At 37.7% G+C, this 69,581-nt stretch overlaps 7 protein-coding genes and 2 long non-coding RNA genes across 12 annotated transcripts; 1 reads left to right on the top strand and 8 right to left on the bottom strand.

Moving 5' to 3' along the window:
- The first annotated feature begins 10 nt into the window (after nt 1-10).
- LOC117626478 (phosphatase IMPL1, chloroplastic) lies at nt 11-5,749 on the top strand. 3 transcript variants are annotated; one of them, XM_034358191.1, is made up of 10 exons: nt 11-552; nt 1,073-1,140; nt 1,382-1,515; nt 2,390-2,478; nt 3,135-3,192; nt 3,282-3,334; nt 3,853-3,951; nt 4,100-4,213; nt 4,847-4,948; nt 5,385-5,749. In XM_034358191.1, the coding sequence occupies exons 1-10, from the start codon at nt 247-249 to the stop codon at nt 5,481-5,483; spliced, it is 1,122 nt and encodes a 373-aa protein (XP_034214082.1). In that variant the 5' UTR covers nt 11-246; the 3' UTR covers nt 5,484-5,749. The 3 variants fall into 3 exon arrangements, with proteins under 3 accessions (XP_034214082.1, XP_034214083.1, XP_034214084.1); XM_034358192.1 differs by lacking the exon at nt 3,853-3,951 and having other exon boundaries at nt 86-552; nt 5,385-5,723; XM_034358193.1 differs by lacking the exons at nt 3,853-3,951; nt 4,100-4,213 and having other exon boundaries at nt 86-552; nt 5,385-5,723.
- A 272-nt stretch (nt 5,750-6,021) lies between these two features.
- LOC117625960 lies at nt 6,022-6,787 on the bottom strand. The gene is made up of 2 exons (XR_004585468.1): nt 6,682-6,787; nt 6,022-6,539 (listed from the first exon to the last, which is right to left on the bottom strand). It is a non-coding gene; the product is annotated as an uncharacterized LOC117625960 (long non-coding RNA).
- Nucleotides 6,788-8,740: 1,953 nt separating this feature from the next.
- Nucleotides 8,741-9,530, bottom strand: LOC117625736. Its single transcript, XR_004585444.1, has 2 exons — nt 9,401-9,530; nt 8,741-9,258 (listed from the first exon to the last, which is right to left on the bottom strand). It is a non-coding gene; the product is annotated as an uncharacterized LOC117625736 (long non-coding RNA).
- A 1,905-nt stretch (nt 9,531-11,435) lies between these two features.
- On the bottom strand, nt 11,436-12,655 carry LOC117625677 (protein PHLOEM PROTEIN 2-LIKE A9). Its single transcript, XM_034357208.1, has 3 exons — nt 12,509-12,655; nt 12,256-12,338; nt 11,436-12,035 (listed from the first exon to the last, which is right to left on the bottom strand). Exons 1-3 carry the CDS (start codon nt 12,563-12,565, stop codon nt 11,642-11,644), a joined length of 534 nt encoding a protein of 177 aa, XP_034213099.1. The 5' UTR covers nt 12,566-12,655; the 3' UTR covers nt 11,436-11,641.
- Nucleotides 12,656-14,021: 1,366 nt separating this feature from the next.
- Nucleotides 14,022-16,536, bottom strand: LOC117625130 (uncharacterized protein C12B10.15c). Its single transcript, XM_034356726.1, has 4 exons — nt 16,304-16,536; nt 16,116-16,208; nt 14,836-15,014; nt 14,022-14,220 (listed from the first exon to the last, which is right to left on the bottom strand). Exons 1-4 carry the CDS (start codon nt 16,473-16,475, stop codon nt 14,155-14,157), a joined length of 510 nt encoding a protein of 169 aa, XP_034212617.1. The 5' UTR covers nt 16,476-16,536; the 3' UTR covers nt 14,022-14,154.
- A 530-nt stretch (nt 16,537-17,066) lies between these two features.
- LOC117625188 lies at nt 17,067-18,521 on the bottom strand. The gene has a single exon (XM_034356796.1). The coding sequence runs from the start codon at nt 18,519-18,521 to the stop codon at nt 17,067-17,069; it is 1,455 nt and encodes a 484-aa protein (XP_034212687.1).
- Nucleotides 18,522-43,870: 25,349 nt separating this feature from the next.
- LOC117624377 (probable RNA 3'-terminal phosphate cyclase-like protein) lies at nt 43,871-46,519 on the bottom strand. The gene is made up of 6 exons (XM_034355577.1): nt 46,234-46,519; nt 45,974-46,123; nt 45,243-45,421; nt 44,978-45,153; nt 44,620-44,836; nt 43,871-44,399 (listed from the first exon to the last, which is right to left on the bottom strand). Exons 1-6 carry the CDS (start codon nt 46,436-46,438, stop codon nt 44,190-44,192), a joined length of 1,137 nt encoding a protein of 378 aa, XP_034211468.1. The 5' UTR covers nt 46,439-46,519; the 3' UTR covers nt 43,871-44,189.
- Nucleotides 46,520-47,116: 597 nt separating this feature from the next.
- LOC117624375 (exocyst complex component EXO84C) lies at nt 47,117-53,440 on the bottom strand. The gene is made up of 7 exons (XM_034355576.1): nt 53,166-53,440; nt 52,448-52,542; nt 50,230-51,262; nt 49,096-49,620; nt 48,410-48,598; nt 47,707-47,843; nt 47,117-47,608 (listed from the first exon to the last, which is right to left on the bottom strand). The coding sequence occupies exons 1-7, from the start codon at nt 53,259-53,261 to the stop codon at nt 47,362-47,364; spliced, it is 2,322 nt and encodes a 773-aa protein (XP_034211467.1). The 5' UTR covers nt 53,262-53,440; the 3' UTR covers nt 47,117-47,361.
- A 6,098-nt stretch (nt 53,441-59,538) lies between these two features.
- Nucleotides 59,539-68,297, bottom strand: LOC117626462 (cyclic nucleotide-gated ion channel 1-like). Of its 2 annotated transcripts, XM_034358172.1 has the most exons (4): nt 68,213-68,297; nt 65,339-65,738; nt 60,337-60,540; nt 59,539-59,644 (listed from the first exon to the last, which is right to left on the bottom strand). In XM_034358172.1, the coding sequence occupies exons 2-4, from the start codon at nt 65,603-65,605 to the stop codon at nt 59,603-59,605; spliced, it is 513 nt and encodes a 170-aa protein (XP_034214063.1). In that variant the 5' UTR covers nt 65,606-65,738; nt 68,213-68,297; the 3' UTR covers nt 59,539-59,602. The 2 variants fall into 2 exon arrangements, with proteins under 2 accessions (XP_034214063.1, XP_034214064.1); XM_034358173.1 differs by lacking the exon at nt 68,213-68,297 and having other exon boundaries at nt 65,339-65,833.
- Between the last annotated feature and the right edge of the window lie 1,284 nt (nt 68,298-69,581).

The raw sequence follows: 69,581 nt of genomic DNA, 5'->3' as shown, positions 1-69,581 counted from the left end.
TAGGTCTTTAATTTGGAAAACACTATTTTTTGCTTGACTTTTAATTATGTTACCATAACGTTAAAATTGACAAAAATAAAAAACCAAAGCAAGTTTTGTGGCGCTGTGCTCACCCCCCCAGTCCCAGTGAAGCTACTCTTTTATCTTCTTCCTAAAACGAGCCTCACATGTCCATCGAAAACACGCTTTTAAGATACGGAGAAAAACTTGGAACACCTTAATCTTCATTGAGTCGATTCAATTCAAATGGGCAGGTCTCTGGTATTCTCCCCAAACCTTCCTGTGAGATTTTCTCAAATACCAAGATCAATTTTACCGCCCAATCAACCAAACCAGTCACTTTCACTGAACTCGAGGGAACAATTAAAACATGGGTTTCAAAGATTTGGACTTTCATTTGCCAAACCCACGAGAACTCTCTGCACAAAAGCTGTGTTATCTGAAATTCCAAATCAGAAGCTGTATGTGAAAGTAGGCGCCAAATCAACTGGGCCAATACCAATTAGTCAGCTCATTGAAGTGGTTGAGAAGGCTGCAAAGACTGGTGCTGAGGTTTGCTCTCTAGCTCTGTCTGCGTGCGCTGTGTTTGTCTGAATGTCCATGAATTATATAAATTCTTTAATCTAAAGAATAACCCCCAGATGGCATTTGCATTTAGTTCTTCCCCAAAGTACGCCAAGCATCTAAAATATCCAAGTTTTTAGTTTGTTGGGTATGCTACTAAATGTTTTTAATCCCTTTTTGTATCTTAATTGTGGTAGGGATACTCGTTTCAATGCTTTTGTTTACTTTGAGAGTGTTAGTTGTGATGAAATGTTAATTTTTCTTGTCAAATGTCATAGAAATTAGCAACTACACATGGTAAAAAAGACTTCCACTATAAAGGATATAGAAAAAGGAGAGCATTTCGTGTGTGGTGTAAGATAATACTGTATTGTTGCTATGAAAGAATGTAGAATCATCGCATTGTATCCCTCTGTCCCACCCTTTCGTCCATTATTCAGTTATGATGAACTTTTTCAAATCATCTATTCTTATAAGTTATAGCTTATGTTTATGCTTCTCTTTTCAGGTTGTGATGGATGCTGTTAATAAGCCTCGGAATATTACCTATAAAGGGCTGACAGACTTGGTCACTGAGTAAGAATTTAAATCAACATGCTTTCACTAGTGGTGTATGTTTTAATGCTTCAACTGACGTGTAGTGTTAACACTTCCTAGAATAGAGTAGAGGTTTAACACTTTATGTAGAGGTTGAACCTTTTATCGACAAGCATGATTCCTCATGATGAAGAAAGATTCACTTATCATGGATTCTGTTCATTCTTAAATATATAATACCCTAGCAAGAATTTTCGTATGATTTAGAAACTATTTGCAGCACAGATAAAAAGAGTGAAGCAACAATTTTAGAAGTTGTGAGAAAGAACTTCAAAGATCACCTTATTCTTGGAGAGGAGGGTGGAATTATTGGAGATAGTTCATCTGATTATCTGTGGTGCATTGATCCATTAGGTTCGTATCTTTTAAGATATAGATTCTGCATGTTTCTATTTACTATGCAAAAAAATCTTCTGGGGCTTGAGAACTGTATGTTTTGATATTTACATATATGTATCCAACTGCTTAAGTATTCATTTTGGCATACAACTTACAAATTTATCAGCATAATGGTTTATCTTGATAGAAATGGTTGATACAGCTTCTACTCCTTGTGATAGTTAATTTCATAAAGCCTAGACAAATGGATTCCATAGATAATATATCTATTTATTCTGATATTGGTGACCTGTGAATGTTTTGGAGGATTAGTTAGCAAAAAAATAAGAAAATAAAAGGAAAAAAAGAGATGTGGAAGTGTTCTTTATCCTGTAAAAACAGGGAGATGTGTCTGGTAGCTCATGGGAGTAGTCTAATCCTTGGCCTGTCATAGTAAAAAATATTGCAGAAGATAGAATGCCATGATTTTCCATGTTTGCTGAATCTAAGGTTCAGTTTAGGTATGCTTGTTGAGTTTAGGGTTGTTTAAAAGGCCATTATGTTGACATCATTTTGTACTATTGATGTTTTGGAACTTACAGTAGATCACATGAAAAATTGTTTAAGACTTCATAAATCTTGCCTCATAACTTTTCACTTTTTTACTTTTTCCATAATTATATCTAGCAGTAAATCTTAAGTTTATTTAGATAGCCAGAAACCTACGTTTATATATGAAAATTTAGAGATGGACTTTCCAATGACTAGCACAAATTTAGAGAGACCTATTTAGGGTGGAAACTTGTAGCTAGTGGGCAATCTTCCAGAGATATTTGTTTCCAGATACCTTCTATAGGACTAACATGATAATTCTTAGTTTTGTGTTATCTAACCTCTGATATCTTCGTAGATGGAACAACAAATTTTGCACATGGTTATCCTAGCTTTGCAGTTTCTGTGGGAGTTCTATTTCGAGGAAAACCTGCTGCTGCCGCTGTGGTACTAATCACATAAAGTAGATTGTATTTGACATGTTATTTGCATGATTGCTTGTTTTGTTAAGATGCCTATGAAAATCATCACAATCACTGGTCCTGAGATTGTTAGTGCATGATGCATGGTTATGATGCACCTCTAGTTCTTTCAAGCTTATTAATGAACAAGATGTGTGAATAATGCAAATAAAAATATCTTGGTGATCATCAAAGAGAAATGAAAATATGTAAATGCATTAAAGTGCTATTCTTTTTTGAAGATGTATTGAGGGGTGCAGTATCAGCTAGTTTTTAGAAGTTGAGTGTGGACTTTGTCTATAGTACTTATATTGTTAAGTTCTGTTGGTTTACCATCATTTTCGAAACCTTAAGTCGTTAAGATGTGGACCAAAGATTATTTTATATTCTAATACTCCCTTCACATACGGGCCTCATATTAGAGCCCAACTTGTGGAGTTCGGCTTATAATGCAAGGTTGTAATCACAACCATTTGAACTCGGTATCTCCTACTCTATTACCAAGATAAGTTATTTTGATTTAGCATTATTCTTAAAAAAATCGAACTGTTAGGATGTCGGCCAATTATTATTTTGTATTGCAACATATATTATTGACTTAATGGGGAAACATCACGCTGGTTTTTTCATTTATATTTTCAGGTAGAGTTTGTTGGGGGCCCTATGTGTTGGAATACCCGCATATTTTCTGCTAGTGCTGGTATGAAAATTTGGCCTATATCTTTATTTATTTGATTTTCTAAGTTAATCATATTCTGAAGCTTTGATTGATAATTCATGCTATGTTAGGTGGCGGAGCATTTTGTAATGGTCAAAACATTCACGTGAGTCAAACAGATGAGGTTAGTCTAAAAGATTTGAAATTTGCTGCTACACCGAATCATATTTCTTTTGGTCGATGGCTGTGTCTGATCCTATGTGATGCTAGAATATTTGCAGTGGTATCTTGATTATCGTTTGTTGTGATAACTCCAAAGAGAGAAAATACAAAACTTAACTTGTTAGCCAAAATCACTCAGAGAGGCTGGATCCTATTTATATTTATCACTGAAATATATTACAGCACTGTAATACTCCTCAAGATTTATAGTAGATATTATCATGTCTAGTTTGTTACGCTAATCAGAAAGGTGACTCTTACTAGGTGCCCTTGGGAAAATGTCTCCTACATGTTCACAAGACTTAACATGTCTTCAGAAACTTGATTCTACATAACCAAATTTCGATTGTATTTTAGGCTCGAATTAGGCATGGTGATGCATGCCTGAGTGAGGAAGATGACCTATCTCATGTGTTAGGCATACTCTGAAAGTGAAACCCTTTTATATTTTATTGAGGCTCCCACTCTTCCATATTTCAGGTTGAGCGATCTCTTCTTGTTACCGGATTTGGTTATGAACATGATGACGCATGGACCACCAACATAGAGTTATTTAAGGAGTTTACTGACATCAGCAGAGTATTAACTTTTCTTTTGAATAAGCTATTTTGTTATGAACTTCAGGAATAATTCTTTTTCCTAGTTTTCTCTCAATCTGTCTCTTCATGTCTAAGTTCAACTTTTTTTTCCCCCTTTCCTTGTTTCTATCCCCATATTGTAATGTTAGGGTGTTAGAAGGCTCGGTGCCGCTGCAGTAGACATGTGCCATGTAGCTCTTGGGGTTGTAGAAGCATACTGGGAATATCGACTAAAGCCATGGGATATGGCAGCTGGTGTCTTGGTAATGTTTTGTTTGTCTCACAAATGCATTTGCTAACGATTGTGGCATTATTTTAATCCGTAATTGGTGAAATGAATATCTATTTAGAAGTCGTATCCCATGTTTCTCTTCTACATTCCTATTGATCATATCATAAGCGTTCATGCACAAAAATTGCCTTCTGAACTTGTAGCAGTGGGCTGGCCCAAAAGCTAAGTAGGCCCACTTGGTCTTAAAAGCCTTGGATTCTCCTGCATCACTGGCAGGAGGGCTTCATACTTCTACGAATCAATTGGTTCCAGACATTGTTTCGCTAGGAGTAATTGTTGTTTTTGCATTCTAATTATGAAGTGACATTCCTCCTTTTCCCATTTATATTTAGAAAGAGTTGCGAAACCTCAGAGCATACCTTCAGTTCTAGAATGTATCAGATTAGTAGGCTTTCTGTACTTCGACATATTCGTTTACATTTTCATGGCAAGTGTTTGAAGATTATGGTAAGTATTTGGAACTGTAGCTTAGGACAATCTTATGTGTCAAGATATTTAAACTGATGCATGAAGACTAAGTTTTCCTTTCCCTCAGCAGAAATCTTGGTGCTCCAGATGTGCCATTTCAATTCTTCATAGAAATTCTTATTGCAATTTTGAGCAGATAGTTGAAGAAGCTGGAGGACAGGTTACTCGCATGGATGGCGGAAACTTTTGTGTATTTGATAGATCTGTTTTGGTATCCAATGGTGTGCTGCATGGCAAGGTTAGTCTTATCTTCTGCTTTATCAACAATCTGTTTATGGAAACCTTATGTGTAGAATTAATTTGATTTACAACCTTTCAGTCATTTGTAGAATGCATGATCATAAATTTTAAAAGCTGTTTCATTAGGCGGACCACCAATCCTGTTTACTAGTTATATAGTAATTTGTGAAGAGTCAAGGACCAATTCCTTTTGCCCAACTTTCTGATGCTACTTATGAAGTGGCGTGTTTTCTTTTCCCTTTTCCCTTTTTTCTTTTTCAATGTCGGGTTGGGATGGAGTCGGAGTGAACGGATGGGTGGGTGGGTAGGGCAGATGGTTACTGTAACAAAGCTCTTCAATAGTGCTTTTGTTTGCAGTAAAACGACTTAGAAGATTAAATGTACTATTGGTTTTAAGGAAGTGATTGTACATAATTATATTTCTGTGAATGCAGCTTTTGGAGAGGATTGCACCTGCAACTGAGAAATTGAAGAGCAAAGGAATCGTTTTCTCATTGTGGTACAAGCCTGACGATTACACAACGGACATTTGATGCACCTGAAAATTACTACATTTGATACACCTGACAGTTATTTTTGTTCTTTGTATTTTTGCCAATCGTGCTGTGAACAATGACTTCCACTGAAAGGTGGTCTCTTAATGTTACATTGGCGACATTCACTGTGAATTACATATAATTTACACATGCACAGTATGTTTTCCTATGTTGTTGCTATAGGCAAATGGAAAGAGTTTGGATTGTTCTAAATCTGAGCTAAACATGGTTAATGATAATTTGCTCTCTCCTCAAGAATTGAACCTCTGTGTGGAATTACTTTACTGAGCTGCATGGCTCTTGCTAATCTAAACGGACACTAATACCAGAAATATTTGTTGTTTTTTGGAAGGAAATTTTGGAAAGGCCGATCGAAGTTTTTTAAAACTTAAAAAATTGCAAAGCTCCCAGACTTTATTGTAGACCAATACTGAAGCAAAGTACTCTGAAGTTTTCTGAAATGGCACAACTAATCAACAACTATGTTTAAAAAGAATTTGTGAAGCTCCAGATGGCATTAAGAATGAAGCAGAAATGAGAAAGCAAAAATGTGAGTTGTATCATTGTTTCATTATTCTGTTCTGATCATTTCTTACATATGCATCTCTCATTTCTGTCTTCATATGAAAAACCCAGAAAATCATATCTCTGCTCCTAAGCAAAGTTGTTAAGAGTATTCTGCAACTTAGTTTTTAGGCCGAATGGTAACACCCTTGATAACAAGTCCTCCCTTCCATTTCCCACTATCATATTTATACATCGAAAACTCCATGTCCCCAGGTTTTTCAGGTGATGCTCTAAACTAGCCAACCGAAATCTCTATCCATTGCTCTCTTGGGATTTCCATCAAATTAACTTCATGCCATTGTTTGCTACCATGGAAGAGTGAGACTGACATTCACTGGAACATCCCATCCATCAGCTGAAGATTTCAGCTTGACCACAAACACAACTTCAGACAGAGTTCTTGGTGACAGCTTTGTAGTTTTAAATTTTCCATGCACTTCTAGCCAACATTCATTAATCAGTTCAGCAGCATCAATGACGACACCACTGCAATGAAACCTGAGTTAGGATTGAGAGTACTGATAGCATTTTATGATATTTATTTTTTGTATATATTGCATCTGTTTCAACTTCAATAGGACTGGAGAAACTGAGAAACCAATAAGTTATATATTGAAGTTTTTGGTACCTGGTTTCTTGCAGGGAGGGCCAGAGCCAGTTACGATCGTCTTCAGCCCAAGAGATCGAGAGATCCCTTGCATACACCATAAAGCACTTGTCAACCCAATACTTGTGCAATAACTGTGATAATGCTAACAATAGTCAACAAAATAATGACAACCAAGATGGTTGGTTTCTAAGTTCACTTACAAGTTGCCTTTCTTTAAATCAAATGAAAAGCCCCCTATATTTTGATTTGGAGCTGAATTTCGGCACGAACTGGAATATTTCACATTTCACAAAACTAAATCATCTGAGCATAGTGTGAATTTCAGATGCAGGGCTTGCCTTTCTCTTATGGTTCAAGGTTATTCCAGCATGGAGCTGTTCAAGGGGGTTTTCCACTGAGGATTTGTTGATGAGTGAGTCAGCATCTCTCAGAATAGCTTCATAGTATTCTGGAAGCTGCTGTTTCTCCTCTGGCTTGTTATTACTTGGTTGTTCACTTGGCCTCGGTGGGGTAGGAGCCGGCCCTGGTTTCTCCTCTGGCTTGTTATTACTTGGTTCTTCACATGGCTTGTTATTACTTGGTTGTTCACTTGGCCTCGGTGGGTTAGGAGCCGGCCCTGGTTTCTCCTCTGGCTTGTTATTACTTGGTTGTTCACTTGGCTGCGGTGGGTTAGGAGCCGGCTTTGCTTCTGTTACTTTCTCCTCTGGCTTGTTATTATTTGGTTGTTCACTTGGCCTCTGTCGTTTTGAGGACCGCCCCTCCATCTCTTCAATACACTTCTTCCATCCAAGGCTTGGTTGGTCATTTCCATGGCATGCATATAAATCTATGATTTTCATATCAATGTGTACACCGCTAAAGGTTTGGATGAGGATGAGGGTTTTTAGCTTGTAAACCAATAAAGTTGCCCTGTGAATTTTTTTTTCTTCTTCTTTAGTTTTCAGTTTCTCATTCATGCTGATGTCATTGTAACATTGTCAAGCATGAATTAATAACCAATAGGTTGGAAAACACTTTGGAATATCAGAAAAAGCCTTTATTCCATATGGTAAAAAAAATTTTGTTGATTATATATATATATATATATATATATTCCATTATGCAGAAAAAATAACAGCTTTTGTTCTAAGATAAGGGTGTCACATCCGATATATAAAGCAATATAGTAAGTGGACATGGTCATCTTGATTTACTTTGGACATTCGATCAAAAGCTTCCCATATATACTGTTTTAAACTTTTACATTATATTTGAAGGCCATATAGAAGTTGGAAAACATATCCCCTGGAATTGAGATTGAAGAGTGTTGCAGCAACCTTCATGGTGACTTTTAAAACTACATATGTATATCATATTATATGAATATACCTTATGCCATCAATCAGAGAAAACGAAATCTTCAAAGTTGCCAGTGAATTGGGTGCAGAATTATCTGACTACAAAGCACTTTGGTATAGTTGAAAGTAGTAAATGCCTAAATTCAAGATTCATTGCATGGGGAGACAAATTTCTACTGCTAGCTAAATTTTTTGGAGGTGAGTTTTCTGTCCTGCAGCTGAAAAGGTTGTCACTAAATTCCTCTTTTCTTGTAATGACTCAGAGTTTGGCTCAATCAAGCCAACTCATGAACCAAGTTTTAGATGTTCAAAATTAATTTGTGAAATTAGTCTTACTCAAATGAACTAAATAATCTGCTTGTCATATAGAATCTGTGAGAGCTTGAACGCTGATCGACTTGAATCAATTGTTCTCATGTACATAGCAAAAGTATATCAGAAACAAAAATGGAGATAATCTATACAAGTGTGGAATTACTTTACTGAGCTGCAATTGTTCTTGCTAATCTAAAAACAGACACTAATACCAGAAATACTTGGTGTTTCTTGGAAGAAAATTTTGGAAAGGCCAATAGAAGGTTTTTAAAACTTGAAAAATTGCAAAGCTCCAAGACTTTATTGTAGACCAATACTGAAGCAAAGTACTCAGAAGTTTTCTGAAATCATGAACACAACTAATCAACAACTATGTTTCAAAAGAATTTGTGAAGCTCCAGATGGCATCACGACTGAAGCAGAAATGAGAAAGCAAAAATGTGAGTTGTATCATTGTTTCATTATTCTGTTCTGATCATTTCTTACATATGCATCTCTCATTTCTGTCTTCATATGAAAAACCCAGAAAATCATATCTCTGCTCCTAAGCAAAGTTGTTAAGAGTATTCTGCAACTTAGTTTTTAGGCCGAATGGTAACACCCTTGATAACAAGTCCTCCCTTCCATTTCCCACTATCATATTTATACATCGAAAACTCCATGTCCCCAGGTTTTTCAGGTGATGCTCTAAACTAGCCAACCGAAATCTCTATCCATTGCTCTCTTGGGATTTCCATCAAATTAACTTCATGCCATTGTTTGCTACCATGGAAGAGTGAGACTGACATTCACTGGAACATCCCATCCATCAGCTGAAGATTTCAGCTTGACCACAAACACAACTTCAGACAGAGTTCCTGGTGACAGCTTTGTAGTTTTAAATTTTCCATGCACTTCTAGCCAACATTCATTAATCAGTTCAGCAGCATCAATGACGACACCACTGCAATGAAACCTGAGTTAGGATTGAGAGTACTGATAGCATTTTATGATATTTATTTTTTGTATATATTGCATCTGTTTCAACTTCAATAGGACTGGAGAAAATGAGAAACCAATAAGTTATGTATTGAAGTTTTTGGTACCTGGTTTCTTGCAGGGAGGGCCAGAGCCAGTTACGATCGTCTTCAGCCCAAGAGATCGAGAGATCCCTTGCATACACCATAAAGCACTTGTTGGACTTCTTGTCAACCCAATACTTGTGCAATAGCAGTGATAATGCTAACAATAGTCAACAAGATAATGACAACCAAGATGGTTGGTTTCTAAGTTCACTTACAAGTTGCCTTTCTTTAAATCAAATTAAAAGCCCCCTATATTTTGATTTGGAGCTGAATTTCGGCACGAACTGGAATATTTCACATTTCACAAAACTAAATCATCTGAGCATAGTGTGAATTTCAGATGCAGGGCTTGCCTTTCTCTTATGGTTCAAGGTTATTCCAGCATGGAGCTGTTCAAGGGGGTTTTCCACTGAGGATTTGTTGATGAGTGAGTCAGCATCTCTCAGAATAGCTTCATAGTATTCTGGAAGCTGCTGTTTCTCCTCTGGCTTGTTATTACTTGGTTGTTCACTTGGCCTCGGTGGGGTAGGAGCCGGCCCTGGTTTCTCCTCTGGCTTGTTATTACTTGGTTCTTCACATGGCTTGTTATTACTTGGTTGTTCACTTGGCCTCGGTGGGTTAGGAGCCGGCCCTGGTTTCTCCTCTGGCTTGTTATTACTTGGTTGTTCACTTGGCTGCGGTGGGTTAGGAGCCGGCTTTGCTTCTGTTACTTTCTCCTCTGGCTTGTTATTATTTGGTTGTTCACTTGGCCTCTGTCGTTTTGAGGACCGCCCCTCCATCTCTTCAATACACTTCTTCCATCCAAGGCTTGGTTGGTCATTTCCATGGCATGCATATAAATCTATGATTTTCATATCAATGTGTACACCGCTAAAGGTTTGGATGAGGATGAGGGTTTTTAGCTTGTAAACCAATAAAGTTGCCCTGTGAATTTTTTTTTCTTCTTCTTTAGTTTTCAGTTTCTCATTCATGCTGATGTCATTGTAACATTGTCAAGCATGAATTAATAACCAATAGGTTGGAAAACACTTTGGAATATCAGAAAAAGCCTTTATTCCATATGGTAAAAAAAATTTTGTTGATTATATATATATATATATATATATATTCCATTATGCAGAAAAAATAACAGCTTTTGTTCTAAGATAAGGGTGTCACATCCGATATATAAAGCAATATAGTAAGTGGACATGGTCATCTTGATTTACTTTGGACATTCGATCAAAAGCTTCCCATATATACTGTTTTAAACTTTTACATTATATTTGAAGGCCATATAGAAGTTGGAAAACATATCCCCTGGAATTGAGATTGAAGAGTGTTGCAGCAACCTTCATGGTGACTTTTAAAACTACATATGTATATCATATTATATGAATATACCTTATGCCATCAATCAGAGAAAACGAAATCTTCAAAGTTGCCAGTGAATTGGGTGCAGAATTATCTGACTACAAAGCACTTTGGTATAGTTGAAAGTAGTAAATGCCTAAATTCAAGATTCATTGCATGGGGAGACAAATTTCCACTGCTAGCTTAATTTTTTGGAGGTGAGTTTTCTGTCCTGCAGCTGAAAAGGTTGTCACTAAATTCCTCTTTTCTTGTAATGACTCAGATACACAGTGGAACATTCCAAAGAGTTTGGCTTTAATAATCAAGCCAACTCATGAACCAAGTTTTAGATGTTCAAAATTGATCTGTTTAATTTGTCTTACTTAAATTAACTAAATAAATTGGTTTTCGTATACAATCCGTGAGAGCCATGAGCTTCGATTGACTTGAGATAATTGTTGTCATGTATATTTATACATAGGAAAAGTATATCAGAAACAAAATTGGAAGATGTCTATGCAAAGATGATGCTGATATCCCAAATTCCCAATGCAGAGTTTATCAATATATATTGTGAGCTGGTCTATGGAATTAATATTAGGAACTGGGATATGGTTACTGGGTTGGTGGCATTGCAGGTAACTCATCTAAAGAAATCAGAGCTAAAATATCCATACACGCGCGCACGCTCACTTACACATAAATTTTATTAATTGGCGCGGAATACATAAGAAAGCCTTTATTCATTTACAAATTCATGCTCAGAGATATTAAATATTTCATGCCAGTAAACGATCCTTCTCAAATGACCCTACATGAGTTCCGTTCTCATTATTAATATTAGTCATCACATACATAAAACTCAAAGTAGAAAATATGTATTTCAATACATATGCATACATGTAATAGAAAAGACTGAGTGAACTGAGCTCATTTTCCAGTCACATCTTCGACATTTGCTTCATAAATTTTCAAGCCTCCCTTCCATTTTCCACTCCAGACTTCATACAGACCAAAATGAAGCACGTTGTCGGAATCGGTCGTGCCAGCACTTTTAATTGTAAATGGCAGGCCGTTTGAATCAGGAATTGTGAATCTGCCTGCATTTGAATCCTGCGCTAGTTTAACTTTTGTCCATTTGTACTTTCCTTTTTTCCCTACCTTGGCCATCAAGAAAGCTTGTATGTCTCTCCAACCAAATGCATCTGGTGCCAGTTCTACTTCAAAGCTAATTGCATAATCCTTCCCAGGTTCTAAGTCAACTGTGGCCGTCACTTCCAGCCAAGAAACCTGAAGCAGCTCCACGGGCTCATTCGAGCCTATCCTGCAACAACAACAACAAAAGTTGTGTTAGACAATGTAAAAAGAAATTATGTCAATGCATCCTGTCCAGACGTTTTATATTTGTTGATCATATTTCTCATAGAAGTGGCATGCCCACATAAATGATTTCACTCACATGAATCTTATTCTTATGAGAGATGTAATCATCAATGTGATTAATAGTAAGTGTACAAACATATATAATACAACTCATTCATTACTTTGGTAATTTCCAATAGCGCTCATCATTGCCCCATACAATGGTAAGCCCTCGGGGTTTGATGGTGTAGCCACGGCGACCTTCCTGTCAACATTAATACAATTAAACTTATTATGGGTCCATATAAATATATATACATAGGCACATGTGAAAATTTATTTAATATATTTAGCAATGAATTAACCATCATGATTCACAAAGACATAATATAAGAAATTTCTTGTGACATCTTACAAACATGCTTAAATAATTACCTTCTGCAAGATTATTGCTTCTCTCTCTGCTTGGAAATGAGGCTTAGTCATAGCCATATGTCAACGAAAGTCTGTTTTCTTCTCTGCTTCTTCTTCTTCTTATTCTTCTTTTTCTTCAGCTGCCTCTATATTGTTTTGAAGATATAGCCTCAGTTAGCCTTTTATATATAAATTAATCCAGGACATCAGAGAAGAGAGAGAGAGAGAGAGAGAGAGAGAGAGAGAGAGAGAGAGAGAGAATCTAATGCTTTTCACGGGACAAGAAAATGCCAAACCAAAACAAATAATAATAAAATTAAGTATGTACATAGGGAATCAAGTGATTGCTTTGGACCTTTATATGACGGTTCCTTGGCTTTCTAAAAGAAGAATATATTTGGATTACTACCAAACTGTCTTGAGAAATGTATAAACGTGAGACATGTTCATAATAAAATGTAGATTAAAATTAAGCAAATGTGAGTTTAAGCTAGTTGGTCAACTTAGTGTATTTTACATTAGAATAATTTAGAATACTATTCTTATAATTTTTTTTTATAAAAAAAGTGAACTCATTTTTCCTCTGACATGCCCACAACTTTTGTTCTTTCCCTCTCTGCTGGCTCACAATATTGGAAAACCATGCTTGGAATCTAAAATATGGTGCATACATATTTCGTTCCAGCTAGCTTTTCCATCCAAACCCACTGACACGTATCATAGAGCTTATCTTGATCAACTTGGGTTCACTTGACTTTGCTTTGCTCGATCAGTCCCAAATTCTCAGTATTTTCAACGGTGGCCGCTACTTCACCAAAGCAAATTGACATCTATTACAAGTACAAGAATAATATTAAGAATATATGGTGTTTCTTAATTGTCATTGGTTTCTTCCTTTCGGCAGGCAAAGCATAATTGTGACAGAAGATACTAGTGGGATACAATTTTGCAACTTAAACTTTTAGTGACGCAAAGCACATAACTTTTGGAATCTCATTTTCTTGGTGCCAACGCGTTTGTACATAAATAAATAAATAAAATTAAATATTAAAAAATCCTTTTTATGCACATCAATAGAAGAGCAAGAGTGTGAGAAAATTTGGAAGTAATTTAGAGAACAAACTTTAAGTCAAAAGAATTTGACAAAATATAGCTTTTTGATTAACTACATGAGTTTCTTCAAGCTTTTAATTGACAAACTTCTGCGTTGCTTCTTCCCTGCACACATTACATCAAAGGTTGGCACTATTTTGGTCAAATTGGTACCCAATGTGCAGTTTGGGTTCATCCCTTGATGTCATATCCAGCAAGAATGGGATCATATTCCCTTTATATGGTTTTTCTAACTTTCTTAATGTGCAAGGGAATTTTAGCTATATCCAACTAAGATGACTATTATTGATGCTTATCAAACCGTCGCATGTATGAACACATAGAAAATGGGCAGTTTGTTTTTATTTTTATTTTCAAACTCCCAATTCAAAGAGCAAAATTTTGATTTTAAGATGAGGTTCATCAAACTTTCAAAAACAAGTTAAATTAAATTCTACTGCCAATACAATATATCAAATATCAATGTTACAAGAGTTCATAATACAGAAATGCTGATTCGACCCAGCACAATGAAGAGGTGGAGGAAGGGATACAATGCTTCCTACATTTCTTAATCACTTCATCTTTTCCAAAGCAGCTGATGCAGAAACCAAATCTTCCGCTGTTGCTGGTTCGTGCATCTGCAGTCATAAAAAAGGCACGATGAACAGTGAACATTTTCAAATAACAAAACTAAGCAATAGTTATCAACATGATCCAAAAATCAATAAGAAAAGTGCATTTCAGCTTCACAACTCAAGAGTACATGGATATCATCTGTTATATACATAAATTGTGAATCTCAAGAAGATAGTCAATTGCATGCAACTTCACTCCAGCTCACCAAATCATGATTGATTATAGATTTTTGCCAGATCTGGTTTTAGTCCATTCAATTGTGTAACATAGTAATGTACTAATGTCTAAAGATAATTGAAACCAAATCTAATTCCAACCCATTCAAACTTGTTAGAACGATACATATTATGATTTAAACTTCTTAGCTGAATTAGAATCAACACATCAAACCCTTGTAAAACAGGCCCTACATATATTCTATAGATAATAGCTTAAAAAGCAAAGCACTTCATGGAACATAACTATTCACAGCTAATCATAACTATTCCAGATTAAATATGTAACGGTAGATCAACAATAATATATGAAACCGAAACCAACATACACAAGACACCTGGCCACTGACTGATGTAATAAGATTTATCAAACACCATATGAGGTATCAAACACAAACTTACAGATTTTGCTACAGCAAGCCAGTGAAAACAACGTAAGAATGCATCATCCTGTGAAGTGAGGTTGTCATGATTCCAATATGTGATGCTTTTATATTTAGCATTCATCTCCCAACAGTTTGAGTTCTCTTCAGAAGTATTGGCTTTTCTCTTGCCAAGACTCTTCTTCCCTAGAACAAATCCTGCAGAACAATTATTATTAAGGAGACCCTTCAAAAATTGAAAGAGAACTTTTCATTTACATAATTTGAAAACAACACAGGATGAGACCCCTTTTGTCATGATGCATGTTCGTTTCCATGCCATGCATGTTTACCTGCACTGTGCTTGTATGCGTTTGTATATGTGTTGGAAACAAAGTACATTTGTAACAGAGGAGCTTGATATTTGAGGAAAAAGGAAAAGGAAGGCAAGAAAAATGGAATTTGCTATGATTTATACAAGAAACACCATCTTGAATTAACAAGGGTATCACTTCCTCTGAAAGCTCCTATCATCCTACTCGTTTTACAACCTATGAAAGTAGAGGCTTAGCCGTCAGCTCTTAAGGATAGCCACCTTTTGATAGTATAGTAGCCTCTCCCTAACACACACATCTCCAAGTCCCAAAGAAATCTATTTCCTTTTGCTGAGGAAAAGATGCGGCAGAGGGAGGTGGTAACCACTCACATAAGCCTCAATGAGAGTGATCAATTATAAGACACAACAATAGTCACCCCTACCACATTCTTTTCTTTCTGGGTCTCATTTCTCTCTCCCTTCACTTCTATATCATGAAAACATCAGTTTCACCTTTGCTCCAGAGTAAAGGTGCCAGCAGTACCCAAATACTTCCCTTCAAAGGGAGGAAGAATAAACTATAAAATGGAGCAAAAAAAGAAATGGTTTTGTAATTGGTATTTCAGACATAATGATAAGCAATGGAAAATCTTTACAATAAACGTATTGTTAGGCCTGAAAGAAAGTAACAATGAGAGTAAAGCACCACGAAAATATGAGATAACCAAAGCTTATCCTTGAAGAGAAAAGTGGATGAAACTTAACCAATAAAGCAGGTAATGTTTACAACACTTTAAAAAAGTTGGCTTATTGGCGATCTCAGACCTAAAGTTAGAACCTTCATTCGCCACCGTTCAAAACAACCCAGCTCTCTAAAACATCAATGCAGAAGCATTGACCTCAAACAAACTAGAGCTTAAAAAACTAGATGAAGAAATTGACTAAGATAAGGGGCCACACAAACCAAGGTACTGAATTTACTGACAGAAACTACAATGACATACCAGAATAACCATTTGGGATGGGAATGGAGGCTCCTTGCAACTTCCTTCCTCTGAAATTAGCTTCCTGCGTCTTTAAACCCTCAGACTCAATTCCTTCATCAGCCCCAAGAAAAACCCATTACTCAGTTATGTCATATAAGTGTTTGCGCAATTGTCTGTGAGAAAAAGAGGGTACATATATTACCTACCGGTGGGTTTGGGTTTGAAGTAATGGGAAACAGAGGACGGGCCAGAGTATTTGATGGAGCAAGGGAGCAGGTGCACCCGACCACTCAGGTCCGCCACTTGTTCTTCTTCTTCTTCTGACTCTCCATTTGCGTTTCTTCTCAGAACTATGGTCCCTTGGGTTCCCTTCTCCATTTTCCCCCAATTCTTTCAGACAAAATCCCTAATCTGTGTATCAGTCAGTATCTCCTTTGCCCTTCTTTCTTCAAATTCGGCTACAAATGGGCCTCCTTTCCCGCGCCTTTTCAGCCTACCGTCCAATCCCTCTACACTTAGTAAAGCTTGGGGTTTCAACTCTAGGCTAGAGATTTGGGCCAAGGCAAATTACATTTAGGCCCAGCCCACCACCATATCTTTGACAGTATTTGGGCACCCTTGTCACAGCTTATCTGCAGATTTTAATTCACATCTTCAAATGCTTTGATGCTTAGAGTCCAAGTGCAATGCAGAAACATTCAACTTCTTCCTCCTGTTCTCTGTCACACTTGTATGCGGATGAGTTTGTTTTTTTTTATTTTTTTATAACTGTTGATTTTTATCCGAATTGAACAGTCACAAAAATAAAAAAGCAGGGGAGGGGATAACAGAGCCAAGCCAAGTAATTCATTCAGCATTGTTGCTGATAGTTACTGATAACATAATAAACAAAAAACAAGTTTACATATAACTTGTTTTGAGAAGAGATCAAAATGCCAAGCTGCTTTCATTTTTATAAAGAAAAATCAATCAGTCGAAGACAGCCAGAGTTTGATAGCTTTGGGGAGAGATGGCTAATTCCATGACCTGCTCGGGGCTAAGTTCACCGTCATTCTCCAAGAAGGACTTGAGCATTGCGTCGGAGAAACCACCCAACAACGTCACCCCTGGCTCTCCTGTACGCAGCGGCGCATACCGCACACTGAGGAGATTCCAAATCACCAAGTGCGGTACGGCATACCCCTTCTCCTCAAACTTCCTCTGTATTTCCTCATAATCTCCGCCGCGAGGCTTCCAGCAGCCGGCACTGAAGTGTTTGAAGCAGGTGAACACAAAGACTTTCCTCACCATCTGTTCTGCCTTCACATTCTCATTCACCGCCACTTCCAGAATCAAATCATACACCTTCCCCAGATCAACCTCCCAGTCCTGACGCTCCTCCAAACTGTGCATAAAGCTGAACTTGGACTTGAGATCTTCGCCTCGTACCAAATGCAGCTGAGGGTTTTGGGTGTGACTCACCACCTTTCCTTCCCACAGCCCTTGGCTCAGTTGAGACACAAACATTCCCAGAGCCACCGACTCCGACGCCGCAACGTCACAAACAGCCAAGCAGTTGTTCAGCCTCCCCTGCTTTTTGTACACGTCCTCCAGCATTCTCTTCCACTGAAGCTCAGCCGCTCGCTCGAATCCACCACTTTTGTCCACGGCGTAGCGTACGATGCAGTGTGGAAGCACAGCACCGGCATTAATCATGTTCTCGGACACGGACTCATACTTGGACTCGGCGGCGGCAATGGCTTTTTTCAGCGCCACCATATACTTGCGAGCCGCAGAGGCAGAGAGTACATCAGAGACATCGGGCTCTCCGTCGTACACCAGACGTTGATAATAACCCCACTTGTTGGCACCTTCTTCGTCGGCTGGCGCCAAGGCTTGTCTCCAGGGCACCAAAATCTCTTTCCGCAGCCGCCGCCGCAGAGACATTGGGTTCGAAAATTCTGATTCTAATTCTCCTGGCGAGAAAACATTCCTCGCAACGGTTTCATACAGCAGTTGGTCCATAGGGGCCGGCACGAATCGGAAGCAATCAGCCGCATCGGTTATGTTGAACTCCAACTTCTTCATCTTCTTTTTCTTTTGGTCTTGCTCTTGCTCACGACGCTGCTGCTGATGCTGGTTGAATTGTTGGATATCATGCTTCAAGCACTCTGCCATAAGATCAGAAACCCGGTCGTGCAAGAATCGATAATCCGGGTCACTGTGGTACCTGTCAGCAGCCTTGTTGGCCATGGCAGTCGTCTTCCTTCTCTTCAACAGGGCGCTTGCTTTCTCCTTAACTTTTTCCACCTTGATTTGGCGAGTCTGTCTAGGACTAGGAGGAGGAAGAGGACAAGTTGTCCTCCTCCTTTCATTTTGTGTTAACTGGATCTGGAACTGTTTGGACTGAAATTCTTGGTTCGCATCCTTCCTGGTCCAAGTCATAGAGTATTGATCAACCTGCAGCTGGGCATTGCCTTGTAGAAGAACCCGTGACAGAGTTTCGAGAACGTGGATAATATGGCCCCAGGCGCCTGCAATAGGCAGGAGGTTGCAGGAAAGGGTCTTGGGGTGGTTGTGGTGCAGCCAAAACGCTGCGGAGTAGAAGGCCTCATCATCGCCTTTTTCACCGTCGTTGTCTAGGAAGTTGCAAATGAGCTTGAGGGTTGTGAGGGGATTGCAGGACCAAGCCTGCGGCAGCAGCTACTTCGTCAAAGTCTCATGGAATTCCAACTTGGAGTGGATGCCTGATCCCATGGGACGGTGGAAATAGAGATCGAGGCAGGGGTTGCTTGGGAGTATTCGGATTCCGGGTCGAGGCATTTGGGATCCGGATAATTGGGTGGGCAAAGGTGAAGGAGCAGCAACAAGAGGAGGAGAGATTCGCTGTAAAAATTGGTTCCCGCATGCTTTCAGAATGGAGATCTGATTCACTCGCACTGCATTCATACTGCCTTGCCTTGTGTAACTTTTTTCTACGAATTTCTTTCTTTCTTCGTTGGTTTTTGCTCTTATAAGCCAAGACAAGAGCCTACTCGTTTGTTTTACAGTATTACTTAGGCACCAAGGGAATGGGTGTGGTGTGGGCCCAGACTTACTGGATTTCATTGTCATTGAACAGCCAATTTTAGATTTTTGCTGTTTTTTAGGGTTAGATCTTTGCCGTACGAATCCGGGTTGGTCAAGTCTCAAGTCAATAGGGAGTCAGTGGCCCCCACCACTGCTCTAGTCCTAGAAAACAAAAGGCAACAAATCAAATCCCATCGGCTTGCCTTCTTTTTTTTCCTTTTTCTTTTTGAACAAATCAAATCCCCTTGGCAATTGTTTTTATTTATAAATTTGTATTATATTTTAGAATTAAAAAATATAATCGGCAATTTTGTTTCATAAAAATTGAAACTATTATCGGATTTTGTTTTTAATTTAATTTTTTGAATATGAAAAAGTGTAAATTTATCATATTATTCTTATTTAATTGAAATTATCTTAATATTTGTATTAATCAAGAACATTTTATGATATTTTGAATATTTCATCATTTGATGTATTTTGCTATATATATATATATATATATATATATATAGATGAAGGCCTGACTTTATAATAATAGAGGTGTATATAATATAGATTAATAGAAATAGAAAAACATTTAACTATGTAGTTACATACGCTAAACATACGGCAAGTTTTATAATAATGGATTATTTTCTGTTTTTACAGTCTCGAATTTATTGTAATTTTTTTTTATAAAAAAAACTAATAAAAAAATTAAATTATGCGTTAAGGTACAATTTTCAACCAAAAATGGAGGTGTACAACAGAAATAGATGCTAGAGTGATGGAGGGAGAGTTCAAAAGTTTTTCTATTTTTCTTTTCTCTGTCATGACTCATGAGGATTTACTAGGCGTTCCTATCTAGTAGGTACAACTAATTACACATTGTGACAGATTCATTTATTATTATACTTACTTACATAAATTCCAGTTTACGACTTTCACATTTTGAACAAATCTTCCACATTAATTTGTTTGGTAAATAGTGACATAAAGTTGATCCTTTTCCTTTTTAAGTCGAAATCTGGTGGTTACATAATTATGATATTATAAATTCCATATGATGTGGCACAAGCCAAATCATTAATTCACAAAAACTACCCCAAAAAAATAACCCTAGGCTTTTCACGCTTGCTCCTAGTACAATAGTACCTCCCTCCTTCCTTTCACTCTTTTTCCCAAGGGATGGCAACGGGCTAGTTTGGGGTCTAGTATGGCAATACAATCTATTTCCCCGCCCCAATCCTCCCTCCCTATTGTGATAGTCCATCTAATTTTATAATATATTCACGAGAAAAAAAATGATTAATCAAAACTAGAAGAGTATAAGGAATGCTGGATGAGGTATATCATTAATCCTCCAACCAAAAATTAGCCTCAATATTTTTGTTATAGTTTCCTCCTCTAGTATAATATTGGACGAAAACTATGCCAACTGAACTGAGTATGCAAAAGAAAATGCTAGGCACACCATATATATGCAAAGGAAATTGTTGGGAATTTTGGATATGTTGTTCTCCACATAAGCATGAACAACATTAATAAAGAACTAAGTTCCATTTGAGCAATGAAAAATCTCTTTAGCTGAGAAAATCTCTTGCTTTTAATATATGATGATGGTTTTTTTGTTCTTTACTTTTCGCAGGCTCAAACGTAATTTAAAATGGAAATTGAAAGCTATTAATTAATAAGTTACAGTTAATGGTAGTGGACAGATATGGCATGGGACTGAAGTATAGTTGGCTGGCAATGGAGACTCTGGTTGATAGGGACTCGGTTCACTGTAGAAATAAATTTTGGCTAACAAATTACTAATGCATTAATGAACTTGACCAAAACCGATTCAAGCGCATATGTACAGAGAGAGTAAGAAGAGTATACTGCAAAACCAGATTGTATATTCATTATAATTAATTATGCTGAGACACACCATATATATGCAAAGGAAATTGTTGGGAATTTTGGATATGTTGTTCTCCACATAAGCATGAACAACATTAATAAAGAACTTAGTTCCATTTGAGCAATGAAAAATCTCTTTAGCTGAGAAAATCTCTTGCTTTTAATATATGATGATGGTTTTTTTGTTCTTTACTTTTCGCAGGCTCAAACGTAATTTAAAATGGAAATTGAAAGCTATTAATTAATAAGTTATAGTTAATGGTAGTGGACAGATATGGCATGGCACTGAAGTATAGTTGGCTGGCAATGGAGACTCTGGTTGATAGGGACTCGGTTCACTGTAGAAATAAATTTTGGCTAACAAATTACTAATGCATCAATGAACTTGACCAAAACCGATTCAAGCGCATATGTACAGAGAGAGTAAGAAGAGTATACTGCAAAACCAGATTGTATATTCATTATAATTAATTACGCTGAGACACACATATCAGATGCGGCCACATGCAGATACACACACCAGCTGTAGATGGTACCTGCATACTTAGTAGAGTACATAGGTACTCGAGTATATGCATGTAAAATTGCATTTATTTTAACATATGTATCGCAGGTCAAGAGACCTCATGAAAGTCATGTTGAGTGAAAGAGTGACCTGTCTATATATACTACGTCCCTTCTTCCTCTTCCACTCCAACCTACTAAGATATCCTCCTCTTCTTCTCCCACTTTCTGCTCAAGTCAAGACTTGCTCTTTAAATCTTCTTAAATTTTATTGTTCTCTCTTTGCTTTCTGAAATGGCAGGACCTTTTGGCCGACTTTGCCGTCCACTTCTCAATGCCGTCAAGAACAACGTGCCGAAAGCTACGTACGCCGAGAATGTGAAAGCATCCCAAGATGTGTTGGACAACGAGGAGAGAACCGTGGGTCGACATTTGAAAGCCAAACAACAACTGAAGGCTGCTCTAAAAACGTTCACCAATCAAGGCGTTGCTTATATAACGTCCGAAAAACAAGTTTCTGCTCTTGCTCGGTGTCACTATAAGGGAAAAAAGAAGGGAGGAGAGGGAGAGGGAAAGGGAGAGGAAGAGGAAGAGGGAACGGAAGAGGGAGAGGAAGAGGGAAATGAAGAGGAAGAGGAAGAGGAAGTTGAAGAGGAAGAGGGAGAGGAGGAAGAAGAGGAAGAGGGAGGGGAGGAAGAAGAGGATGACCCACTAGGACATAAAAGTCCGGATTGGAAAAAATGGAAATGGCAGGGCGAAATAGTGTATTCCAATGACTTGGATGGTTGCACAAAATCAGGTATTAAGGAGGAGGCTGAAATGAAGAAAATGAAGTGCAAGGGACATAAGACAGTGGACTCATTCAAGAAGTGAGTGGGCTACCTTAACTGGGTTTGGGGGAGTAATATGTTGTAGGTTCTTTGTCTTCCTTTGTACTAGGAGTTGTCTACTTAGTTTGGTTGCTTTAGATTTGCTTAAGTGTTTAGTCTACTCAAGTTTGTATTTTATTTTATTTTTTTCTCCTTAAGTTTATGTAGGTTTGGTTTGGTGGTACTAGCTTCAATCCACATCCATATATCCCATTGTAATATATTCGTATGGTAGTACTGATATGTTTGTTTTGTTTATGTATTTGAATTGAAATCAGAAAAAAGAAATGTGAGAAGATAACCAACGTGCGTTTTAAGTTTGAATGAAAATTTTTGTTATAGTTTCCTCCTCTAGTATAATATTGGACGAAAACTATGCCAACTGAACTGAGTATGCAAAAGAAAATGCTAGGCACACCATATATATGCAAAGGAAATTGCTGGGAATTTTGGATATGTTGTTCTCCACATAAGCATGAACAACATTAATAAAGAACTTGGTTCCATTTGAGCAATGAAAAATCTCTTTAGCTGAGAAAATCTCTTGCTTTTAATATATGATGATGGTTTTTTATTTTCTTTACTTTTCGCAGGCTCAAACGTAATTTAAAATGGAAATTGAAAGCTATTAATTAATAAGTTACAGTTAATGGTAGTGGACAGATATGGCATGGGACTGAAGTATAGTTGGTTGGCAATGGAGACTGGTTGATAGGAACTCGGTTCACTGTAAAAATAAATTTTGGCTAACAAATTACTAATGCATCAATGAACTTGACCAAAACCGATTCAAGCGCATATGTACAGAGAGAGTAAGAAGAGTATACTGCAAAACCAGATTGTATATTCATTATAATTAATTATGCTGAGACAAACATATCAGATGCGCCCACATGCAGATACACACACCAGCTGTAGATGGTATCTGCATACTTAGTAGAGTACATAGGTAATCGAGTATATGCATGTAAAATTGCATTTATTTTAACATATGTATCGCAGGTCAAGAGACCTCATGAAAGTCTTGTTGAGTGGAAGAGTGACCTGTCTATATATACTACGTCCCTTCTTCCTCTTCCACTCTAACCTACTAAGATATCCTTCTCTTCTTCTCCCACTTTCTGCTCAAGTCAAGACTTGCTCTTTAAATCTTCTTAAATTTTATTGTTCTCTCTTTGCTTTCTGAAATGGTAGGACCTTTTGGCCGACTTTGCCGTCCACTTCTCAATGCCGTCAAAAACAACATGCCGAAAGCTACGCACGCCGTGAATGTGAAAGCATCCCAAGATGCGCTGGACAACGAGGAGAGAACCGTGGGTCGACATTTGAAAGCCAAACAATAACTGAAGGCTGCTCTAAAAACATTCACCAATCAGGGCGTTGCTTATGTAACGTCCGAAAAACAAGTTTCTGCTCTTGCTCGGTGTCACTATAAGGGAAAAAAGAAGGAAGGAGAGGGAGAGGGAGAGGGAAAGGGAGAGGAAGAGGAAGAGGGAACGGAAGAGGGAGAGGAAGAGGGAAATGAAGAGGAAGAGGAAGAGGAAGAGGAAGTTGAAGAGGAAGAAGGAGGGGAGGAAAAAGAGGAAGAGGGAGGGGAGGAAGATGAGGATGATCCACTAGGACATAAAAGTCCGGATTGGAAAAAATGGAAATGGCAGGGCGAAATAGTGTATTCCAATGACTTGGATGGTTGCACAAAATCAGGTATTAAGGAGGAGGCTGAAATGAAGAAAATGAAGTGCAAGGGACATAAGACAGTGGACTCATTCAAGAAGTGAGTGGGCTACCTTAACTGGGTTTGGGGGAGTAATATGTTGTAGGTTCTTTGTCTTCCTTTGTACTAGGAGTTGTCTACTTAGTTTGGTTGCTTTAGATTTGCTTAAGTGTTTAGTCTACTCAAGTTTGTATTTTATTTTATTTTTTTCTCCTTAAGTTTATGTAGGTTTGGTTTGGTGGTACTAGCTTCAATCCACATCCATATATCCCATTGTCATATATTCGTATGGTAGTAATGATATGTTTGTTTTGTTTATGTATTTGAATTGAAATCAGAAAAAAGAAATGTGAGAAGATAACCAAAGTGCGTTTTAAGTTTGAATGAAAATTTTTGTTATAGTTTCCCCCTCTAGTATAATATTGGATGAAAACTATGCCAACTGAACTGAGTATGCAAAAGAAAATGATAGGCACACCATATATATGCAAAGGAAATTGCTAGGAATTTTGGATATGTTGTTCTCCACATAAGCATGAACAACATTAATAAAGAACTTGGTTCCATTTGAGCAATGAAAAATCTCTTTAGCTGAGAAAATCTCTTGCTTTTAATATATGATGATGGTTTTTATTTTCTTTACTTTTCGCAGGCTCAAACGTAATTTAAAATGGAAATTGAAAGCTATTAATTAATAAGTTACAGTTAATGGTAGTGGACAGATATGGCATGGGACTGAAGTATAGTTGGCTGGCAATGGAGACTCTGGTTGATAGGAACTCGGTTCACTGTAGAAATAAATTTTGGCTAACAAATTACTAATGCATCAATGAACTTGACCAAAACCGATTCAAGCGCATATGTACAGAGAGAGTAAGAAGAGTATACTGCAAAACTAGATTGTATATTCATTATAATTAATTATGCTGAGACACACAAATCAGATGCACCCACATGCAGATACACACACCAGCTGTAGATGGTACCCGCATACTTAGTAGAGTACATAGGTACTCGAGTATATGCATGTAAAATTGCATTTATTTTAACATATGTATCGCAGGTCAAGAGACCTCATGAAAGTCCTGTTGAGTGGAAGAGTGACCTGTCTATATATACTACGTCCCTTCTTCCTCTTCCACTCCAACCTACTAAGATATCCTTCTCTTCTTCTCCCACTTTCTGCTCAAGTCAAGACTTGCTCTTTAAATCTTCTTAAATTTTATTGTTCTCTCTTTGCTTTCTAAAATGGCAGGACCTTTTGGCCGACTTTGCCGTCCACTTCTCAATGCCGTCAAGAACAACGTGCCGAAAGCTACGTATGCCGAGAATGTGAAAGCATCCCAAGATGAGCTGGACAACGAGGAGAGAACCGTGGGTCGAAATTTGAAAGCCAAACAACAACTGAAGGCTGCTCTAAAAACATTCACCAATCAGGGCGTTGCTTATGTAACGTCCGAAAAAAAAATTTCTGCTCTTGCTCGGTGTCACTATAAGGGAAAAAAGAAGGGAGGAGAGGGAGAGGGAAAGGGAGAGGAAGAGGAAGAGGAAGTTGAAGAGGAAGAGGGAGAGGAGGAAGAAGAGGAACAGGGAGGGGAGGAATAAGAGGATGACCCACTAGGACATAAAAGTCCGGATTGGAAAAAATGGAAATGGCAGGGCGAAATAGTGTATTCCAATTACTTGGATGGTTGCACAAAATCAGGTATTAAGGAGGAGGCTGAAATGAAGAAAATGAAGTGCAAGGGACATAAGACAGTGGACTCATTCAAGAAGTGAGTGGGCTACCTTAACTGGGTTTGGGGGAGTAATATGTTGTAGGTTGTTTGTCTTCCTTTGTACTAGGAGTTGTCTACTTAGTTTGGTTGCTTTAGATTTGCTTAAGTTTTTAGTCTACTCAAGTTTGTATTTTTTTTTCTCCTTAAGTTTATGTAGGTTTGGTTTGGTGGTACTAGCTTCAATCCACATCCATATATCCCATTGTAATATATTCGTATGGTAGTACTGATATGTTTGTTTTGTTTATGTATTTGAATTGAAATCAGAAAAAAGAAATGTGAGAAGATAACCAACGTGCGTTTTAAGTTTGAATGAAAATTTTTGTTATAGTTTCCTCCTCTAGTATAATATTGGACGAAAACTATGCCAACTGAACTGAGTATGCAAAAGAAAATGCTAGGCACACCATATATATGCAAAGGAAATTGCTGGGAATTTTGGATATGTTGTTCTCCACATAAGCATGAACAACATTAATAAAGAACTTGGTTCCATTTGAGCAATGAAAAATCTCTTTAGCTGAGAAAATCTCTTGCTTTTAATATACGATGATGGTTTTTTATTTTCTTTACTTTTTGCAGGCTCAAACGTAATTTAAAATGGAAATTGAAAGCTATTAATTAATAAGTTACAGTTAATGGTAGTGGACAGATATGGCATGGGACTGAAGTATAGTTGGCTGGCAATGGAGACTCTGGTTGATAGGAACTCGGTTCACTGTAGAAATAAATTTTGGCTAACAAATTACTAGTGCATTAATGAACTTGACCAAAACCGATTCAAACGCATATGTACAGAGAGAGTAAGAAGAGTATACTGCAAAACCAGATTGTATATTCATTATAATTAATTATGCTGAGACACACATATCAGATGCGCCCACATGCAGATACACACACCAGCTGTAGATGGTACCTGCATACTTAGTAGAGTACATAGGTGCTCGAGTATATGCTTGTAAAATTGCATATATATTTAACATATGTATCGCAGGTCAAGAGACCTCATGAAAGTCCTGTTGAGTGGAAGAGTGACCTGTCTATATATACTACGTCCCTTCTTCCTCTTCCACTCCAACCTACTAAGATATCCTCCTCTTCTTCTCCCACTTTCTGCTCAAGTCAAGACTTGCTCTTTAAATCTTCTTAAATTTTGTTGTTCTCTCTTTGCTTTCTGAAATGGCAGGACCTTTAAGCCGACTTTGCCGTCCACTTCTCAATGCCGTCAAGAACAACGTGCCGAAAGCTACGTATGCTGAGAATGTGAAAGCATCCCGAGATGCGCTGGACAACGAGGAGAGAACCGTGGGTCAACATTTGAAAGCCAAACAACAACTGAAGGCAGCTCCAAAAACATTCACCAATCAGGGCGTTGCTTATGTAATGTCCGAAAAACAAGTTTCTGCTCTTGCTCGGTGTCACTATAAGGGAAAAAAGAAGGGAAGAGAGGGAGTGGGAAAGTGAGAGGAAGAGGAAGAGGGAATGGAAGAGGGAGAGGAAGAGGGAAATGAAGAGGAACAAGTTTCTCTCTTTGCTTTCTGAAATGGCAGGACCTTTTGGCCGATTTTGCCATCCACTTCTCAATGCCGTCAAGAACAACGTGCCGAAAGCTACGTGCGCCGAGAATGTGAAAGCATCCCAAGATGCGCTGGACAACGAGAGGAGCTTGTGTCATGATGCATCTTATGAGGTATCAAACACAAACTTACAGATTTTGCTACAGCAAGCCAGTGAAAACAACGTAAGAATGCATCATCCTGTGAAGTGAGGCTGTCATGATTCCAATATGTGATGCTTTTAAATTTAGCATTCATCTCCCAACAGTTTGAGTTCCCTTCAGAAGTATTGGCTTTTCTCTTGCCAAGACTCTTCTTCCCTAGAACAAATCTTGCAGAACAATTATTATTGAGGAGACCCTTCAAAAATTGAAAGAGAACTTTTCATTTACATAATTTGAAAACAACACAGGATGAGACCCCTTTTGTCGTGATGCATGTTCGTTTCCATGCCATGCACGTTTGCTTGCACTGTGCTTGTATGCGTTTGTATATGTGTTGGAAACAAAGTACATTTGTAACAGAGGAGCTTGATATTTGAAGAAAAAGGAAAAGGAAGGCAAGAAAAATGGAATTTGCTATGATTCATACAAGAAACACCATCTTGAATTAACAAGGGTATCACTTCCTCTGAAAGCCCCTATCATCCTACTCGTTTTACAACCTATGAAAGTAGAGGCTTAGCCGTCAGCTCTTAAGGATAGCCACCTTTTGATAGTATAGTAGCCTCTCCCTAACACACACATCTCCAAGTCCCAAAGAACTCTATTTCTTTTTGCTGAGGAAAAGATGCTGCAGAGGGAGGTAGTAACCACTCACATAAGCCTCAGTGAGGGTGATCAATTATAAGACACAACAATAGTCACCCCTACCACATTCTTTTCTTTCTGGGTCTCATTTCTCTCTCCCTTCACTTCTATATCATGAAAACATCAGTTTCACCTTTGCTCCAGAGGGTAAAGGTGCCAGCAGTACCCAAATACTTCCCTTCAAAGGGAGGAAGAATAAACTATAAAATGGAGCAACGGGCCACACTGGTTATGTTCAATCCCAATGTCTTTTGGCCATGCTCAAGACGCTGCTGCTGATGTTGGTTGAATTGTTGGATATCATGCTTCAAGCACTCTGCCATAAGATCAGAAACCCGGTTTTGCAAGAACCGATAATCCGGGTCGCTGTGGTACCTGTCAGCAGCCTTGTTGGCCATGGCAGTCGTCTTCCTTCTCTTCAACAGGGTGCTTGCTTTCTCCTTAGCTTTTTCCACCTTGATTTGGCGAGTCTGTCTAGGACTAGGAGGAGGAAGAGGACAAGTTGTCCTCCTCCTTTCATTTTGTGTTAACTGGATCTGGAACTGTTTGGACTGAAATTGTTGGTTCTTGTCCTTCTTGGTCCAAGTCATAGAGTATTGATCAACCTGCAGCTGGGCATTGCCTTGTAGAAGAACCCGTGACAGAGTTTCGAGAACGTGGATAATATGGCCCCAGGCACCTGCAATAGGCAGGAGGTTGCAGGAAAGGGTCTTCGGGTGGTTTTGGTGCAGCCAAAAAGCTGCGGAGTTGAAGGCCTCGCTATCGCGTTTTTCACCGTCGTGGTCCAGGAAGTTGTAAATGAGCTTGAGGGTGGTGAGGGGATTGTAGGACCAAGCCAGCGATAGCAGCTGCTTCATCAGAGTCTCATGGAATTCCAACTTGGAGTGGATGCCTGATCCCATGGGACGGTGGAAAAAGAGGTCGAGGCAGGGGTTGCTTGGGAGTATTCGGATTCTGGGTCGGGGCATTTGGGATCTGGATAATTGGGTGGGCGAAGATGAAGGAGCAGCAACAGGAGGAGGAGTTGTAGGAGGAGAGATTCGTTGTAAAAATTGGTTCCCGCCGCATGCTTTCAGAACGGAGATCTGATTCACTCGCACTGCCTTCCAATTGTCTTGCCTTGTTGGTTTTGATTCCAAGAAATATTGAAATGGAGATCGGATCATCCATGCTGATAAGCCAAGACAAGAGCATACCTGTTTGTTTTACGGTTTTACTTGGGCACCAAGGGAACGAGGGCACTGTGGGCCCAGACGCCCTTTACTAATACTAGATTTCTTTGTTATTGAACAGCCAATTTTAGATTTTGGCTGTTTTTCCAGGGTTAGAAGTGAATAGCGAGTCAGCGGCCCCCACCACTGGTCTAGTCCTAGAAAACAAAGGCAACAAATCAACCTATCGGCTTCATTGCTAGCCCTTTTTTTTCAAAGGGTAGTTGTGTTTAATAAAATTTGGATCATTATAGGATTTTATTTTTAATTTTGATTTTTGTTAATACGAAAAAAGTATGAATTTATCATACTAACTTTATTTAATTCTTAATGTTTGTACTAATTAATGGCATTTTTTGATATTTTAAATATTTTACCATTATCTACCTTTTGCTTTATATATATATAGAGGTCTGACTTTATAATAGTACAGATGTATATATGATTACATACGCTAAACATACGGCAAGTTTTAAGAGAGATCTCACATATCTTTTAGTTTAGTAGGAACCTCACATTTTCATGCAATAAAATTGGAGTGCTGCTAAATGAACCCTAAAATTAATTGAGTATACCTTATGATCTAAGTACACCATAATATTTTAATCAAAATATAAAACTAATTAAGTAAACCCTACTTTACTACCAAAATACCCTTGGTACCCCCTAATAAACTCTATCACACAACACCCTATTTGATATTCATGTTTTAGTTCAACAGTTTAAATAGCCAAGTGGTGTTTTCTTTCATACCACGACATTGCAATAGAGCTGCACATGAGGTGGCAGTCTATGTTTCTATGATGGGTGGTAATAAAGTTTGGGATCAAGCATGTCCAGCATGGGTAGTGATGTAAACTATCTTATTCATCTTTAATAAATTCCCCTGATGTTTTGACCCAAAAAAGGATATGCTAGTAGAGTTACAATCGTCAGGAAGCTCACAATCATCCCTCCTAGAAGAAAGCCCTATCGACAACCCCCTATTCACCCAAACTTCCTTGGGTTTGCTCTTGCTTTTTCTGGGGTCAAAAGCCTATTTCATTCTCTACAGGTTTCCCGGCATGGTTCTTTCGCTTCCTCAGTACCCTAAATTTTGTTGAACACTAACAAGTCTCATAATGGTTGGAATCAGGGAAGCATTTTTCTTGCTTAGTCCTTTCATTAGGGTTGAATATGGTGAGTATGGTGTATTTATTAAAATTATATTTGTTTTACAATTCGATATATCTTTTTTGGTCATTTTATATTATGGTAAATTAGTAGTTCAATAAATATTTTGGTAGTATGGTGTATTTAGTTAAGTTTAGGGTTCGTTTAGCAGCACTCTAAAATTGGGATGCAAACTCAAACTTGAACTTGGTTTTACTCAAAGTGGAGTGATCTCTATAAGGCAAGGCATGCCTTTCGAAACTAGAGGCATAACCAAAATCACATATTAAAAATGACAAGGTTTGTATGTCATCATGGGAAGATGATGTTCAACAGGTTTAAAGGGAGATTCACTATTATACCCAAATAGGAGCCCAAATTATTAAAAAAAAACTTATATAAAATGGACTTTAGAAACACACCCAAAACCCATTTACAACATAACAAAAGACTTTTAACTTCTTTTAAATTGCAAAACTACCATTGATTTCTTAAAACAAACTCAATCCAAAAACATCATATAAAAAACCCAAAACACTCAATAGGGCATCAAAGTAATTTAATCAAAATTAAATTCAATAGGGCTAGTTGTCATTTTTTGGATTTATTTATAGAAATTAAATAGTTTAGGGTTTATTTATAGTTTTAGTGCTAAGAATGGTATATGACTAAACATCTCTTTGTGGTATTTACTGGTAGCTATAAATTTGTCAAAAAACCTTTTCTTTTCACATGATCCGGTTCATGTGTGTGATATTTTATTTATAACATATTAAAAACATTTCTATTACTTAGATAATTTATTTACAACATATAGTGATATACTCATTCTTAGCACTAATATTATAAATAAACCATACACCATTGAATTTCTATAAACAAACTCAAAAAAAATCCAAAAAATGACAGCTGGCCTTATTGAATTTAATATTGATTATTAAATTACTTAGATGACCTATTGAGTGTTTTGGGTATTTTTATGAGATTTTGGAGTTGGGGTTGTTTTAAGAAATTGATGGCTGTTTTGTAATTTATAAGAAGTTAAAAGCCTATTTGTTATGTTATAAATGGACTTTGGGTGTGTTTCTAAAGTCCATTTCATATGAAGTATTTTTATAATTTAGGCTCCTATATTGGGTATAATAGTGAATCTTCCTAAAAATATTTCTATTACTAGAGCATTTGCAATAGTTGCGCAACAATTCATTTAAGTTCAGTTCAATAGTTTGATTTATTGAACTGAACTGCAATTTCACTTCCAGTGGTGCAATTCAATATCTTTCAAATTAAAAACAATATATTTTTAAATAATTGAATAAAATAAAATGAATAAAGGTAATTACGATAATAATTATACAATTAAAATGTTTCAAAGAGATCTTTAAAAAGAGAGCAATTAAATATATATATATATATATAAATAATAACAAGCTTTTCTTTAGTTGGTGACATGTATTATATTAACAATTTTTAAAATAAAAAAAAAAAGAATTAGAAGTTGAGATTAAATGAGAACACATCAGAGCACCTCTTTTCCAAGTTATTATAAAAAGTAATGTTGTCTATGTGTTAATAAAAGAGAGATTGTAGAGTTATTATGGTGGGCCAACTTATTGAAATGAATTTCATTTCAGAGTTCATTTTATTAACCACCAAAATGAACTATTGATCCCTAAAATAAAATATTGATATCTGAAATGAACTGAACTTTACCATTGCAAAGTCAAAAGTTCAATTTATTGAAATAAAATTGAAATGACCTTCACCATTGCACATGCTCTTACCATAGAAATTGCAACATATATATATACACACACACACACACACACACACACAATTATTCTCTTATCCAGATGTTCGTACGTTATTATCGTGTGAATGGTATTGTAAACAGGCAGGAAAGTAAAGAGGGGTAGTACAAATATATATGACGTCCGCACATTAATAACATTCAAATATTTGCATAAAAAAATATATATATTATATTATATTTGCACTAGATAAGGAGGCCCATGCTAGAAATTGGGACAGCCAACATAAGAATTTTGGCCCAACTTAGACACACCCAGGAGTGTAGTCTATATATATTGGTACCCTTCTCTTCTTCCTTTCCACTCCCACCTATCATATTCCCATCTATTACTTTCTCCTCAAGACTTATTTTTTTAATCTTTACTTACATTTTATTGTCTTTTCTCTTTTATTTGTGAAATGGCAAGAACGTGAAAACATCCGAAGATGTGTTAAAGAACAATAAGAGATCCAACAGTCGACATTTAAGAGTCGAACAACAAGGAAAGGCCACACTACAATATTACAAAAACTTGGAGGTTTTTGTAATATTGTCTTGATTCATTGACATGTCAGACTCTATAATATTACAAAAGAAGAGAGACTGCTAGGATTTTTCCATTACACACTTGATATTTTCTGATTCTATTATGATAATCACAACTCGATCTCCTCCAATTTGTGAAATTTACTCCCCAAGGAGAAAAAAAAAAGAAAAAAGAAAGGTCATTGTAGCCAAATAACTTAATTTTCATAAAAATAAATTCATTTGCATGCCTATATTTTCAACTCTTAATGATTAATTAAATTTTTTTTTTTGGCCAAACTTAAGGATTAATTAATTGACGATCATAAAAATAAAGTCATTAAAAGAAAATTAATTTTCATACAAAATTAATTTGCACGATAGATGCCAAGAAATTTCTATGCTCCAAAAAGTCAAGTATTTATTATGTTCCGCACAAAATGCGCCCGGAAAATGTCTAAAATCCAACCAATTAAGATGGTGCAACATGTGGATATAAATAGTGCGCCGCATACCGTTTTTCTCTGTGTAAACTTGTGAAAAAATGAAAGCGATTGCTACAACACTGGTAGCCTGTGGCTCTGCGATTGGGGTTGTTATTTGTTTTACGTGTGTTGTTTTTTGCTGCAGGAACAAGAATAAGAACAAGAACACCGTGGTGCCTCCTTCCGGTCAACCAGCTAACCGCGGTGACGTTGAAAGAGGCGGAGTCACTAATCAAAGCAGTAGCAGAACCAAGGATGGTGGCATGGATATTTTGGCAGGAGCTCGTGTTGCTTTGGCTACTACAGCTGTCGTGATTAACTAGTGGTGATGGTGGCGGTGGAGGTTGTGGGGGTGGTTGTTAATGTATGCATTTTGAGTTTTTCTTTTGGCTTCCCTTGACAACTTTGTAATAAGATTTCTATTGTTATTTATCAAGCTCAAGTTTAGATTGAGAATAGCTTCTCTAGGTGTTCTTAACTAACAACAATCATATGGAGGTTCATGCAAATTGGCAAAGGTAAATTGTGCATTGCATAACATTGCATTATACTGTTTTCATAAAATGATGACTAGTCATCTGTTTCTTGGATGACTAGTCATCCTTGCTCTCCAGCTTGATAACCAACTTTTTTGTCCTATTCCTTTTTCTCTCTCTGCTGCCACATGGGATTCTGACCTAAGGGAATTTTTTGGTCTGTATAGGCCTTGCAATTCCTCATTTGGCAGCCGTCACTTTTGGGGACAAGTTTTGGAAAGTTTCATAGCAAACTTTCGCTTCTTCTTCCTCAAGAGTAACCTTCATATTTTTCATCTTTGAGTTTTCCAAATTGTTTCTTTTTGAAAACTGCATTTGAAATATGAAAACTTCATCTTGCTAGATCAAACACTCTATCATATATATCTAGGTCAGATTCAAGATTGATTTCTTCAAGAGTATGGTTTCTTGAAGAAATTGGTCATTTTCTCCATGAATCCAAATTTCATTTTTGTCTGAGTTAGAGCTTGCAAGCTAGTGCCATGGGATGAAAGAGCTAGAGAAGGAGCTGCCATTGCCATGAAGAACTGAACTTCAAGCTTTGCTAAGTTGGAGAAGAAGATTGCCCAAAGGTGGTATAGCTCATCTTCCTAAATAGACCTAGGAATTTCTTGAGCTTGCTAGTGTTTTTTGTAAGAATCTTTTTTGTTTAGTGGATTGCCTGGTCAGTTGATGACCCCCAGTTTTTCCCAATGGTGGGTTTCTGGGTGAACAATTTCTAGTTTCCATCTCTATAAATTTTCTGGGTTTGTGTTCTTGATAGTTGACTAGTTATCTGAATTTGTGCGGTTGACTAGTCATCTTTTTCGCCTGTTTGGTGTTTGCTTGATTATGTTGTTTTTACACACTTTCACCATAGTTGTTGCTAGCACAGGGGATGCCTAGACTGATGGGTCCTTCTGAGTGCCTAGGTTGTCACTAATAATTCTCTAGGCCTGCACGTACATCTTGGTATGCTCTGTGTATATTATTGTTTGGTATAATTCATATATAACAGTTGACTAGTCATAAGGGTATTTGGTCAAGGTCTAGAATGTGTGAAGGTTGTTGCGTTCTTGATTGAATATCTTTTAAATTTACCCTTCGTCACCTAAGTACCAATTTCAATTGGTATCAGAGCACCATCTCACAAAGGTACAACTACGTGAGTTTGAATTCGATCCAACGGTCCGAACATATCAAACCTGGAAATCGCACAATAGGCGAAATCCGATCAAGACTCAAACGGTAACCAAATTCAAATCCGAGCAAACCTACGCGCTCGTGACAAACAGGGGATTGCTCTGGGACACAATGCCCCACTGCCACAGCATCCCATGCGCCACCACACGCGCCGGCAGCGCGTGGGTGTCCAAAGCGATAACATTCGCCGGAAAATTCTAAAAACTAAGGGCCAAGGTTCCTACCCTAGGTTGAAAACATTAATTGGAGCCACTTTTGTTCTCGGACATACCCCGAAAAATGGCCGGAAGTGGCCGGATTTGAAATTACCAAACCGGCCAAAACCTAGGGTTTTAATTCCTATTTCCTATAGCCAAAATTCAAGAAATCCTAACCAACCATCGGCTAGAGCACAAAAAATAGTCGAGAAATCATACCTCAGGAATCGGAAATGGTGGCCGGAGGAGAGAGAAATCGGCCGGCGAAGAATCGGGAAAAACCGACTATGTGCGACGGCAGGCTCGACGGCGACGGCAGGGGAGGCTACGGAACGAGCGGAGGTGGCTGAGGTGACGGCGGAGTGAGAGGGCTGAGGTGACGGCGGAGAGAGAGGGAGAACGGAGGAAAAATCAGAAATCTGGGGAAGAAAGAGGGATCGGGTCGTTTCTGCAAATTTATTCGAATTTGCGCGACGAAGAACAGCCTGCGTCGCGCAAAATTGTATTAATGAATTTTGCGCGACGAAAATTCCGTTGCGCAAGGTCTCCCACAACGCCAAATTTTGAATGGGGATTAGGATCTGTGCCTTTTGCGCGAAGAACTATAATCGTTCGTCGCGCAAAACGCTGTCGTTCAGCCAAAATTTTGGGATTTAGGGTTTAGCGGGAGGCTGAAACTCAAGGGTTTGTGATTTTGCGCGACAAAGAGCGTGAACGTCGCGCAAGGAGAACTCCGCGACGGAACATCAAGTATTCATCGCGCAAAACGATGTCGTTCCGCCAAAATTTTGGGACTTTGGGTTTAGCGGGAGGCTGAAACTGAGGGGTTTGTGCTTTTGCGCGTGACGTGATCTATTCTTCTTCTGAACCAAAGTTTCTGTGCGAGGGAGTTTGAGTGTTCGAGAAGAGAATGGATTGAGAAATGTTTTGGCTACCATCTGCAGTTATTGAAACGAGACTGTGGGGGGATTTAGATTGATGCTTGCCGAGGAAGGAATCGATGTCATGAAGGGGTCGTAGTTTTCTTTGGTGTGTGGCAAGGGTTTTAACGTCTAAGGTGGTTCACTTTGATGGATTTGTAAGGGTTTTCTTTAAGTTATGGAGTGGTGGAGATGCAATGTCGATTTAAAAGATTAAATATTGGAAGTTTCTGATTCTATTTCCGAGCAGAATGGGCAAGTTTTGCGTGTTGGATGCGGAATCCTAATCTAATAGTGAGAATTTGGTACTTCTATCAAAAGTACGGCTTGAGGTTCCCTCCGCCGGGCATTCTCCATCCCTCGACAATATGTCCCCGGCCTCCTCCCGAGAGTCTGATCCAACGTCTCCGTCAAGATCTGAAATCCAGCATCCTGTGGAGGAGCCACAGACTCGATCGGAGTCTCGGGAGGAAGCTGGGAGGCGGACTCCTGAAGAACCAACTGGCTCCTCTCCACCATCGTCGTCTGTTGAACATAACATAAAATATAAATTAAAACATGCATATAAATTGAATGCGTAACATAAGAATTAAAATTAAATAATACTTACATGAAGGGACTCGGCCAACTCATTCCCGGGTCAAACATAAACGTCACCAAAGACGTCGATCTCTGGGAACTTGGACCCCTCCTAAATTGAACAAGAGAAGAAAAATATTAGTATGGAAAAAATAAATTAATAAAAATGAAATATAAATTATGTGATTATTACCCGTCGCCGTGCATCCATCCTATACGAAAAGGGCCTGGAGCCGGAATGGTGGAGAAGGGTCTTCTTCTTCCTATTACCCTTATTCACTTGGGCTTTATTCTGTTATACAAAAAATGAAACGTATTAGTTAAAATATAACAAATTAAATAATAATGAAATTAAAAAAATGAAATAAACATTAATAAGAAATAAGTAATAATTAAACAAATATTATTAAAAAAAATACCATATATTCGGGCGCTTGAAAATGAGCGCAGAGCCACTCCCAACTATCCTCCCGCCCCTCAAGCTCCTTGGGGCAACCCTCCTGAAGAGCGACTTGCGGATCATCAAAGGCCTAAAAATGATGGTGCAAGTCGCTCTTCCACTGCTTGTACCTCTCAGCGAAGAGTCTGTTGACGTACGCCAACAACTCTTCGTCGAGATCCTCCAAGTTATAGTTCGTCTACAATCAATTAATTAGATACGTTAAGTAATAGAAATATACACAATTTTAAAGAAAAATAATGAAAATGTAAGGTACATACCGACAACTGGCCGCGAACCTCCACCTTTATCTCTTCAGGAATGACCCTCGAAGACTTCCATTGTATCGGGCAATGGGTCCGCACGACGTGGCCAATGTCGTGGGCCAAGGAGCTATGCAACTCCGCCGTGGGTGCAGCCCGATGGCGCTCGTCGTATCCGATGCTGATACGACTGTTGGTCACTCGGGTGACCTTCGCCGTCTTCAGCTGACGACACGGCCCTCGGGTGTTCTTCTTCGCTGCAAAGAAATAAGATATTAATGTTAAATAAACAACATTGTCAAATTTCAATATAAAATTAACAATACAAAATGGTAGTTATACCTAGCTGTGATCCCGAGGCACCAGTACCGTCGGTCGATGTCGTCTCGGTGGTGTCGGCAGGCCGGTGCCGCCGCCTAGCACTAGCTGGCTGCCCGATGGATGACGCAGATGACGCTGGCACTTGGGACGCCCCGGGACCAACCAGCACGTGCTCCATCAAAGCTGGAGTAGTGGCAACAGATGTCGACTGAGCCGGGGGATCCGAACTCGGTGCAGTCGTCATCGACCTACCACGTCTAATCAAGTCTGACATCTGCACATATAATTTCATTAAGAATTTAAACTATCGGCGCAGTCAAACAGTCAGGTGACTGCTTTGACAGCACAGGTGGCCGAGCTTCAGGGTCAGATGTCGGTGATTCTACAGTCCCTCGCACAGGGCGGCTTTCCGATCCCGCAGTTTCGTGCGTCGACCTCCCAGCCCGTCCACCCCTAGCATGCCCACCAGACCACTGCCCCGGTGGACACCCAGACCTCCGAGCCGCATACTGGCGACGACCCGGTTGATTTTGCTTCATTATTTGATTAGTGTATTTATTTTCATCATAAACATTTATTTTATTTTATAACAAAATTTTATTCTAATTTATTTTTATTGCAATTTCATTGTTTAATCAATTAAAAAAAAACCAATTTTATTTAAAATAAAAAATATAAAAAATAAAAAAATTTGTAATATTATTTTTGCGCGACAGCAAATATTTCGTCGCATAAACCCACATGTAACCAAAAAAAAATAAAAAATCAACTTTTTTATTACTTTTAATTCTTGCGCGACGAATACATACGTCTCGCAACACACGTTTTGCGCGACGAATTGTTTCGTCGCGCATCTTCTTCTGCGCGACGACAAAGATTTTCGTCGCGCAAATATATGAGCGACCAAAACTTTCTCATCGCGCGAATGGTTCTGCGGCGAACATCTACGTCTCCCGTACAAGTTTTGTGCGACGAATTATTTTTCGTCGCGCTTTTCCAGTCGTTGCTCAAATATACGTGCGCCGAATACTTGATCGTCGCGCAAATATTTATGCGACGAACAGTTGTTTTGTCTCCATACCGTTAGTGCAACGATGGTTTACCCGTCGCACAGTTTTGCACGACGAAGGGATGTACCTCGTCGCGCAAAAAGCTTTCTTCACGATATATGCGCGACGAATTGTTTGTCGCGCTGAAGTTAGTGCGACTAAATGAGACTTTGTGCGACGTTGTGTTATTCGTCGCGCAAAGAGTAAAATGTAGTAGTGTATTGGAATAAAACTTCAAATACTTTTGATTTCAGGCTAAGGCCCATGACTCCCACAATTTTGGATATGGCATCCCCATTTGGGTTTCGTCCCCATGGAGTAAACATAGACGTTCTTGGGGATTATGGGAGAAAAGGGCAAAAAGTGAAGATAATGTAGCCACAGGTCCATTCATGCTAAACAATTTACCATTACATCCATCAGAGGCAAAATCAAAATTGGCCAAGTCGCCAATGCTCTCGTTTGGATTTCAGGTGAGGGGGGTTAAAGAACAAGTTAAAAAATTTCAAGCTGTTCTTCAAGAAGAACAAGAAAGGCGATGAGCGCTTCTACACTCCGTTCCCCCTATCTGTCACTCAGAGCACAAACACGCTAATGTTAGGCCCGAGATATTTCCACGCCAAGCCAGTTAGTTTGAAGGCCGTAGATACCAGCATGCTCAGAGCCCTTCATCCTTATAGCCTTTTGGACCTAGACTGGAGTTCGTTGGAAACAAATTCCACTATTCTCAGCCCGAACCCTAAGGTATCTATTTCTGGAACTTCCATCCCTTGGTTTGAAGATTTACACCCTAGGTATGAGGTGTCGTGTGGAGAAGCAATTGTATCTATGATAGTAGGACCCAAGGGTTGGACCCTGTGAGTATTCAACACCTGTCAGGTGTCGCATACGCATAGGGTTGGACACACACACAGTGTTCGACGTAGATTCCATAGTGGAATTTGGGTCAAGTCCTGTCATATGATGTAATTATGCTTTCAAAATAGAGTATAAAACTGAACGTGTCTATGCTAAGTGCCGCCATCTACCATTGGAATAACACTTCCAATACATTTGATTTCAGATTAGGGCCCATGACTCCCACAATTTTGGATATGGCATCCCTTTTTGGGTTTCGTCCCCATGGAGTAAACATAGACGTTTTTGGGGAATATAAGAGAAGGAGGCGAAAAGTGAAAACCTGGATCCGGCCTACTAAAAAAGAAATACTAAGGAATAGGAAATATTTTGTGTTTATTGAGTCCTATCCAAATATGCTAGATAAGGAGCAGGGACATGAGATATTCTTGCTATTTTGGCTAAAAAAGTTCATCTTCCCTTGCCCTGAAGGATTTGTAACGGGCGAGTATATGTATCTAGCAGAAGCCTTATACAATGAAGATAATGTAGCCACATGCCTGTTCATGCTGGCCTCAATTTACCATTACATCTATCAAATCACCACAAAATCAATGGACCTGGATGTCTGTGGTCCCATTTAGATGATCCAAATATGGCTGTAGTGGTATTTCCCTGAACTTGAATAAAATAAATTAACGTTTCTGGAGGATGAGATCCCAGCTCTGCTCATCGTCTCCAGCCCGATAAGGCTTGTCAAAGACTGAAGAATGCTACATCTTCTTCCAAGATTGCAAATAGAGAGAAGAAGGGCAATTGTTGTGCTCAGTGAAGATGGATTATCCATGGTTTAAGGATAAAAAAATATACGAATCGTGGGCAAAAGGGACCAAGCAGGACTGATATATTAGTATAGCATTTTCCTGTTCTATATGTTTTTCTAGGCCCCGTATAGCTTTTTCAGACTTTGGGCTTAGGCCCAAACCATACACAGACCAAAAAAATAAACAAATCTATGTTTAAGAAAAATATGGTTTTAGCCAACGACGTCGTCCAATTGACGTGTTAAAAGAAAATGAAAAATTAGGCCGATGGGTCATATAGAACAGCGCCGCATCCCGCATCCCATCACCCACTCTTCTTCTTCTTCCTCGCGCTTGCACAGCACCGCGGCAACACTATTCACCTTCTTCTTTTTTCTCTTCTTCATTTTCAGTTCACAAATATCCCTTCGTCAAGCTCATTCATGCCATAGTCTACAACGACTGTCCCTTCGTCCAGTATATGACAGACCGCGAAGAGCAATCAGTGCTTGGCATGTTGAAGCGCATAGGGAGCATATATACTTAACAGGTGAATAAAGAAATGGCTGATCAAGGGCCTTCCAAAGTTGGAGGACAGAGTTTGGCTCTTGCTACAACAACTGCTGCAGAAACTTCTACACCAACTAGCCAAACAACATGCGCGATTTTGAGCCAGGGAGAGGTTTCTTCAAGAGCGAGTGCCCCCAGTTCCAGCAGTGCAGCTCAAGGAATCGCCATGCCTGTTGTTGAGAACAGTGCAGTTTTCGAAGAACAATCCTGCAAGTCCTCAGAAGTACTGATGAAGCCTGCAAGCCGATTGTGGCAGAATTGGAACAATTACTGACAGTACTGGAAACTCCAGGATTCGAAGTTCTGCAGAATTTGGGCCTGCTTTTCAAGATAAAGAGTTCTCTTCAACAAATCTCTGAGATCAAGCCCTTCTGGCCTCATCGGGTCAGTTTCTGGAGAAAGCTGCCAATGCCATGGTCCAAAAGATGCCCGATCAGAGCCTCCTGATCTTGCTGTGGTCGTGAAGCAATATCGGGCTGAGAAAGCCAGACAAATGGACCTATATGGCAAGGCAGAAGCAAGCCTCAAGGAGCGAGAAGCCATAGAACAAGAGAAGCAAAGACTTCGGTCACAGATAGAGGCAGACAGGCTACATCGGGCAAAACTGATTCTGGAGCTGCAAGAACTCGAGAGGCAGACTAGTGCAAGCGAGCCGGTGATTGATGCGCTAACTTCCCAAACCATTGCAGTCACACACTAGCTGACACAGAGGCCAATTCACTTCAAAAATCCATTAATTTAGGTCTCTACAGCTTTGGGCTTTGGCTTTTATGAAATAATCACCGTTCGAGGCAATTAAGATTTTCCTTAAGTTATAGTTTGTTGACTGATTAACGAAAAGAGAATTTCAACATTTATACCATTATTTGGCTAAATCTGTATAAACAGATAAAAAAAATTAAAGCCTTGAAAGTAGGCCTATATGTAATTTTGGGCTTCAAATTTAAATTTATTAAATTTTAAAACCCCTTTTCAAAAATAAACACTAGAATAAACAAATTCAAAAGTAGAGCATGCTTTGCCACGTGGATGCAACTGATTGGAGACTCAAAGTTGTGGGTATGCCCTCGCGTGATGGTGAGAGTAGCTAATCTCCCCTTAAATATTTTTTCACGGAAAAAAAAAAAAGTTTATAAAATTCTGAGTTGCTTTTTTGACTATATCGTAATTAATTAATATTGTCCATAAATGGAAAGAAAATTTTGGATGTAAAAATTCAATTGTGAATATCTAAAACAGCTTAGATAGAGAGTGCTGCTATTTCCACCCACCTGTCTTATTTTTTCACCCACCTTATCTTTAAACTTTTAAAGACAAATTTAACCTCGTTATAAAATGACTTAAAAGGACTTAAGGAAAAAGAAAGAGGGAAAAAGAAAAAAAAAACGCGGACTATGTTCTCACGTAACCCTATCGTTTGACAGAAAGAGAAAAAAACACAAGAGAAACTATGACTCCTAGCTCATGATTCCTCTTATGACTTTTCAGTGCTCATAACTCAATTCTCAAATAATTTTCTTCTCTTTTCTATTCATTCAATCAAATTGTTTATGAAGAAGAAAACAACAGGAGAATGGATGTTGAAGAGAACGATTTTGGCGAAAAGGTAAGGAAATCCTATTTGAACATAATTTCTAAGATCTTTACAATTACTTAAAGCATTGGGAGATCAGTATTTCTTGGACTCTGATTTTTTTTCTTAAATAAATTAAAAATATGAAAACCCGAGGATGAACAAGTTTCTGTCAGTGGACCAGAAAGTTTGGAAGGTGTGTAAAGAGGTTGCTGGGTATGTTTAGAAATTGGGGAGCCTTAGCCAGGTTTTGGTTTCAAGGGCTGGTCATTTTTTGCATGCTAACTAGCCATTGTCATCAAATTTTGTGATACGAAGTTGCTTCTTTTATCGCTTTACTACTGTATTACTTACTATTGTTTGCTTTCAAATTTCAAATTTCGTGGAAAATAAGATACAGCAAAAATGAGAGAGAGAGAGAGAGATGTGTGGGCGTCAGAGAGAGCGAGAGAGAAGACATGAGCAGAGAGAATAAAGGAGAGAGGAAATGAGGTAATAATTAAAAGGGTATTTTAGGAATATTGGTGGGTGGAAAAATAGGATTGTGTTTTTTTAAATTTATGTGGTGGGTGGGAAAATAGGACAGGTGAGTGGAAATAGCAACACTCTAGATAGAAGGCAACAACTCTAACGAATGGCAAATAACTCTTCGGTGCAGGGTATAGACAAGACAAGGGCAAAGACAAACTCAGACATCACAAAATGGAGTGAAAACAATATCATCTCATTCCATTGAATTTTTTGGAGGACAACCAAATGTTGGAGGATCCAATCGAATTGTTCCGTTTACAGTTGGTTGCGATGAATTCGAGCTGCAAAATGAAACTCAACATATTCTTTTCGACGAGTGGAATGATGGATGGAAGAGTGAACAATCTTCTTTGGTATGATAATATATGGAAATGGAGCTAATTAAGAAGGTCATGCATGCACAGTGGGGGTAAGAAATACTACTCTGCTTTGCATAACTTAAGCCCAGCCTAATGGCTCTGAAGGGAATGAGACCTAAAAAGGGTTTGAAACCAATAATGGAAGATTGATTGAAGTGCCTTAATCGAGGGTGGTTCTTGTTTATAAAATTACAATCTTCTATTCACCTTGTGCAAAGACATCACAATTATTGAAAAAGTATGTCAAGATTTGGGAAAAAAAAAAGTATATTCGTTCAATGCAATTGTAACATGTATAGTCAATGCATTTCAATTCTGCTTGGGCGAGTAGATTGTCTACGTTTACAATAATGATGTATTAGCATACTTCATGCATCAAATTTGAGTAGATTGTCAACAAAATCTTAATTAATGAGTCAAAAAAATACCAAAACTTATCCCTGGAGCTTATAGGATTGCATCAAAATTGCATAGCAAAACGTATAAAGCCGTTATATGGTATCCCTCCACTGCTGATGCATGTAATGCCTCTTGAATATTCTTTGGCACACAAGAAACACACCCGCCAATACAGAGAAAATCATATACCTGGTACTGTGACTATCATGAAATCCTTCTAGATAGGTTCCTAAACCCAGATCCCACACACTTAAGTATAACAGTCCCTGTGGATGGGTCAGGTTTGATGACAAATGTAACTCCGAGAAAATCTTTGATGTTTCTGAGAGTTTCTATCCCGTAAGGAGAAAGCTTTCCAACACGAACCTTTGAAACATCTTGTGGACATAATGCACAAAGAAGAAACAACAAACCCTACAAGTGAAAATAATAGCAGACTATCAGCAGATAGACAGAATTAAAAAAGGAAAAAAATGGAGCCTATATCCAAGATAAACAGTGATCACAAATTATTAACTCCTCCTTGTTAATCTGACAAGCGGAAGTTATTAACTCTTCTAGCTAGAGGTGTGCCCCATCTTTATTTAGGAAAATGAGAAAGTAAATTCAGCCACTATGGCATCAAATCACAAACCTGGTGTGTTGAATCTACCACTCCACCCTGCTCAATCTCCCCGAGCAGAACAGTAGCCATTTGCACACCAACATCCTCAGGAGACATCAGCTCTTTCTTCTCCTCATCTTCAAGCTCAGCTGTTTCTTCCTGACGTGAATAGGAAACTGCTGTATCAGTAGAGATACAGCAACCAGAAGTTGTTTCCGCAACCAATGAAATTCCATAACCAGGTGATCTGCCATAAAATCATTGTTGTCTACATGAGCCCAAGTGTTACTACCACTTCAACATAACAAACCTAAAAACCAGTCCAAATTCATAACATGTACCCACGTAGCAAAAATCCAATGATATCTAGTAAAAGTTGAAAACATACTTTCCAGCTTGCGTGCCCTGTCTATGGTCGGTAAATATGTGAACATCTGGGAGAAAGGGATTAAAGATTCCACGAGCTGCATATACCATGGTATTTTCAAACTGCACAGCCACTCTTGTAGAGAATGTAATCCCTCTAATCCTCTTAACCATCCCCTCATCAGTCCAGGTAACTGCCTGTACATCCAAATATATAAACAAAAAGAAAACCCAAAAAAAAGAAACAAAAAACATACTATACTATCTCATAAGTCTTAGAAACTCACTGTTAGACTTTGAACAACCGGAACTGACAACAACACTTCACCACCTCCTTGAGGAGCAGATCCACGACTCAGTATTTCTAGGTCCAACCCTTCTGAGGGAACTCCAAAGTGTTTTAACATGGGCAAGGTAGTAGACCGGAACGTATCAACAGATGGGTCCTTTGAATCATTTGTAATTCCTAAAAGGCAAAATTGTAACTCACATAAAGTGGCAGCACCTTTTTAAAGCTCAAATTGACAGGTGTCCCCTTTTTTTTTGGTTAACGATTAGGTTCAGGTCATTTGTTTATGATCAGTAAGGTAATTAGTAAGAAAGTCAAGTGTACATACTAAAACTATCAGGAATTAGCTCTTCCTGCCCCCATGTTGATCTGCGACTCCATATTACGACCACCACCAAGAACCTTAACGAATTAACTAAAAAAATATATATAGAGAACTTGTGCTATTGGGAGATTGCTTATAGAAGAAAACCACTATCTTAAACGATGAAAACGTTGTAAAATTGTGTTCCTTACTTGGACCAAAACCATACCTGTGATTGAGGCTTTCAATAGCAAAATAAATTCATAATATTCCGATAAGCTTGCTATTACCCAGGACCAAAATTTGTTTCACACATTAAATTTTAGAAGAAAACCAATAAAAAAGCAACAAAAGATGAACCCAAAAAAAGAAAAAGAAAAAAAAACGATAAACCGCAAGAAGGTTCACAGTAATAAAAGCGGTACCTTTAAGCGTAATGTTCAGGGGTTTTTTGGCAAAGAGACCAAGCACAATCAATGGCTCCAAGTAATAACCAATAGCCCGACTCAGAGAGCATTCGTGCACCAGATTCCTCCCGCCCATCACGATCCCCGGCTTGAACTTCAATTTCGTGCCTGCCCACAAACACACACAAAAAACAATGCTCAAAACCCTAAACCCTGAATTAAATTTTGAGCTAAATATAAGAAGGCAAGTTTTTGGTGTTTGTTAGTGGAAGTAGTACCAGTATCGTTGATTTCGACGGAGCAGTCATCGCAGACCTTCTCGAGCAAGCGGATGAAGGAGACCTCGTGAGGACGGAGACCAGGCCACGTCTCCTCTGCATGTATGTCCTCGATATGAACCGGTGTAGACGAAAGCAGAGCCAATACGAGACGTTGCCTTAGGTTTTGGCTTCCTTTTAGCTTCTTGTAGCTTATTTTCCCCATTTTTGCTTCTCTCTGCTCTCTCTGCTATTGGGTGCGCTGGGGTTTTGGGGGCTAGGGGTTTTGCGGGGATGTTCAACCTTTTCTTTTCCTTATTTTTCATTTATTTTTTCTTTTAACAAGGATAAACTTGGAATTTTAAAAAGGAAATTTTAGTGTTGGGTCTGATCAGCAAAAAAGTGGGTCTACATAGAACTTTCATTGTACTTCTTTCTCATCCAAATACTTTGCTTCTTTGACAAGGGGCTTGTAGTTAAGTTTGACAAGGGGCTTGTAGTTAAAGTGTTTAAAAGCATCTATGTACCCGAGATCTTAAGTTCAATTTTCTCTCTCAAATCGTTTCTATAAAAAATAAAAAATAAAAAATTCTTGGAATATTTTCTTCTCAAATTTTGGAAGCGCTGGTCCAAATTTTTGTGGTGATATTGAGATTATATCATACAAACAAAATAGTTGCAGCGACGGAGCTTGTTGAAACAAGATTAAATCGTCAATATTGCTAATGTAAATACAATTTAGAAAAGTCCAGACTGATTAGATCGTGTAGTTGTTGGTTAAAATCATAAGACAGATCTGTCGAAATTTGGTGCTTTACAGGTATTCGCTCGGACACCTTTTTTTACTTCACCTTCTACTTGGTTATATTAATTATCTTTTCAGAATGTGCAGAAGGCAAGGTTATTGCATTGCAAACTAACTTCTTTTATAATGCTATATGCTAGAAAATCTCCTCAGCGGAAGCAATATTTGGTAAATATAACCCTCAGACATAACTGCTTAACCTGCTTTCATATAACAATGCTACAAGCATCACTAATTCACCAAAACCTGTCAACTTGTTCAAGAATAGTGGTCAACATACTTACTACTACAAAACCGAACCCTGTCTTTTTTCTTTTTCATTTCATGCCCAGGAAAAACCACATTCAACCCTCTGAATCATCGAAATGCCTTGGACTATCAAGTTCACCCATACTTGCAGAAGCAAAAGAGTCGGTAGACTCTACAGATGAGAGGGAAGAGACCGAATCATCTGAATCCAACACGATGTGATCATGAAGGATGATGTTATCTTCATCAATTTCTGACACCTCTGACCCCTCTGTTCCTAAAAGTAGTTTGCTTATTGCTGACTTCGCAGTTTCAACAAACCATTCATCCTCAGGGAGCGCACTAATAAAACAGAAGAATTTTAGCTTTGGGTTGAAACTTTCAAAATAGAGGTCCAAGGGAGAAAGAACCAAAAATGGGAAGACATGCAAACAACTTACCTTTGCACTTCTATGCCTCTAGCAGAAAAGGCCCTGATAGCACGAGCAATTATGGCTGATGCAATCTGGTGGACATGCCTTGATGGGTAACCCGCAAAACGTGCAATTTCAACAGTGAAGTGCATATCAAGAATTAACTGTAAAAAACATAGTTGATTATGAGTTAACTCTGTGTGTGTGTGTGTGTGTGTGTGTGTGTGTGTGTGTGTGAGAGAGAGAGAGAGAGAGAGAGAGAGAGAGAGAGAGAGAGAGCATTCAACCCAGGACTCTGGCTGGCAGCACTTGCCAAACTCCAGGGTCCACCCAGCATAAAACTTCAATCTGTTACGGTTTCTCAACCAAGATTGTTTTAGAAGAGATGAAGCAATGACCTATCATGTCAAGGGGTCTAAAGACACAGCCATCTGCCACCAACCCAGTCAAAAAGATACGAGATTAGTGGCTTGTGGCTTGCAAACTTATTCTATTTCTATGACTCTTATCTGGGCTCACAAATTCTGTGGTATTTTCCCATAGCAATTTTTCCGCTTAGTAACTTTTTCATGGTTTCAGTCCTATGTTGAACCATGAAAATCCATCATCAACTAAGGATCCCATATTAACACTTTTCCCGATATGAAAAAGAGTGAAATAATGATATCTGGTCCTATTATTTTTCAAAAAGAACAACCAAAAATTGGACAGTATGGAAGCATGTAAGTACCTGCTGTAACCCAAGTGGCTGAAGAGGGCCTGTATCATCCTCGAACACACCCCAAAACTCTTGTTCATCAGACAACCACATTACAACTGTCTCTGTTAACCTAGCAAGCAAAATTTTCTGTATTTTATCTTTTCCAAGTAACACATCTCCAGCCACAATTGCTAATTGCTGCAGCTTCGCAAATAATGCCTGCAATACCAGGACAAAGTCTCATAACTTGTACCGAAAGATATACAGCAATATGCATATAAAGTCCTATGGCTGAATGCAAGATAATGATCACTTGAGCAGAATACAGTGCTTTCAGGATAACAAACTCAACTTTCTAACAGTTATCATAACGGAACCCACTAAATAGATTAGATGATACATTCCACAAACTTTTTTCTTTGATGTTGATCTGATAAAATGTGCCACTAGAAACAAATTATAGTTAATGACTAGAAGAAGCATAGCTGCTCTTACACGGTGCATCCCAACAGCCAAACAACCCAAGGTAAATAGGCCACGACAAAGCGAAATTTGGAAATATAGAAATAAAATAATTTAAGAGAGAATAGGAGAGGTTTAAAATATTCAGAATACCATAGGGTAATAATGTTTACACAGATAAGCAAAGCTAAAGAAAAATATTATCACAAAGAAACCCATGTATATGTAGAGCGCATTAAAGTAAGAAACAACACCTGAAATGGAAGGGAAGGCAAAGGGGTAGAGCCCCAATACAGATCCTCCCCATCCCCATTTAAATATATTTGTGCATCCAATCGTGTTTTTCCTTCTCTGGAATAAATGAAGCTCAAGACATATTGCCGACAAAAATGGTCTCGTAGCTTGTCAAATGAATGCTGAAGATGGCGCCTCCAATCCTTTAACTCTGTAGAAGTGCTTGGAATAGGTGTGACATTTTCAGCAGATCCACTTTTTGGTTCCCCACTTTCACTCTGCTGCTTCCAAAGGTTCATTACAGCATTCGGCAGTAGTTCTTCCAAAATGGTAAAAGCAACTCCCAAAATGGCAAGCTGTTCTGAATCTGTTTCAGCTCTAAAGGATACAAACTCCTTCAGCTCTGTCAGATTGTCATCATCAGATGGTCCTGGTAGGGCTTTAATTAAAGCATCCATGTATTTATCAAAAAGTTGACTGATCCTACTCAAGATGTTTCCCCCAAAATGCAAAATGGTCAAAGGGGTCAACTGTTCCAATATATCCTGTGAAATCAACATAACATTATGACTGATTGTTGAGTCATTACTAACAAATTAGTAATGCATCAATGAACTTGACATTACTACTGATCAAAACCGATTCACGCACATATGTACAGAGAGACTAAGAAAAGTATACTGCAAAACCAAATTGTACATTCATTATAATTATGTTGACACACATATCAGATGTGCCCCCACATGGAGATACACACACCAGCTGTAGACGGTACCTGCATACTTAGTAAAGTACATAAGTACTCGAGTATATGCATGTAAAATTGCATTTAATTTAACATATTTATCACAGGTCAAAACCTCGTGAAAGTCCTGTTGAGTGGAAGAGTGACCTTTCCCAAAAATACAGAAGAATAATTTGGAGCATTTTAAAATGTTCCCTTCTCAAGAGTAATTTGGAACAACTGTTAAATCAACTCAATATAATTTTAAAGTATTTTATACCATTTTCTTTGAAAATTTTCCATCATCTTAATTCCTCAAGTTCAATCTTCAAAATACCTACCAAGACCAGCCTATTTGAATTGCTTGTATCAGTACAAAGAGATGAATTTAAAAATTATGTGTAGAAAGATTAGTATAAGACTAACTTACTTCAACAATGCACATAAATCTTATCCCACTATCAGCGAGCATACGATCTGATGATATTGTGAATGCAGACAATGGAGCTGCAAAGCGAGGTGAAAATGACATGCACTCATCAGCTTCTACCAAATCAAGGACAAGTTTTCTGGCCCGTCTAAAGTTCAATTCTAAAACTTCTTCAATGAAAGGCCACAACAGCACCAAAATCAATTTTGACAGTTTCAGGCCTTGCCGTTCCAGCATCAAAGAGTAGTTGAGACTAGCCTGAACACAAACGCTAGCTGCACGTAAGGCAGAAACTGTACCGGAAGATGGTGCATTCTCTTTCACTAACCGTACAAAGTATTCAATTTCCCACTCTGCCCACTGAACAACTCTGTTTGTATAAACAGGATTATCACCAAATATTGAACCAGACTTCATCGTTGCAAGTGAGATTGCAGAAAATACGAGCTTAGACAAAGTTGCTGGATATGTCTTTGGACAGACAGAACAAGAAGGAGAAAGAGCTTCAATGCTCTTCTCAAGACGGGACCCATAAAATTTCAGCAGTAACTGATGTGCCAAAGGACCTTTTCCAATCTTTATTAACCCACTTAAGGCCTTCTTCAACTCAGGAAAACTAACAAAAGGTTGTCCAGTAACCTCAACTAGCTGACCTTCAAGCACTGCTTTTCTTTTCAAGAAAGCAGATCTGTATGAGGATCCTTCAGTTGATGAAGTATCTCCAGAGCTTTTCAGTTCTGGAGAGTTTCTCTCTTCAGAATCTAAAGCCTCTAATGCTTCTTCTACTTTATGCTCAGCTAAGAGAACATCAATTTTCTCCAAAACTATCTTGTGATCATCTGTCTCAATTGGCAAGGGATCCTGAAGTTCACCAATCTCAGGGTCTGGCTGGACTTCAGTAGTAGATTGATTCCATTCTTCCAATTGATGGCATACACCAGTCATCAAATCCTGCACAAGAATCCCTTGAGCTGAAATATGCTTTCGGAGCTCAACCAACTCATGTTCCATTTCTACAGCCTCTTCAGATATTCTGCAATTAGCATTAAGATCGGATCATGCATGCATGGATAGACAGGATTAATGAACGTATTAAATTAAATGAAAATCAAAGCAATGTACAGCTAAGAAAGAAAACAACTTTGGGCCATTTTGTGACCATGTTTCAGTGTTTTGAAAGGCAAGCCCAGACAGAACTCAAAATATAGAGGATTTAGAGATTTAAAGGATGCAGTGGATATCAAGGATCAATAGTTCTAAGTAATGAAAATATGAAGGTGAGTAAGAATGGTCCATGCCTTTCTGGGGTTCCAACGTGTTTTCCCAAGAAAAGTGAGGTGGGAGACTAGGGGCAGTCATTTAAAACCCTTTAACGTTGGACAACCCCACACACGTGACATACAATCCTCAAAGAGGAAAAAGGTTGGGATGTATGTTGAGTTGATATTAACCGCACACATATTTCCTGTTAAATTAAACTATGCTCTCCGAGAAGTTTAGCTATCCTAGCATTCCCCTGCCCAAGAATCATGCCATGGAAAATTTGAGTTGCATGGCTGCAAAATGGATTTTACACTGTTTTATCATTCTGAATAAAAATTTTCAATGCCATATTGTAATATATTTTTTAGGTTTCGAGTTATAAATCTAACATTTGAGTTTCCACATCACCTTCGTGACCCCATTGCTTCAAGTTATCAATTTGGTTGGTCCAGTCACATAATTATAAGATTACATAAAACTCAGAAAATAATAATTTTATTACTGCTTTAGTCTTTGTGAAATTCTCATCAGGTCACCCATAAAACTCTTTATAATAGCAAATTTCTGCGCATAAGAAGCCCTTGATTTGAGTTGAACCAGATATGAGCCTAAAATTCTGGACCCCTTCTCTCTTTTTAAATAAGATAGCCTAAAACTCTGTAACTAGGCTAACTTATTGTATATAGGATCACTGACCGACATTATTGTCGTGTATATGTTGTTACATACAGAGAAATTTTCATGTGGAAATCTTTGTTCCTTAAATATTTTTCCTGTATTTTTCTTTCCCTATGCCCACAAGCTCAAAAAGTTGATAATAAACATCAATTATTTCAAACTTGCAGACTTCGTACATGAACAACTTTGTAAATTTTTTGTTTTCTTTTCACATATATAGTTAATGATTGTTTTAGTGTTAAATAGGCATACAAATCATTCAGTGTCATTAAATTACCTCAAAAAAGCCAAGTACTTTGTTCGCATATTTCCACATAAGTTCTCCACTGCATCCTTTAAATCTAACAGCTCACAACATAGCTTTCTAATTCCCTGCATTCATAATATATGCATATGTTATAGGCGTGACAGCAACAATAACAATAATGATAACAACTGCTTATTGAAACAATACAACAGAAGCATCACCAGCAACACTTAAAAGAATAACTATAGCAAATAAATACTTGCAGCTTCCAACCTCAGACAGCAACTCACTGTCCAAATTGCGGCAAAGTCCATACATTGTTACCCAAACAAGCTTACAGAAAACAGAATGCATTTATTACATGTTCTTAAGTATGAAACGCCTGCTTATTCGCTATATACACAAGTATAACATGAAATAGACATCACCCAGATGGCAAATACAATTGTCCCCTCAAATTCTACTTAAGCCCAGAACAACAAGAAACAAATTCAGCTAAGAACTCAACATTATTGATTAATTTGAAATGGGCAATCCTCAAACTCCTCAAAGAGCTAGGAGCTGAGGTCCAAAAAAATTGATCGCCAAAAAAAAAAAAAAAAATGTGAAAGCCAAATGTGAAATCTTCCATGAACAATAAATGTGGGAGATATAAAAAAAGAAAAAAGAAAAAAAGCATTTTCCTTTATTGATTTCAAACAATTTCTCGTGAGCCGAATAGAGGGTTATGGAGGGAGGAAGAAGAAACCTTTTCAGTGTGGGATTGGTAAAGAGAGTCAACTTTAGACTGGGGAGTGATGCTCTCAATTGATGGGAAGTCGTCGTCTTCTTCGCTGCTCTCCATTTTCGACTTACGTTTGGGCTCTGCGTTTGCCTTTGCTCTCTCCTGGCTTGAGGCTTCAACAATTGAAGCATATGAGAGTGACAGAGAGATATGGCAAAATCGTTGGACGAGTAAATATCAGACACCAACTTATTTCATTTGTTTTCTGTCTGTTCACTCTTTATCTTATTTTATTCACTTGCTAATTAAAAGTTAGTGTAATAATTTAATGATTTTTTTAATTCATAAAAAAGAGAAACAGTGAATTTCAAGTGACGGTGAAATATTTTTCTTAATAAATAGTTTTTTACCAAAGAAATCGTCCTATCTTGTTTATTTATTTATTTATTTGAATACAAGCAATAATTTTTCTTTTAAATTATTAGAGAAAGTGGTTTCACATACGTTCAAATTTAATACCACTAGTCGATAAGTAAAGATTATTTTTCACTGAATTAAACTTCATTGGCCTGCATTTTTCAGATCATTGTAATGCAATTCTACTGTAAATGAAGAGTGAATTAAAAAAAATTCCAACTACCTGCCTACACTGGCTTGTTTGTTTATCCGCGTTGCTCATCTTTCTTTCTCTTGGGCATTTTGAAGTTTTGGGCTTGCCCTCTTTTCAGATTTCTTAAGTTTTTTGAATACAAGTAATAGTATAAAGGGTATATTATTTAAATGGTCTTTAAATTTGTATTCAATTTATATTTTGGTCTTTAAATTAAATTATTCATTCAAATGGTCCACAAACTCTTTATTAATCGGCACTTTGGTCCTACCCTTATATTTTCTGTTAAATTTAGTCATGTGAGCAGCAGATGATACATTTATGGGGGTAAATAAGACTTTTGACTTATGTATTACTCCTTTATCACCACTTTATCACCTATTTGGGGAACATATGATGGTTATGGACGATTTTACCTTACATTTGAAGGCAACATTAACATAATATAACGATAGGATCAATAGAGTGATTAATATAGAGTTGATGGACTATTTGAACGAATAATTTAATTGAGGGACCAAAATGTAAATCGGGTATAAGTTTGAGGACCATTTGAATAATTTATCATATTATAAATTATAAGGGAATGATTTCTCAAAAAAAAAAAATTATAAGGAAATGAGATTTCTCATACACACTACCAAGTGTCATGAGAATTTAAACTTGAGATTATTCATCTGTACGTCAATGCTTTTTTCTATTAAGCTAGACCCATTGGCCGGTTTCTTACAGAGTTTATTTCCCAAAAATTGAAAATGAAATATTAATGCATGAAATGAAGACAATAGAAATATTGATCCATGATAAGGAAAGAAAACAAAAAGGTGTCTACTGCTGAGGATTGCACTACTTGAAGTAATAATTCCCCCCGAAGATGCATTTGGATTGGAGATGACTAATTTTTTCAAGTCCTCAATTGTGAGAACGAAGGCTGCTACTTTGGTGCGGTATTGGACATTAACCAAGGAAGTAAGGGGGTCATTAAAAAATGGGGTTGCCACTGCCCAATCCACAAGTTCTCGTCCAAAATATGCCCCTCCTGAAGAATTTGGGGAGAAGCTTCTTCTGCAGCAGCATCCCTAGTTAGCTGGTACACCTGCACATAGCCTTCTTCAATAATCATCATCAACTCAAGTAGAGTGCTCCACTTTTTAACAACGCACGCATTCTCCTCGAACATCTCTAGGTTCATATGGTCATCGCAGATCCTTTCCACCGACATCAATTTTGACAGTTTCTGACTCCCCATCATATATCGTAAAAGAACTTGGTTGAAAAAGAGCTGTTTGGTGATGACGACCAAACCAAAAGCTTTTCTACATGCGCAAGATTTGTAAAAAAATGTTTAAAAACATCTCAATTACTAGGGGGTTTCAGTAGTTGCGGTCCTGTATAATATCGGCCCTTTGCCACAGAACTCATTTCGCGAAAAAGGAAATAGAAAAGGAAAATGTCAATGCATGAAATGAAGACAATAGAAATATTAATCCATGATTCAGGGAAAACAAAAACAAAAAAATAAGTGCCAACTGTTTCAAGTTTCAACAGCTAAGGATTGTCACAACTTCAAGTTTTTATTTTTTTTAAAATTTTTTTTTTTTGGTATACAAATGATATTGGAGAAAGAGAAATTCGAAGACAAGACATTAACTCTAAGAATCACTATTATTAATCACTTTCCACAACTTCAAGTTTGTATGTAATTACCCCGGAAGATGCGTTATGAACTTGTTATCCAAAATTGGTACGTAAATGCAGTACTGTCTTCTCTATTCAATAAACAAAATTGTACTAAAGTAAAAGGAAGTCGGCAAAGCCCTTATACTGGAGAGCCAACATTTATAGATTATCTTGTTTATGATCTCATTAATTGAGTAGTTTAAGGAGATATTTGATGTTCACAAAAATGGATAGTTTAAATAATCTCTCTTAATTCAAAGTTCATTTGAAATATATAGACCATAATTTGTAATCTTTTAGTTATAACGGGTAAATTGTTCTCTTTATCTGGTTCAACTTGAGATTAGTGTATTACAATTTTAGAGCGCTTGGTTATGAATGGTTTCTTCTATGTAAAGGTGTAGGAATTATTTATTGACCTTGCATTTTATGTATTGGTAGTACAATAAAGAAATTTTTTCGCTGCATACTACGTTTTTGCCCAAAGGTAAAATATAATAATTCTTAAAGTTTCTTAGGGATTTAAAGAACAAAACTAAAGTTCATCCTTTTGTTCTTGATAACGTATATTAACATAATATATTTTGACTGCTTCATTAGTTGTGAATTCTTCTTTCAATTTCTCGTCAATTGAGACATTGACTGGAAGTAACTACAAGAAATGGAAGCAGGATATGGAGACCATTCTTGGGCTCATGGACTTGGATTTAGCTCTACGGGAGGATGAACCTGCAGCTTTTGCAGATGAAAGCAGTGATGCACAGAGAAGGCAACATGAAAAATGGCATAAGGCTAACAGGATGTCTCTTCTTGTGAGATCCCACATCGACCAACGGAGAGGGGGCGATGTGCCTTATATGTGCACACTTGCATCTACCTAACATGAGGCCTTTTGGGAGCAATTCCAGGATGGGTGACCCCCTGGGAAGTTGTTCCGTGAGCTCCCAGAAACAAAACCGTGCGGGCCTAGGCCCAAAGCGGACAATATCATGTTACGGCGGAGCCGGTCCGGGGCATGACAATTTGGTATCAGAGCCACTCTGCCGTGTGGTGCGAGTGTGCCGACGAGGACGTCGGATCCCTTAAGGGGGGTGGATTGTGAGATCCCACATCGACCAACGGAGAGGGGGCGATGTGCCTTATATGTGCACACTCGCATCTACCTAACATGAGGCCTTTTGGGAGCTCACTGGCTTCGGAGTTGTAAGAACTCCGAAGTTAAGCGAGTTGGAGGCTGTAGCAATTCCAGGATGGGTGACCCCCTGGGAAGTTGTTCCGTGAGCTCCCAGAAACAAAACCGTGCGGGCCTAGGTCCAAAGCGGACAATATCATGTTACGGCGGAGCCGGTCCGGGGCGTGACACTTCTCATTATGAAGAGGGCTATGACAGAAATAGTGAGAGGTGGTATTCTGAACAATGATAAGGCAAAAGCTTTCCTAGAGGCCGTTGGGAGAAATTCAATGAGTCAAAGAAGGCTGAGACGGGAAGCTTGATGAATGCCCTCACCACTATGGGATATGATGGTGAAAGTAGTGTCAGAGAGTACATTATGAAACTCATTGACATTGCCAATAAGCTCAAGGATCTAGAAGTAACCATCTCTGACCCTTCCCTCATGCGTGTGGCTCTTAATTCACTATTACCAAAGTTTGGACAGCTGAAAGTTACACGCAAAAGGAAAACTGGGATCTTAATGAGCTGATCTTCATGTGTGTACAAGAGGAGGATAGACTGAAACGTGATAAAAAGGAAGTTGTCAACTTTGTGCATTCAACTCATGGTAAGAAAAACGGTGCATCAAGTTCTGATAAGCCCTCTTGTGCTTTTAAGCCTTCAAATGTTTCTGCCAAAACTGCCCAATCACCACCTAAAGGGTCTCAAAACATTAAAGTCAACAAAACTGAAATTTTCAAATGCTATTTTTTCAAAAAATCTGGCCACATGAAGAACAATTGTGACAAATACAAAAGGTAGCTGATTAAGAAAGGTATTTCAAATGTTTTTGTATGCATTGAGTCTAATCTTGTTGCTGTCCCTATGAATTCTTGGTGGTTTGACATTGGTTATTCTGTGCATATTACCAATATTTTGCAGGGATTAACAAACAAGAGAGCACCAAATAAGGATGAGTTCAAAGTGATAACGACAATATTTTTCTTAATAATTAATAGTTCTTGACCAAATAGAAAAGTGGTCGTCCTAGTTTTTTGTTTTTTATTTTTCTAAATACTAACAGTAATCTAAACTATAAGGGATATGAGATTTCTCATACACACTAACCATTTTTCATTGGGTTAAACGCTGCTGGCCTATGTTTCATTTTTCAAATTAAATGATTAGTTAATTCAAAAATCCATGTAATTCTGCTGTAAAAAAACTCCAACTCCTTTCTCGAGTCATTCCATAGTGAGGGACTTATTTAAGGCCCTTAAATGAGGTCATATCTCTTAACCATTGGATCAAATGAACCAATTTGATCCAACGGCTAACTAATTTTATCAAATGGTTAAAAGATAAGGCCTCATCTAGGGGCCTCAGATAAGCCTCTCACTATAGAATTTTACCTCTCTACCTACTGTGGGCTTGTTTGTTTATACGGGCGCTTATCTTTCTTTCACTTGAGCCTTTAGAAGTTTTGGGCTTTGGCCCTATTTTTTCAGTTTCATATAGAGTTTTTTTTAAAAAAAAATAAAAAATAAATTGAAAATAAAAATATTAATGCATGAAATGAAGAAAAATAGAAATATTAATCCATGACAAGGAAAGCAAAAGAAAAAAAAGTGTCAACTGTTTATTCAAGTTTCAAGGGCTATCGATTGCCACAACTGCAAGATTTTAATTCCTCTGGAAGATGATGCGTTTGGAGATGACTAATCTTTTCAAGTCTTCAATTTTGAGAACGAAGGCTGCTACTTTGGTGAGGCATTGGACAATTTGGAAGGAAATAGGGGAGCGATCATGGGTTGTCATCGCTGCCCAATCCACAAGTTCTCGTCCCAAAATATCACCTTCCTTAAAAGTTTGGGCAGAAGGTGCTTCTGCAGCAGCATGCCTAGTTGACGGGTACACCTGCCCAAAGCCTTCTACAATAATCATCATCACCTCAAGTGGTTTTTCCGCTTCAATAATGTACTCCTTGTCTTCGAATGTCTTTAGCTTCATGTGGTCGCAGATAATTTTCACCATTTTTTCATCCATATTTCGAAGATGGTCTACCTATATATTTACAAAATTAATCCTTGCATATGTTTCGGCTCCAAAAAAAAAAAAAAGCAGAAGGAGGAAAATAAAATGGAGCATACTTGTTTTAGGGTCTCCATGCAGAGATGATGCTGGAGAAGGTTTCTTCCAGAGTCATAAAGAACAGAGAAGATTTACTTCACGTCCACTTCTTCATCAGCATTTATGTCATCTACTAATTTGTGATATTTTATTTGTTGCATAATATTTCTCGCCTCATCAAGAGGGATGCCATGGTCTATCATCCACCCTCGTATCTGCCTTCTTTTCGAAATTGTCTTCTCTTTCAACTTCTTTGTCTTCTCCTCATCTTCCAACGATTTTGTTTTTACATGCTGCATATATATCTGTTTCCCAACACAACACAAAAATATTCTTTATGACAAGCAAATAAATTAACAATTATACAGAGCTGAGAGATTCATCATTCATACCTGCACATTTCCAATGAGGTATAAAAATAGTAGCAAGCCAGTAATAGAAATTACAATTGCAAAGCAGGTTTCCCACACATAGCTACTTGTTTGCAGATTCGTGCCGAAGTTACTGCGAAATCAATTAAGCATTATATATATATATATATATATATAAGAAAATTTAAATCCGAACTATCGCACCCCCTCAATTTAAATTAAGCATTTCATTATCTATAAAGAGTACTAGCTCAATATGCATAATTGCAAACCTTAGATTTCTGATTCCCCACGATACACAGTAAAAGAACTTGGTTGGAAAATGTCGTGATCTCGTGATTCCAGACTGAATAGCTTCCAAAAATATTCCAAAATTAAATATGGCAGAATTTTGTGGATTTACGGGGCATAACTCATCTAGGAATGTAACGTCTCGTGGAGTACTGTCACAGTGTCACTACAATAATAAGTAGCTCGACATCCTGCACCATTTCTACAGGATTGCCAGCATGATATCTCACGTTGAATAGAAAAAAAAGTACCAAAAGCCTCCAAGTATCTGGGCAAAAAATTAGATAATAATGTCAATAAAGGTTAATCAAGTCTTGGTTAAATTTAACTTTAAATGACACAGAACTTATTTATAGTTCATCGAAGTCATTTTTTCTCTTTTCGCTAGTCACTGTGTTCATAAAAATTTGACTTCTAGATAGCTAGTTTACTACATGAGCTTTTTAGGTGGATTTGAGTTTTTATTTTATTTTAAAAAACTTGTTCCTTTTTATACCCAATTTTTTAAAAAAAACTCTTAAACTGAGTTTAGCTACTAATCTGAAAAAAGAAAAATAAAAGAAGTGTAACTCCACCAAGAGGACAAAGTAACAAAAACAAATATCGTAAAAATGAGAATATCATGCTTAAATATTCGAAATTTCTCCACATCCGATTTCGTATGTCATGAACTTGTTCTCCAAAATTGGTAAATGCAATATTGTCTTCTCTATTCGGTAAATAAAATTTTACTAAAGTAAAAGGAAGTAGGCAAAGCCATTTTGTTTATGATCTCTTTAATAGATGTGGAGTCTACCAATACAAGTAGTTCATTTTTAAGGTAAACAAAGTGATTTATAAATGTAATCAACAGTTTTAGTTAGTTATTTATTTAGTACATAAGACATCTTAGTCACGCAAAAGTTACGAAAGTAAGGATAAACGATGAAAAGAAGGAATGTTTACGAGTTATAAACTTACATTACTAGCAACCATGTAGAAAAAGAAATTGAATGAAGCTCGAAACCATATTCCGATATTGTATTGGTACTTGACTTTCTGACTGTATATGCGAATTAGTACAATCCTTGCCACATAATAGAGAAAAAGGAAGATGTTCACGGTTACTATTTGGCCGAGATGTCCAGAGCCTCCTGGCTTGAAAAAGGAAACTGCTATTGCCAACTGGGGAAAAAAAAACAGCCTAGAGTCAATGCATGTCGGAAAATCTAACTATAGGTGCATAAGACAATATTGAACAAAATATAAACCTTGACTGATTTTTTAATTTTCATATCATCTTAATAGCTTATTGTCGGCAAATGAGGTTATGATACTGGTTTGGTTCGGGAATTTTCCTTCATGAATAATTAAAGAAATATTCTATAGTATCTTATATAAAGTTGACTTTTGCCTTTTGGGTTCGGTACAATGCATATGGGGGCTTCTCCTTGGCTATATAAAGGGAGGCTTGTTTTCATTTGGAAATCAAGCAAGACATCAACTCAAGTGTGATCATGAGTGTGTGAGTATTCATTCATTGGGGAGTTGGGTGTATATCAAGAGTATGTATAACTCTTGGAGGGAATTTCTCTTGGGTAAGAGTGATCTTCAAGAGTGATGTCGGGCAGCGGCTATAAGCTACTGTCCAGTGACCCAAATATACCCAAAATACAGAGAATAGAAGGATAAAGCAATAAAATTGAAGTTGGAACGAAAATAATTGAGTTCTAGGGCAAAATCCCAACAGAAACTCTATAGACTAACGTCTGAAATTATATTCATCAACAACAAACTAAATACAAGAGTCTCTTAATAGCCTATTTATCCTAGAATATAGAAAACCTAATTGAAATAGGAAATTAAAAACCTAAACAGGAAATTAAACCAAATCCTAGTAAGAATAGGAAAACAAGTAAAATAACCTATTAATTTAATATAACTAAAACTCAGCCTTATTGGCTGATGCCCACTTAGATGCTCCTATCAACTCCACCGGTTTGGGAAGAATTCTTCCTCAAATTCCAATCGTTAGATAAGTTGTCCATAGAACTTTGGCCTTGATATTGAACCTTCCCACTCCAAAGAAATAGATATTTATAATATCTGATCCTTCTAGAACATACTAGATATCTTCTGCAGCTAAGCTCTCAGCCCAAAAACTCTTCACACCAAAAACCAGTAGTCAAACAAGGTCAATGACATTCTTGGTAGTTCGTAAATTATTAGAAGAATCAACCTCAAGAAAATCAACATACTCATAAGTATCATCTTTGAAGGAATTCATCTGATCTCCAACAATTCCCTCAAGAATTTCTTGAATCACCTTTCCTTCAAAGGTGGGTTGATTATGTTGCTTCAAAAGTTCAAACCCAACTTCTTCGTGATTCATTGCCTTCAATATTACACTAGATTCAGTTTCTATCTTCTTCCAAACAACAGTCAAACACGGGAGGGTTTTCTAAATTTGGGAGGTTGTCATCTTCCATTTTATTTGAAGCTCCCTCAACATCCTTCTTAGCGACAAGTGGATACGCAAACACCACATCCTTGCTCTCAATGTCAAAACTATGGGCTTTCAAATGACCATTAACCCTTGCATATTTAGAAAGCATGGCAGAATCCTTCTTCAAGCGGCTTCAAAGTCCACTTTCTCCCATCCTTATAGAATGAATAGGTGTTAGCTTTAGTAGAATACATCATCTCTTTGTCAAACAACCATGGTCTTCCCAATAAGATATGACATGCTTCTGTGAGAACAACATCACACCAAGCTTCATCCTCAATGGTATTACCCATTATGAATTTAACCAAACACCTTAAAGTGATTGGTACCTCGCTTCCTTTTCAAAACCATGCAACCTTATAGGGATTATGATGCTTCTCAATTGGTAACTTTGATTTTTCTACCACCTCCTTTGAGATAGTGTTTTCATTACTTCCTCCATCAAGAATCACGTTGCACGCATTTCCCCTACAAAGGACTCATGTTCGGAATATATTTTGTGGATGCCAATCTTTTTCCTTAATTTTGGGAGTTGTCATCACTCGCCTTACCAACAAACATTCTCCTTCAACTGGTAAGAGATCAATAACTTCCTCTTCATTGCCATAAACATTATACCCTGGTTCTGGAAATTTGATCTTATCACCTACCAAATTTATTCTTCTTTGTGGAAACGTGTAAGATTTATGCCCCGCCTCTCCGCAATTGAAACATTGAGCTTGTAAAGTACGTCCAGCCTTGGAAACCTTGACATTAGCCCTGTTTGGAGGATGAAATTGTGTTATTTCCTTCCCCTTTTTCACTCTTATCAGCACCCAAGTTCCTACCACCTATTCGGATACTTGGATTGGCTTCTTCATCACTTTGTACGCCATGAACAGCAATAGTATCTCTTTACCAAACTGTATCTGGGCAGCTAGAAACTACTCTCTTTCCACTACGACGAGATAGTCTTCGCTATGTCATTAAAGCATATTGTCGAGCATCTTCAAGGTTGAACAAACGCACCATCCCCATCTCATCTTGAATTGTTTGATTAAAACCAGAAAGATAACGGGATGTCATTTGTTCATTAGTCTCATTTAAACCAACTCAAATTGAGAGATTATTAAACATGTTTTGTTGCTTTAAGTTATGAAACCGCTTATATAACTCCATGGTATAATCAGCCAGTAAAAACTGCTTTCGTAAATTGAATTTCATACAATCTCATGTGTTGATCTTCTGCTTCCCTTGCCGAGCACACTGTTCTTCAACTCACTTCCATCATTGAAGCGCAGTACTCTTCAATTTAAGTTTTACAAACAACACCTGCGATCTTCTGCCATAGGCTTCCATTCAAAATAATTCTCTAGACTTGCCTCCCAGTCCAAATAATCTTCGACGTGCATATTTCTATAGAAATAAACAACTTCAATTTTAATTCCTCCACTATTCAAATCCAACGCACGAACCAACCCCTCTTCCAATCTACCTCAATGACCATCACCATGGTTTCTAGCCTCATCAAAAGGGTTGTCGACGTCTATCTCGTCTTCATATTCATCCTCACCACCACCTTCCGGTTTGTGTAAGGGTTCCTATCATTGGAGGGCTTGCACCGCTCTCAACAAGTTTTCCATCATACATCGCATCTCAACCACCTCTGTGTGTTGGGCTTGGTTCCCTCGTCCACACTTCTATCATGTCCAACCATGCTGTGGAACAAGGATGAACCTAGGCTCCAATACCAATTTGATGCGGGGCAACGACTATAAGCTGCTGTCTAGTGACTCGAACATACCCAAAATACTGAGAATAGAAGGATACAACAATAGAATTAAAGTTGGAATGAAGATAATTGAGTTCTAGGGCAAAATCCCAACAGAAACTCTATAGACTAACGTCTGAACTTATATTCATCAACAAAAAATTAAATATAAGAGTCTCTTAATAGCCTATTTATACTAGAATATTGAAAACCTAATTGACATAGGAAATTAAAAACCTAAATAAGAAATTAAACCAAATCCTTGTAAGAATAGGAAAACAAGTAATAAAATAACCTATTAATTTAATATCACTAAAACTTAGCCTTATTTCTGATGCCCACTTAGATTAGGAAAGTGTACTAGATGCTCTTGCATTAAAGGGTTTGAGAGTGGGTGTACAAGGGGTGTATCCTATTGGGTACGGGCTTGAGTTTGGGTACAAAACTCTTGGGCGGTTTGTGTTCTTGCACTTGTACTTCTTTCTTAGGGTGAAGGTGATAACACTCTGTGGACAGGCATTTTTTTTTGCTGAACCACGTTAAATTTTTGGTGTCCTCTCTTGGTCCACTAGTTGTCATCTTGGCATAATTTATTTATTTTATCTTTCCATCAATTTTGTTGTGACTAGGAGAAGTAATTTTCCAACATCGCCAACGAGGCTTTAGCCTATGGAAAACTGCATTGATTTGCAGACTAATGTGTGAGAAATCATCATCCCCTTCTCAGTGGCGGATCCATGATTCTTAGGATATGGGGTCATAGTGTAAAGATTCTTAATTTTTTTTAAAACAAAAATAACATTGAAAAATTAAACAAAAGCATATTCATTCCTAATCAAAACACAAAACACAAAACCATAATCAAAACACAACATGTAAAATAAAACCCTAATCAATTAATGAAAGCACAAGACCCTAATCAAATATTTAAAAAAATCCCTGATAAACTTATCAAAACACAAAGCCCTAATCAATTAATCAAAATACAAGCATTAATCAATTAATGAAAATACTATCAATAACCCCTTAATCAATTGGTAACGAGGAGGAATAAATATTCATTTGGGGGGGTTAATGAAGGGGGGCGAGTTGGGCTAGGCAAGTAAAAGAGATGTTTGTACTAGTATAGTTGTAATATATGAAGAAATTGATTGAAGATCAACATATATATAAAGATAAGATACATATTTCTTTTTTGGTTTAATATGTGGAAGGAAAAAATGGGTGTTTAATTTTTTTTCTTTTAAGACCTAGCGTGAATGTAAGATAAAATGGGTGGGTTATGTTCTTTTTCTTTTTTTATAAAGTCTGGCTCAAAATGATTTGAAGTGAAGTTATTAAAAAAAAAAAATGGAATGCGCTTGGACCAAAAGGATGTCAATTTGATCAGGTACTTAAAAAACAGACCTTGCATGTGCTGCGCACAGCAGCAGTAATGCAAGGTCTTTCAGACCTTTCGTTAAACACCTGGTGTGCACCTTTGAGGCCGCACACCAGTCAATGGTAGGGTCACCTTAAACATCCACATCTGCCTTTCTGGCTGCTATGGGGTCACTTGGCCACTCTTGTCCCTCTTTGCGTCCTTGCTCCTTATAGTATATGAGTTATGATTCTCTCAAATAAATTCATTTTAGGGACATCTTGTAAGGTGTCCTATAAATTTTATTTCAACAATCGAAACTGTATATAAAATAAAGAAAACGCAACATAGTCAATCTCTTACGTACCTGTGGGATGGGCAGCATAAGGAAAACGGCAAATAGTATAATCGCAACGCTGTAGACAAATACTAGTACAAAGTGGAGTTCCACAAACGGATACAACCTAAACCCGGAACTTATAGAATGCAGTGCGAAAGCGGCATCAGGGAGTGCTCGCAAACTAAGAGCTGCAGCCCTCAAGTTTTTGTCTATTGCAAGGCACTTTTTCTCGTTATTGATGACTGGAATGTAAAAGAAGAGCGGATCTATTGACACTGCAACACATAATAACATTAATATCCTTTTCCCTGTTAATGGAGGGAAGAAAATGCGCCTAATAGGTCCCTCTTCTTTCCTCTTTTCACTGTTTGAATCCTCATCTGAACCTTCATCTGGATGGTATTCCAAATCGAATATCCAAAGATCCCTGATAATAAGAAATCAATCATATATATGGGGTGGATCGGTGACATCATTGTCTCTTGAACGTAAAGTGACTCATTTACCAATGTTTTGCATCTCACTTTGTCCAGATCATCAATTCTGCAATATAATATGTTAAAAATGATGATGTGGCCCGAGTGGAGCCCATATTTCGCTGACATACATGACATAGAAGTGTCATGTGTGGAAAAAAAAAAAAAAAACTTTTAAAAAAATGCTTTTCATTCTTTCTTCATCCTTAGCCTCATAGAGTCAAGAATCTCATAGCTATCATCGACTGAAATTATTCAAAAAACAAAAATACAAAAAAGAAAAAAAGCAAAGCTCGAAGCTTTTCATTCTCTCCATATTCAACAAATTCAGACAATTTTTTCCATGGATGCCAACTAGAAGGCCAATGAAACTGGAAGCTATACAAGGATTAAGATAAAAATCCTTCCATGGGCTTTTTGTTGCCATAATAATTAGAAGGAAATTTAATTTAAGTTATCTTCTTACAACTTTAATAAGATGTGTTTGGAGAAATCTAAGTACTGTGAAATGTGAGAAATAAAATATTGAAGTTACGAAGTTTTTTGTTCTGTGCTTGTCTGTTTTCGACGTTGAGGATTATGCACATGGATATTGAATTCGGGGGTTTGTCTTAAGTGGTTTCAATGGTTCTTGCAATGGCAGCCATGGGGTTTGTTTGTGAGTAGATGCAGCTGCAGGGTTGCGTCTGGGGGGAGAAGTCCAATTTTCCTATTACGAAATACCTTATGCCCATTGCCCACCCTATTTCCCTTCTAGTTTTTTGGACTCCTCGACGAAAAAAAATAACAGCACTTAACTCTGTTAAGTCCACCTCCCATCATCCAACCCATCCACCCAGCCAACTACCATCCTTCCTCCTCCGACTTAAGCCTTCTCTGATCCAACCCAACTCCACCACCACCACCACCCGCCCCCCCTTCTCTCTCTCTCTCTCTCTCTCTCTCTCTCTCTCTCTCACTACACAGTCCAACTCCACCCCCTTTCCCTGCTTACCACAAGCCCAAACCCCACAAGCATAAGATTCTAATAAGCACGTAATATCTTGTTGGAAACCCATCTCCCTTCAACTGGTGGAAGAAGGAAAATCCCAAATTAGGTTCGTTTCTTATACTGTTGAGGTTGCTATCAACCGCAATTCAGAGAAGAAATAGGTTGTATTGGAGTTGTTGGAAGTTGGTATTTGTGGTGCAAAAAGTAACATAATTGTCATCAGATTCATCACAAGGTCAGGAACTGGCGTTCCAGTGGGCAAGAGCCGTTTGGGAAGATGCCTTTTGAAACCACCAACATCGAAGATGAACATCAAACAATTATTGTTTTGTGTTGGGTTGAATGCGTTTTCTGGGAAAACCAAGTCTGATGGACGAAAGCCATATACACATGAACATTCAGACTTGTTTGTTGCAATCCTGTTAAAGCACATAAGGGAATTTGGATGAGAGAGAGAGAGAGAGGTGGGAGGGGCGGTGGTGGTCGGGTTTGGGCTCTATCCGAGAGGGCTTAAGTCAAAGGGGAGGATGAGGTTGATGAAGTTAAGTGTTGTTAAGTGGTTTGCCACATGTCAAAAAACTAAGAGGGAAATAAGGTGGGCATATGGTAACAGAAAAATTGGACTCGGGTGGGAGACCTGGCACCTACACGACATACATTTTAGCAAAATAGTGGGTTCCACTCGTACCACGTCAGTCATTTAAAAAAATTATTTGATACAGTTGACAGTGAAGGGTAAAGTGAGACACAAAATATCAGTCAACGGAGGTCACTTGACAATGTGAGATTTGAGTTTGACCATGATTTTAGGGAGCATTAGCAAAATTGGAGCTAAACCTGGGCAATGCATGGCGTCACCTGAGCCGCACTTGGTAGTCTAAACATTGGGTTGTCAAAGCTGGCGGTGTTGGAAAAGTGGGCAGGTTGGGAGTTGGGGTTTGAATTGAGGTCGGCGGAGGAGGCGGGATTTAAATTCGAGACATTCAAAAAATTAACAGTGAATCCTAAATTGGCCAATTTCATATAGTTTAAGTCCTTAATTTACCGAAAAAATTATTTAGGGAGAAAATCAACAATTATGGTATAGTTTAGGGAATAAAACAATAGTTTAGCCAAAGGGAAAGTATGAAAAATACAATAAAACTTGAATCCTAATTCAAACCTACTAAATGAAAATTATCCATAAAATTTTAAATCCTAATGCAAGAATAATAATGGTATTTCACACATCATTTAAATTAAAAAAATATATTATAGCTTACCTTTTTGGGTTTTTTCTTAAATTTATGAGTTTTAGGATTTATATATAAATTCAACATAAGAAATGAGTTTTTATTATAAATTTCTTTAAATTAATTAACATATATAAGAAAACAATAATGAATAATAAGAACCAATAAACCTTTCGACCCAAAGTTATATGCATATACTAACCTCACGATGTAGCGCACACATGCGTGAACATAAAAAATAATCCTAGTGATAGTCCTGAAATATAAACAATTGCATTAGTAAGTGGTTTTCCCACTTATTTCTTCAACAAAAGTCATCTTAAAATAAATATTTCTGATTACCCACATACATAGGTTTACAAACCCAAGAATGGAGGAATTTGTACATATGCTTAGGTCATCTTGAGAGTTTTATTAAAATGACTGGAGAACACATCTAATGTGTCCAAATTGCCTCGGTTGTAAACTTGAAATGCTACTTTTAATTACGTACATGCAAAAAATTTTGATTCTTATTACTGCATAAACTAAATGAGAAAATGGAAAAGAAAATAAAAATTGTATTTCGTCGTTTTTATTTTCAAGAATTTTCAAACACTATAATAACAATTTGAGATATTTATTCAAAAATCTATTGTAGCATGATATATTATACAAAAAAACTCATATATGGCATATTTGGAGAGAAAAACTCATGCTACTTGTCAATTTCTAATTAGTTATTAGTGTGTTAAAATTTTATAAAAACCAATCAACTAATGACAAATGACAATTTTAGGTTTTTCTCTCCAAAACAAATGACGACTACCTGGGGATGATGGGTATACTCTCCCTCTTCCATCTCCCACCAGTTATTGTAAGAAGGTAACCTTCCCATGGAAACAGAGGATGTGTGTGAATCGAAGAAGACCAGACGAAAACAATGTGGAGAGAAAAACTGAAGTCTATTTGTCTGTATATGCGTTGAAGGAAGGCACAATTGCCTTTTATACGGGACAATGACAAAACTTGATGAGCTGGACAGTTGACTCTAGTCAGCTAATACCTATCTACACAGACAACAGGTCGGCGATGTTATATTATCATGGATGTGGGGATCTGTAAAGTATAGTTTAGTTTGAGAAGTTAAGAAGTAAATGAACCTTTGTAATTGAGCTGTTAATTCCTTTTAGATTGTAAGCAAGGTGTTAAACTTTGATCACTTCTAAAATATCAGGGTCTCAAAATACATAAATTTTTATGAAAATATCGATATCGATGAAGATTGAATAAAAATTATGAAAATTGTTATACAAAAAGGTAAATTTTTAACAAAACTTTGAGACATCCTTATTTGAATTGTTATACTAATTCAACAAAATAAATTGATAAAACTTAATGACATGGTGGACTTATATAATTGAGATTTTGCACTGACAAACTAATTCATAAGATTTGATTGTATACACACCAATTTCATTTAAGTTTAGTTAATTAAAAAACAATAGAAAAGTTATTTATACATGAGACAAAACACCAGATTACTGTGGCTGATAATATTTGAGGGTATAAGCATGTCATTTGGCTTTGGG

This window comes from Prunus dulcis, chromosome 4 (assembly GCF_902201215.1).
Source record: "Prunus dulcis chromosome 4, ALMONDv2, whole genome shotgun sequence".
NCBI classification, from domain to species: Eukaryota; Viridiplantae; Streptophyta; class Magnoliopsida; order Rosales; family Rosaceae; genus Prunus; species Prunus dulcis.
This window is presented reverse-complemented; position numbering and strand designations above follow the sequence as displayed.

Coding starts and splice junctions, on each gene's coding strand:
- LOC117624377 (XM_034355577.1), bottom strand. CDS start 46,438: ATGGGGAAAATAAGCTACAAGAAGCTAAAAGGAAGCCAAAACCTAAGG. Junction 44,837..44,977: donor CAGGGCACGCAAGCTGGAAA/GTATGTTTTCAA, acceptor ATTTTATGGCAG/ATCACCTGGTTATGGAATTT. Junction 44,400..44,619: donor TGGTAGATTCAACACACCAG/GTTTGTGATTTG, acceptor TTTCACTTGTAG/GGTTTGTTGTTTCTTCTTTG.
- LOC117626478 (XM_034358191.1), top strand. CDS start 247: ATGGGCAGGTCTCTGGTATTCTCCCCAAACCTTCCTGTGAGATTTTCT. Junction 4,214..4,846: donor ATATGGCAGCTGGTGTCTTG/GTAATGTTTTGT, acceptor AATTTTGAGCAG/ATAGTTGAAGAAGCTGGAGG. Junction 4,949..5,384: donor ATGGTGTGCTGCATGGCAAG/GTTAGTCTTATC, acceptor CTGTGAATGCAG/CTTTTGGAGAGGATTGCACC.
- LOC117626462 (XM_034358172.1), bottom strand. CDS start 65,605: ATGTTATTATGTGTTGCAGTGTCAATAGATCCGCTCTTCTTTTACATT. Junction 60,541..65,338: donor TTATGCTGCCCATCCCACAG/GTACGTAAGAGA, acceptor TTTTTTCCCCAG/TTGGCAATAGCAGTTTCCTT. Junction 59,645..60,336: donor TCTACATGGTTGCTAGTAAT/GTAAGTTTATAA, acceptor TTTTTTGCCCAG/ATACTTGGAGGCTTTTGGTA.
- LOC117625130 (XM_034356726.1), bottom strand. CDS start 16,475: ATGGAGAAGGGAACCCAAGGGACCATAGTTCTGAGAAGAAACGCAAAT. Junction 16,209..16,303: donor CTTCAAACCCAAACCCACCG/GTAGGTAATATA, acceptor GGGCTGATGAAG/GAATTGAGTCTGAGGGTTTA. Junction 14,221..14,835: donor GGCTTGCTGTAGCAAAATCT/GTAAGTTTGTGT, acceptor TTATGACTGCAG/ATGCACGAACCAGCAACAGC.
- LOC117625677 (XM_034357208.1), bottom strand. CDS start 12,565: ATGGCTATGACTAAGCCTCATTTCCAAGCAGAGAGAGAAGCAATAATC. Junction 12,339..12,508: donor AAGCAATAATCTTGCAGAAG/GTAATTATTTAA, acceptor TAATGTTGACAG/GAAGGTCGCCGTGGCTACAC. Junction 12,036..12,255: donor CGCTATTGGAAATTACCAAA/GTAATGAATGAG, acceptor TTGTTGTTGCAG/GATAGGCTCGAATGAGCCCG.
- LOC117625188 (XM_034356796.1), bottom strand. CDS start 18,521: ATGACTTGGACCAGGAAGGATGCGAACCAAGAATTTCAGTCCAAACAG.
- LOC117624375 (XM_034355576.1), bottom strand. CDS start 53,261: ATGGAGAGCAGCGAAGAAGACGACGACTTCCCATCAATTGAGAGCATC. Junction 51,263..52,447: donor AAGTACTTGGCTTTTTTGAG/GTAATTTAATGA, acceptor TGCTAATTGCAG/AATATCTGAAGAGGCTGTAG. Junction 47,609..47,706: donor AGAGGCATAGAAGTGCAAAG/GTAAGTTGTTTG, acceptor CTGTTTTATTAG/TGCGCTCCCTGAGGATGAAT.